Genomic DNA, 72089 nt, shown 5'->3' with positions numbered 1-72089 from the left:
CTCCAACCAAAATTTGCGGACATAAGTCCGCGTTTTGCTATGGCTTACATATAATGGTAGCAGATATTCCGAAATTTGTATCTGCATTTTCCAAATTCGCTGCAATGTGGCAGTTCGGGTTCCCAGTGAGTGGACGTCCTCAAGAACCCTCATCTATCTCGATTAGATAGTGCAAACTAGTCAGGAACAGTTGGTGAACAACTCGAAAGATCTCACCCTCATTTGCTCAAGAGAAATCCTGAACTAAATAAGCTCTTTCACATCTTCATGACCGAAGAGACAAAATCGAGATCAAAGTATACATTGAATACCATAGGCATCAAGCGATGACGACGTGATTCAACGCCCCATAAAAAAATTCAACTCTTTTAAAATACAACACCTTCTTCAAAAAGAGGCCCTGTTACCACCCTGACAGGACAGCCCTCAAAGTCGAAGGATGCTAATTCAAAGGAGATAGATCGAAAATATATTTAACCCGCAATGCATAAAGCTGGGAAGTTTGACCGCGACAAAACCTACATATGTACCTGAACGTGTGGTTCCCATCAAAACCAATCCTTCTTCATCAAAGACCACTGCGAAAAAAAATTAGGTCAGCGGAGGAACCACGCCCAAAGCTAAGAGGCCCAACCCGAGGCAGGAACCCAAAACGTCCACCTCCTGTGCCTATTACCAAAAGACTGAGAATAGGTAAGTTACCACTGACAAGTTAGCCTCACAAGCATGTGGACATGCGGAGATGCTTCCCAAGACTAGGATGTGATTCGAATGCTCACCGTTTCTACTGGGTTAGCAGTGGCACAAATACCGGAGTTGAGTCCCTATTCGAGTTTATATTAAAACATAATCTTAGAACCTGTAATGAAAGCACCTTTTATAGCGATGAGGTTGTCAGTCCTTTTACTCACACAGGCAGAAGATTTCAACCGGTCTGGTGGTGGAAAGAATTAGCAAATCTTAGGAAGATCAAGGAAGCTGTTCACAGATTGGAAGAATTACAAGATGTCTTTCAATAAGTCAACAGTGAAATAAAGAATGTATTGAATTTTATAAACTACGAATAAAAACAATCGTTTATGCTGACGAGTTGGTACTGGTTCCTGACCCGGCATCTTTTTATGTCTTTTATACTTTACAACTAGCAAAATGCCCGCTACTTCGTATGCGGAAAGGGAATAATATACAAATAAACAATATTTCATATGAAAATGGTGGACACTGAAAATGTTGATGTACCAATACCTATTTTAATTGATATTTAATTTCTTTTAAGTACTGTTCATATACCTTATGTTCGAATTTCCAAAAAATACCCATTTTAAATTCCATTCCATGTTTTATTAGGTACGGGTATTTTGAAGATTTTATTCACATTTTCTTACCGAAGTATCTGCAATTTCGGCATTTGTGATATCAACCTGTAGCAAACCTTTAGTCAAAAAATGTTACTTAAGACGCACGCTTTGTTTGACATGGCCCCTATATGTAACTGTTGTTTTTTACACATTTTAATTTAGCCCTTTTTGTTCACAGGGGATAAAAACCTTTTTGTAAAACAATAGTTGCATAGATTTTCGTTTTCAAATGTACTTTCTAAAACGTTCAGAATAAAAAAAGAAACAATTTTCTTCAAAAGATACGTTTGACTGTTTGATTTCAGTGTAAAATTTAGAAACCACCTTCTTTTAACGCACTAATGATATAATTCCATCTTCATTGCTACACCCAACGTAAAATTTAATAGCATTTAGTACATTTCGCATTTCTTAATAAATCATCCAGCCCTCAGCCTAATTTTAGAATTTGTATGCATTTCAAAATATCTGTATCTAAACACCAACACAATCCCTCATACAACAATTCGAAATTCCGCCTATATCCCATCACGCAACACCAAACTGGTACCAAATTTAGTATTTATAGTATGTATAAGTTTCAAAAATTACTTCCTTTTATCCAAAACTATATCCCAACCGCGATTTAGTATTTTTCTTATACATTAGTACGAATTTCCAAAACTTCCTCTCTATCTCCACTCTAAACGTAAACTGATATACTAATACCGAATTTCACAATTTCAGCTCTACCCCTTTACACACTAACAATTTGGACCAAATTCTGTGCCATTTAGTATAATATCAAATTTCCGAATTCCACCTCTATTCATAATAACATTAATACTTTTCGTATGAAAGTACGAATTTTAATAACTATCTCCAACAGTAATTGCGAATTTCAGGATTCCACCTCTATCCGTCCACCCAAATATAAAATTGTAAATTTAGTACCATTTACTACTTTTCATACCCATAAGTACGAATTTCCAAAACTTCCTCAACCCCACACTCCAACAGTAACCTTAAATCGAAATTTCAGGATTCCAGCTCTATTCGTTCACCCAGATATAAATTGTACCAAATTTAGTACATTTAGTACTTTCCGTACCCATAAATATGAATTTCCAAGGCTACCTCAATCCTACACTCCATCAGTAACCTTAATTCGAAATTTCATGATTCAAACTCTATCTGTTCTACTAAATTTAAATTGTACCAAATTTAGTACCATTTAGTTATTTCCGTACCCACGATATAACTAAATGGTACGAATTTCCAAGTCTAAGTCAATCCTACAGTCCAACAATAATCCTAATTCCAAATTTCAGGATTCCAACTCTATTCGTTCCCCAAAATGCAAATTGTACCAATTTTAGTACTTATCGTACCAATAGGTACGAATTTCCAAAACTTCCTCAATCCTACACTCCAACAGTAACCTTAACTCGAAATTTCAGGATTCCAGCTGTATCCGTTCACCCAAATATAAATTGTACCAAATTTAGTACCATTTAATACTTTCCGTACCCATAAGTACGAATTTCCAAGACTAACTCAATCCTACAGTCCAACAGTAATCTTAATTCCCCAAAATCCAAATTGTACCAAATTTAGTACTTATCGTACCAATAAGTACGAATTTCCAAAACTTCCTCCATCCTACACTCCAACAGTAACCTTAACTCGAAATTTCAGGATTCCAGCTGTATCCGTTCACCCAAATGTAAATTGTACCAAATTTAGTACCATTTAATACTTTCCGTATCCATCGAACGAATTTCCAAGACTAAGTCAATCCTACAGTCCAACAGTAATCTTAATACCAAATTTCAGGATTCCAGCTCTATTCGTTCCCCAAAACCCAAATTGTACCAAATTTAGTACTTATCGTACCCATAAGTACGAATTTCCAAAACTTTCTCAATCCTACACTCCAACATTAACTTTAACTCGAAATTTCAGGATTCCAGCTGTATCCGTTCACCCAAATACAAATTGTACCAAATTTAGTACCATTTAGTACTTTCCGTACCCATAACTACGAATTTCCAAAACTACCTTAATCCTACACTCCATAAGTAATCGAAATTATAAATTTGAGGATTCCAGCTTTATCTTAATTACGGTTAAATACGGTGATTTGATAAAAAAAGCTCACGCACAAAAAACGTTCGAAGTTTTTATATATGAGTTTTTTTTTTTTTTTGAAAAACTTTTGGAGTCATTTTATGCACATATATAACTCAAAACAAGCTTTAAAATCACACAACATAACTAAAATGACATAAGCTTTTATTTTTCACCATATATATCATTTCATATCATATATAACGTTATTCCATATATCATATTAATCGAAGGTGGTTTGTGCGTGACCTTTTTCAATATTTAAATGGAATACAAGTTATTTTAGTTATTAATATGCAAGAGGTCATTCATTCATGCAACAGGAAATAATAACATAGTTGAGGTATATACATACATCTAGTGTGCACTGACTAAGCCGAAGCAGAGGGTGTGAGTCGTAAGAAGGATTTGAAGAGATTCGGCAGAGTTTTCCGACCCGGTGCCAACATTTCACTTTATATAAGTGGGATTTGAGTCACCCTTTGTCATTAGTTTACTTTGTCTACCTGTATCTTTGGTGATATCTAACGATATACAAAATTCAATCCAGAATTGCTATTTTGATTTGCTTAGCTTATCATTGTATGACTGCCGTTATCCGCTTTGGTAGCTGGGTAAGTTGGGTAAGTACCTGTATTGAATATACACGGTGCGCCTTAACTAACTTTGAATGACTGCCGTTATCCGCTTTGGTAGCTGATGTTAAAAGATTTCGAGCTTGGAAATAAAAAAGTTGGGTAAGTACCTGTATTGAATATACACGGTGCGCCTTAACTAACTTTGAATGAAAAGTGCTTATACCCGGGAAGTTTCTGCGGATTATAAAACTACAATTTTCATATATGAGAAAAATCGAAGAACAAAAAAATCGCCGGTAGGATTTTTAAATAAATCGAGGGAAAAGTTCACATTTTTAGGGTGTTTTAGGATTTTTTTTTAAGAACGGCAAGTACTATTGAAATTGGACTAAAGCAAATTTTGTAGCAAGGCTTTCTCAACGTAGATGGACTTTTTTGGCATTAGTAGGTTGTCCTTATTTCGGAACGAAATAGTGTTTCGGAAATGTTTCCAGTGCTGACAGCACTCAATAATACCAGATCCTGGATAGATGCTAAGAAGTCAACCTTGTTATACCCTCCACCATAATATGGAGTGTATAATTAAATTTGTCATTCCGTTTGGAGCACATCGAAATATTCATCGGAGACCCTATAAAGTATATATATTCTTGATCAGGGTAAAATTCTAAGTCGATATAACCATGTCCGTCCGTCTGTTGAAATCAAGATAAAGCTCGCAATTTTAAAGATAGAGCGTTGTAATTTGGTATAGAAGTTTTTATTACTCCTAGGATGAAAATGGGCTATATCGGTCCACGTTTTGATATTGACCCAATAGAACGGATTTTCGGTATTTTAAAGGTTTTAGCCTCATTATCACACCGAAATGGCTGAAATTTGGTACTTGGTCTTCGTTGGAGGTACTAAACTTTCCTCCAGAAAGTTGTCGGAATAGGTCCATGCCTTCATATAGCCTCCACACAACGATGCCTCCCGATTTTCTGTATTTTGAAGGTTCCATATGAAATTTGTCGGTATAGGTCCACGCCTTCATATAGTCCCCATAGAACGGTACTTCCCCAATTTTGGTATTTTCAAGGTTGTGGACACAGTAACCCACCGAAGTGGCTGAAATTTGGTATTTTGTCTTTGTTGAAAGTAAAAGCCTATCTGACTGAAATTTGTTGGTATAGCTCCACGTTTCGATATAGCCCCCAAAGAACTGTACCTCGTAATTCTGAAGGTTGTGACGTCAACCGAGCAACTAAAATTTGTTATTTAGCCTTCAATGCACAGTGGATCCACCCATTGGCCAAAAATATAAAAATGAATGTCAACATTTTGGTACAACATCTGGTAACTCTGACAGCTATGACATGGACCTTTTTAAAAATATATTAGTTTTTGTTTCATTCGAACGCGATCTTCTTAAGAATAGCTTCAAAACTCGGAACATTTGACTAATATTTTTTGTTGTGAGTACAACCTATCCCAGCAAAATGTTCGATGCCAAAGATGACATTCAATCATGGGTGCAAGTGATCTAGCATGTCATCTTTTTAGCATCTTCATCGATGAATTTTATATGAGCGTGGACCCCAAAAGATGACGTTCTTTTCTGGATCCTAAGCATGTCATTTTAATCAATGCGTTGACATGTCATTTCCACCAATGCTTTTGCATGTCATTTCCACCAATGATTTGCATGTCATTTTCACCAATGCTTTGGCATGTCATTTTCACCAACCCCTTGGCATGAAATTTTCATGTCTTGTTTGGAAAATGGAAATGCTGTATTGAAATATGGTTTTCATGAAAAACAAAACTCTTTATTAATTCAAACGAATTCATGAAATAGCTACAATTAATTTATCAGTTTAGTTTTTCAAACGTTTACATCCAAAATTGCAATGTAATCACCACCGCTGCAACGCAAAAGATTACTTCCTCCGTTCTCCGCAACTGATATTCTTTCATCTTACAAAAGGTTTTTTTCAATTTTCTTCCCATCACCAGTTCAGATTTCGACATGGACTCCAAATGCACTCCTTTAAGTATTTTTATTTCGTAAATTCCTTTTATTTTATAATTTTGTTATTTTATAACAACATTTTGGTAATTTATACTCTTTTGTTTAGTGACGGAAATATGTAGGGATCTACAACCCGGCTTGCTTTAGGGATCTCTAAGAACAAAATCTAACGAACGGGGAGGAGAGACTTTTTATGGAAAATACCATTTATGCGTAATTAATTTATTTTTAATTGTTTCTTTCCAAAAGTAGTTTCTTCTTTATTTTCAGATTCTTGTTCCTTTTCGTTTCGGACTTTTTTTTTCAAATTCCAAGAAGCGAGATTTGATTGATTTCATTCTATGTCAGATTTAGAACAGACAAGGGAACTTTTAAAATAAGAATGTGTGCAGTCCGATTCTATTTTTAGCTCGATGGTTGGGACTTCATATAATACCAATTGTATAGAAGTTGTATCATCTCTATTGGATCGATGGAATGGGTACAAATGCTGATGAAAAGATCGGATCTTTCACGACTTCCTTTGCATTGGTTCAAATCCTAATGAAAAGATCGGATCTTTCACGACTTCCTTTGAACCAATGCAAAAGATGACATGAAATCACGTCATCGCAAAGAACCCCTTCCGTCAAATTTTGCTGGGTATATTTTATGTGCAAGTAAATATATTCAAAATATCGCGAAACTAATACGTATAGCAAAATATTATAGTGGATTTTGAAGGAGAAGGTAATAGCTTAATTTTCATTAAAAAATTGTGTTTTAGCGTGTTGTGAAATTCTAGTTAGCTGCATATTTTCTTAGTGTATTTTGTTATGCCAATTCGATCATATATTTAAATTTGATCTAAGGTTTTAGTCATGATGCCTATCAGTGCCCAGCTCGGGAATAATTTTCCAAAGTAGATTATGGATTTAAGATTATTCAGTATTAAAATCAGCTGCCATCTAGTGCCAGACTATAAATGGTGGGCCGCTGACTAAAGCTGCCCTAGAATAGGGTGTTCTATGGATATATTAGCGTATAACTCTGTTATCTGACCACGTACATCAACATAATTGGTATCAGTGGCAAGATCTTCAAGATCTTCTTCCAAAAGTGTCTTACGCTGGCGGTAGGTGCCTACCAGGAAGAACGCTATAAGATCTATATTAAAAATTTTACCAATTTTCAGACAAAAATTTTGATTTTTTTAATCCGCTAAATTGGTTGGATTTTATGTTGTTTTGGAGATTGTTTTGTTTTCCCAAGCCTATTTTTGCATCATAGGATAATCGGGGCCTTTGTTCGTGTAATTTTGTCATTAACAGCATAAAACAATTCTTACCGTTACCCCCTCCAGAGGGGAAAGGGGGTGAATGTTACGCTCGTGGTTTCTTAAAACACTCTTCGCAGCAACACAAAGCTGTACCCGGCGCATTGGCTTGATTTTTACACTCTAAATATTTTCGGCCACTTTCCCCATACAAGTCGATCCACTGTGAAATGGGGTTTTAAAATATTCCAGATGAGAATTATCAGTATAGGTCCGCGGGTTCCTATATCCGCCATAGAAGCGTACTTCTTGATTTTCGCTATTTTGAAGGTTTTACCGAAATATCGGAAATTGGGTTTTAGTCTTCTTTGAGCTTAACAAGTAAAAAAGTATCAGTCGGCTTTGCCGACAGAGATATACCCTGCGCCTATGTGAATTGAAACTTTCATCTACGGTCAGATCGAATGTATTTATGGTCTTTTCATTATTTTGTGGCCTTTTTTCGGACATTTGAACTTGTGGACGAAAATATGGATTAGGATTAAAGTTCAAAAGTGTTGCAGTGGAGGTACTTAAAGGAATGGGCCGACATAGTCCATTATGGAAGTGGAAGTTATTTTGGGAGTCATATCTTTTCGATAGATATCGCGCCCACTAGTCATTTCAGTGGGTCATCGTATAACTTATGGACCAGTATGCCAGGAAGCATGGACTTGTCAACGGAAAACATAATACCACTCTAAGCAGGACAACAACGAACAACATCGGTATACATTTCCAAAGGATCTTCGAACAGACACTAAACTGTACTTAGACACAAATGTTGAACTTTTGTGGAGGAGGTACCCTAAGGTACCTCCATTTTAGAAGTTAAACCAAATTTGGACGAAATATTCGGAGATCCAAAGTTTGGACCAAATTTGTTCAAGAGATATAGTGTGCATACCATTTAAGTGACATTTTTTAAATATTTGGGGGAATTAGCGGAAGTTGTGCACCGATATTGCCTATCTTCGAACTGAAAATATGACAAAATATGAGGAAGGCCAAATTTTGGACCAAATCGGTTAGTTTTCGAGTTATCGTGCTCTCCAGCCACTACCTATGGTGCCATAGGGGTTTTTTTTATTATTTTCTGGCTGTTTTCTCAAGAAATATTGACTTGCCTCTGAAAACCTTTTCCCGTAGTAATTGAGGGAGCAAATGCAAGTTGCTTCAAAAAAATCAATGTGATTCGAGAGCACGTCTTAAAATGAACTTATCCTTAATTTTGTGTGATAGGCACACGAAGGAGTGGACAAACCTAGTCCATATTCGAACCTGGTCTATATCTGGTAGATATATTAGGATGTGTAAAGTATGGACTAAATCGGTCACTCCCTTCAAGAGTTATCGTGCGACCAATTTTTCCGAACATTTTTGAACTTTTGTGGGGGAGGTACCTGAAGGAGTGGACCGATATGGCTTATGTTCGAACTTAAACTATGTTTGGACAAAATATTGCGAAGGCCAAATTTTGGACCAAATCGGTTGATCCGTTCGAGAGTTATCTTGCGCTCCAACCACTACAGAGGGTGTCATAGGGTTTTTTTGCAGTTTTCAGGCTATGAGACATGTACCGTCGTAAGCGGGGCAGTTAATAAAAGTTGATACAACAAAAATCAAAGAGATTCGAGAACAGGTCCTAAACCGAACTTTTCCGAAATTTTGTGTGGGAGGTACCCGAAGGAGTGGACCGATTGGGCCCATACTAGGACCTCATCTAAGTCTGGTAGACATTTCACGATGTGCAAAGTATGAGCCTAGTCAGTTACTCCCTTCAAGGGTTATAGTGCGCACAAATTTTCCAAACATTTCCGAACTTTTGTGGGGGAGATACCGGAAGGAGTGGACCGATATAACCCATTATCGAACCTAAACTAAGTTTGGTCAAAATATTACGAAAGGCGTGCGCACCAGCCACAGACTGACGGACATTGCTAAATCTTACTTGTTGACAGATAAAAAAGTTAGCGGTGTTTTGGTGTGCTCTCCGATTTTTTACTCTTCGAAAAAATGGATCAAAGAAGAAGGTTTTGGTCACTGTTTTCTTCGACTGCAATGGATTGCCACAAGGTCGTACGGTCAATACTACCTTGAAGTCAAGCGCCGTTTGCGTGTCGTCAGAAACGGACAGAATTGTGGAGAAAACAAACATGAATTTTGCATCCTGATAGCGCACCAGCTCACACATCGATTCTTGTGCGAGAGTTTTTGGCCAAAAACCAAACCATGATCATGCCTCGCCGGTATTTACCGGACTCGGTCTATGACATCCACATGCTACAATGTAAATGTCTAAAGTGGACCTAGTTTATGTAACCAGAAGAATCGGCGATTTTCCGATACCGACCAAGTTCCTAGCGAGTTCCTACGGCATATATATAAATATATAAATCATCTAAAGCACTGAACGGATGGAGGACAACCTCATATTTTCTTTCTTTATGAGTAAAACTCCAAAATAACTTGAAACCTTATAAATAATTATAAAATAAATGTTCATTCACATTAGTCAGCTAGTTATGTATACATACATATATAAAACAAGTAAAAAAGTATCAGTCGGCTTTGCCGACAGAGATATACCCTCAGCCTGTGTATATTGAAACAATTTTTTTTCCAAAAAACGCATGTATTTAGGGAGTTTTAAGAATTTTGGGCGTTGTTGATTAGGATTTAATATCAAAAGTTTTGCGGAGGAGATACTAAAAAGAATGGATCTCCAGACACTATATATGGTACCATAGGGGTTTTTTAGAACTTCAGGGATGTTTGCTCAAGAAGTATGAACTTGCCCTGAAACAACTTTTACCATCGCAATTGAGGCAGCGAATGCAAGTTGCTTCAACAAAAATCAAAGTGATTCGAAAGCAGGTCTTAAAGTGAGCATGTATCCGAAATTTTGATTGGGAGGTACCGGATGGAGTGGACAAATATAGTCCATATTTGAACCTGATCTATATCTGGTAGATATATTAGGATGTGTAAAGTATGGACCAATTCGGCCACTCTCTTCAAGAGTTATCGTACGCACGATTTTTCCGAACATTTTTGAACTTTTGTGGGGGAGGTACTGAAGGAGTGGACCGATATGGTTTATCTTCGAACTTAAACTATGTTTGGACAAAATATTACTAAGGCCAAGCTTTGGACCGAATCGGCAGACCTGTTCGAGAGTTATGGAGGGCAACTCCAACCTCCTCACACGGTGTCATAGGGGTTTTTTGCAACTTTCAGGCTATTTTCTCAGGAAGTATGGACTTGCCCCTGATGAAACTTATACCGTCGTATGGAGGGCAGTGAATACAAGTTGCTAAAGCAAAAATCAAAGCGATTCGAGAGATGTTCCTAAACTGAACTTTTCCAAAATTTTGTGTGGGAGGTACCCGACGGAGTGGACCGATTGAGTCCATATTAAAACCTGATCTAAGTCTGGTACACGCTCCACAATGGGCAAAGTATGGACCAAATCGGTTACACCCTTCAAGAGTTATCGTGCGTACAAATTTTCCGAACATTTTCGAACTTTTGTGGGGGAGGTACCGGAAGGAGTGGACCGATATAGCTCATCTTCGAACTTAAACTAAGTTTGGACAAAATATTACGAAAGCCAAAATTTGAACCGAATCGGTTCATCCCTTCGAGAGTTATCGTGCGCTCCAGCCAGCCAGACAGACAGACAGACGGAAGGACATTGCTCAGTCGACTCCAAATTGTCTGAAACACATTTCGTCCAAACATACTTGGGGCCTAAAACCATTATTTCGATGAGGCACATTTTGCCCGTATGAAAGTGTATATACCCTTCATAGCCTAAAGGCTGAGGGTATAATTATCGTATAGTTTATGTTTACGTATAATATTAGCTTCCTTAGCGAAATCGATAAAAATTCAATAACATTGAGATTTACTGAAGTTCAAATTGACATTACATATCTTTTCGACAGATTTTTAATTTAATTTAAGATTTTACATGTATCACAAAAATACTAATTGAAAATAAAATTTAACATATTTACAAACATTTTATTTAAGAATATACATGTATGTTCGTTTATGTACATACTCGTATACAAATATTTATGTTGTTTGCGAACGAATTTTTTTATCATTTGACAAACACAAGAAGAATAATGTCGAGTTAATCAATAAGGATTTCCTAAGGATTCACACTATATTCCATGGAAATCCCTTGACAAACATGACTTTAATTTACGCACTTGTGTGTTATTGTTGTTATAATGCAACTGGAGTCACATACATACATGTATACATTTGCGAATTCGATGCAAACTTACGCACTCACGCAAAATTGCATACACACACCAACTGCATGCGTAGGTGAGAGTTGCTACAACAATCCGGTACTTACACAAATTCCCCCAATGGATTACCACATAAGAAAAATTACATTGGATTTTTATGCTTTGCATTGGAGTTGCAATGCAATGTGATAGCTACTTTTAGCTTACTTTTTTGTCAGTTTGTTGTCGATGTTACTGTCGAAATGGATGACTCTGGCTGCTACCGGCCTTACTGCTTGGCGTTTGTTTGCTTTCCTTAAAGACAAAATACTAAGAAATTTGATATTCATTTAAAATATTTATTGTTTTCACATAATACTAACTACACATACATATACATATGTATGTATGGACCTAGATGTATGCAAGTTCAGATATTTGTATTCTATAGTTTAAGGACAAAATAAATATTTGCTTATTTGGGATTATTTACAAACACAGTGAGCTTCTCTCTTGTTAGAACGCCTGAGATCATTTAAAAGGTATTATTTTATGGGGTAAACCTTTAAGCGGAATGTCTACGATATGTACACTCCGATTCATCTGATTAGAACCAAACTGATTGAATTTACAAATACAGTTATATCTAACTGTAGGAGGGGAAGTTTTAGTTACATGTTCACAAATGTAGGGTAAATAGTAGCCGAAATTTTCAATAACTAACACGTTTCACATATGCTTTATAACGGTATTTTTCCACGCTTTATAAAAATGTATGCATATCTTAGCCTTTTTACATGGTTCACCAGAATAGAACCATGCTAAAAATTTACGTAAATCGATTATTAGTTGCGGTAATCCTTTAAAAAAAAAGCAAATATAATTAAAAACAAGTCAGAAAAGTCTATAGTCGGACGGAGCCGACCATGGGATACCCTATACCACTATCCCTGGACAATCGCTCTCCACGGAACTTCTTTTCAATGATTGTGAAAATTTAATGATCAAATATCAGAGATGTAATGTATAATACTTATGACCAAAACCAAAAAGTTATCTAGCATGACAAAGACATTTTCGTAGCAGGAAAGAAAAATTTAGTTCACACAAACTAAAATGTAATGAAACCCACTTATGTAGTACTACTGCTTCCGTTGTTTAACCGCTACGTTATTGAAATTTTTACCAATTTCACACAAAAGTTTCAGTCCATTGAACCCGCTAAGTATTATCTGATCTTCACGTTGGTTTGTACGCTTCTTCTTCATAATAAACTCAAACTTTGTTTAAAATTTTGCGGGTTATTATTTTGACCTACAGAGCCACTACAAAATTGGTTAAAATTTTGTTTTTGGTCCATTTCATCCCCTGAACATTTCACGATCATCACCAAAAACTAATCATTTCTATTCTGGCCCGAACCCAGCTCCTTAAAAAAATCGTTACAATCGGCCCATAGTTGCGTCCTTAATCTTGTTTACAAATTTTAATGGACGGACACACATCGCTAAATCGCTTTATCTCGTCGAGATATGAATTTCGGCATACCAAATAAGGGGTCTAGGACGAATATTTTGTGGTGTTACATAAACTTTTGGAGAGACAATAAGTAGCAAGGGATAAAAATGTGCTTCTCTACACCGAACCCATTATATATTGGGCAGTAGGCCCGTTATCTAGCAAACACTTTATTGCAATTTACATCAGAGGAAAGGTCAGTAGTTTTTTTTCCATATGTACTCTACTTTGCGAAATATGTATGTCCTCAAGGAATTAAAATATCGACCAAAAATAAAATTTTTATATTTGTCATACAAAAGTAATGGTCCATTTCACCCGCTAAAGAATATCAGATCGTCATTCAAAATTGTAGGCATCTTTTTGACCTATACTCTTGCTCGGTGCAAAATTTCGTGACTATTGATGTATAATTGCGACTTCTAGCGAGTTTATTATTACACTACAAACAAATAACGGAATATATTAGGCTGTAACTCTGTTATCTGATCATGCACACCAACATAATTGGCATCAATTGAAAGGTCAAGCGTTCCACTTTCAAGTATATCTCACTTGTCCGGAATGTCACTTCCAGGAATTATGATATAAGCTGTATATTAAAAATTTTCACAATTTTCACACAAAAGTTTTGGTCCATTTAACCCTCTAAATATTATCCGATCGCCATCTCAAATTGCAAGCTTCTCCTTTGTGATATACTCTTACCTTATATAAAATTACGCGTTGATCGGACTATTATTGAGACCTACAGAGCCGCTAGAAAATTGGTTAAATATTATGTTTTTGGTCCATTTCACCCGCTAAATATTTCACGATCATCACCAATAAGAATATGGATCTATTCTGATCTGAACCCGACCTCCGTACAAAATTTCGTGAAGATCGGTCCATAATTGCGGCCTAGAGCGTGTTTACAATTTATAATGGACAGACGGACGGACGGACAGACACACATCTTAAAATCGCTTTATCTCGTCGAGATATGAAGATTGGTATACCACATTGGGGGTCTCCGACGAATATTTCGCGGTGTTACATGAATTTTTACCAAAACAAACTTATAATACCCTTTTCCACATTGTGGTATAGGGTATAACAAGTAAGAAAGGCGTTAAGTGCGGCCGGGCCGAACTTGTTATACCCTCCACCACAAGTTGTATTGAAGTAAAATGGAATAATTAGTTTCCTTTCGTGTATGAAGAAGACTTAATACTAAATTTCAGCAATTTCGGTAAAACAATGTGAGGCACCGTTCTATGAGGGCTATTTCAAAACGTCGATCTGTACCGACACATTTCTGACGGAAAGTTTTTAGACTCGAAGAAGACTAAATACAAATTTCCTATATTTCGGTAAGAGAATGTGGCTAAAACTTGAAAAAATACTGAAAATCTAGAAGTACGCTTCTATGGGGATATATGAAGACGTGGACCTATACTGATAATACTCTTCTGGAATATTTTATAACTTTTGGAAGACTAAATAACGAATTTCAGCCATTTTGGTGGGATATTGACGTCACAATCTTTAATATTACGAAAATGGGGAGGTACCGTTCAGGGACGTACACAGGGGGGGGGGCACGGGGGGCCCCCCGAAATGGTTTGGTCGAACAAAATTTTTTAATCTACTGAAACTAGTTATTATATTTTTTCTCATAAAAATGTTGGTATATTTGAAGATTTCAAATTAAAACTTATATTTTCTTAAGTTTCTGAACAGAAAATTTACATCATTAACAAGTTTTGTAAGAAAATATTTTAAAAATTTTTGTTTGTAAGCTGTTTTTGTGAGAAACTTCCAATAAAATCTGAATTACTTCTTCATGTCATATAATACCACTATCAAATGCTAATTCCTTAATGAATATACCCCATGTCTATTATTTATTCGAACTGTATAGTGCTCTCGAGGCTTAAAACTCATCCGGTTATAACAAAAATAACGAGTTCAGTATTATGGGAATAGAAATATATAAAAAACAAGTAAGAAAAGTCTATAGTCGGACGGAGCCGACCATGGGATACCCTATACCACTATCCCTGAACAGTCGCTCTCCACGTTATCTAGCAAACACTTTATTGCAATTTACATCAGAGGAAAAGTCAGTAGTGTTTTTCCATAAGTAGGCTACTTTGCGAAATATATATGTATGTATGTCCTCAAGGAATTAAAATATCGACCAAAAATAAAATCTTTATATATTTCACACAAAAGTAATGGTCCATTTCACCCGCTAAAGAATATCAGATCATCATTCAAAATTGTAGGCATCTTTTCGACCTATACTCTTACCCGGTGCAAAATTTCGCGACTATTGATGTATAATTGCGACTTCTAGCGAGTTTATTATTACACTACCAACAAATAACGGAATATATTAGGCTGTAACTCTGTTATCTGATCATGTACATCAACATAATTGACATCAATTGAAAGATCAAGCGTTCCACTTTCAAGTATATCTCACTTGTCCGAAATGTCACTTCCAGGAATTAAAATATAAGCTGTATATTAAAAATTTTCACAATTTTCACACAAAAGTTTTGGTCCATTTAACCCTCTAAATACTATCTGATCGCCATCTCAGATTGCTAGCTTCTTCTTCGTCATGTAGACTTCCCTTATTTAAAATTTCGAGGCGATCGGACTATTATTGCGACCTACAGAGCAGCTACAAAATCGGATAAAAATTATGTTTTTGGTCCATTTCACCCGCTAAATATTTCACGATCATCACCAATAAGAATAGGGATCTATTCTGATCTGAACCCGACCTCCATACAAAATTTCGTGACGATCGGTCCATAATTGCGGCCTGGAGCGTGTTTACAATTTATAATGGACAGACGGACGGACGGACGGACGGACGGACACACATCTCAAAATCGCTTTATCTCGTCGAGATATGAATATTGGTATACCACATTGGGGGTCTCCGACGAATATTTCGCGGTGTTACATGAATTTTTACCAAAACAAACTTATAATACCCTTTTCCACATTGTGGTATAGGGTATAATAATACCCTTTTCCACATTGTGGTATAGGGTATAAAAATCTATTGAATAAAATGTATGAAGGGTCGGTCCTTCGTGGACTACATATTGAAAGCCAATTGGAAATTTGTTTTACTGCCATCGCCAAAATTTTGTTATTCCGTTTTAGACAAATTTGCTGCTAAACAGTATGAGAAAATAATGAAGACAAATGAATTTTTGTGCGTCACTTGATTTTTACTTATCATTACCGATGTATAATTGTAACCTCAGACTTTAGATTACGAGATTATATACACTAGGGTTGTATCGTATAGATTTGATCAAAATAATGATTTAAGACTTCACATATGTTTGGACGATATTCGTTTCAGACAAGATGGAAGTACTTACCACCGTCCGTCTGTATCTCTGTTTGTCTGGCAGGTTGGAACTTATGATAACTCTCGTACGGATAAACCGATTTGATTCAAGATATGGATCTCGTAATGTTTTGTCCAAATTAAATTTAAGTCATATCGGTACCTCTGCCATAAAAGTTAAAAAATATTCACTAAAATTGTCGAAGGGACTAACCGATTCAGTCTAAAATCGAACCTAATATGGACGATCTCGTTCCACTCGCAAAATTACTTCCAAAAGTAGATCAAGTTCCAAGAGAATATGTTTGGACAACATCTTCAGGTCCCTCATACAAGTCTAACATAACTGCAGTTTAAAGACTGTTTGAGGATCCTTTGGACATTGTGTAGTCTTGCTTACAGCGATATCCTATTGTTCGTGGACAAGTTCATGCTTCCTGACAAAGCTCTAAATACTACGGTGACCAACTAAAATAACTTATGGGCGCGATAACTATCGAGAGGGGTGTCTCTCAAAATAAGATCCATTTCCAAAATTAATTAGCTTATTACACTATGCAACACTGAAAATGCAAACAACTTCTAGTATGCATTTTTTGAAAGTACATATTTAGACTACAAAAACCCTAGTAGGGTTTTGTCCTGTCAGATCCAGTTCGGATTTAATGGCCTCATCTAAACCGGGCTAAATCTACACTTTTTTGCATTTATCAGGCCTTTATCTCAGAAACGAATAGGAATTTGGCCTTGCTGGCTTTAGCACTGTTGTAACCCTAAACTAGAAGAACTTATCTTTTGAAAAAACCATATAAGAAAAACTCCATCTAGGGCATCAAAATCTATAAAATATAGAAAATTTTACATAATTGCAGAAATTCTGGTCAGTATCGGCTAAACTATTGGGAGTTGAACCAAGTAACCTTTTGCAAAAATCTTCCAAATAAAGTTCTCAACAATTCTTCAGAACATTCCGAAACTCTAAAATGCTTACTTCATGTTGTTTCAGTGGTATTTTGCATCATATCTTTTACAACACGCATTTCAAACACAGTTCACACCAGCAGTTTATTCTCGAATTTCGGATTTCACTACATTATTGACATTTTTATTAATTCGTCGTTGAAAAATGTACTGAAAACAACGCCATAGAGTCATTTTACAACATTGACATGTTCTGAGGAGTTGTGTATTACATTCCAGGGAATATGTTTTCAAAAGAAAATATTCAGAAAAAATTAACGGTTTTGGAGATACGGTGCGAAATGTATAAAAATGTATAAAATTGTGGAATTTTTGCATATATTTTGAAATTTGAGGCAATGAATGTAGTTTTTCGAGTTCATTATTTCTCCAAATATCTTATTCTTGTCCTTATCTATAAATTTGCTTCAGAAGTCAGAAGAAGATTCGCATTGGTTTCAGAGATATAGCCCCGAATTTCTTTAAAAACTCAATATTTAACCATGTTTAGATGGGGCCATAAAATCCGAGCTGGATCTGACACAACAAAACCCAACTAGGGTTTCTTGTCGTTTGGGTCTGTACTTTCAAAAAATCCTCAGTTCGAATTGTTTGCACAAGATCACCTTAAAAATGTTGCATAGTGTTATTAGCGAATATGTGGGGTTCAATAAGGATCGATTGTCCATCAAAGTGTTTGTCATCGAGTCCAAAAACTTCGAATCGTACAATTAAGAAAACAATTATAACGATTCTTTTGTAACATTATATTAAAGTAAAAATAATCTTGGAATCAGACCCTATCTCTTCCGGTAAATAACACTATGCAACATTTTTAATGTAATCTTGTGCAAAGAACGAAATGAGGATTTTGTGAAAGTACAGACCCAAAATACAACAGCCCTAGTTGCGTTTTGTTGAGTCAGATCCCGCTTGGATTTTATGGCCTCATCTAAACATTGCTAAATATTGAATTTTTATTGCTTCTGAACTCTGAAGCAAATTTATAGATAAAGGCCAGAATAAAATATTTGAAGAAATATTGAACTGGAAAAACTACATTTATTGCCTCAAATGCTAAAATATATCTAAAAATTCCATAATTTGTATACATTTCGCACCATATCTCCAAAACTGTTAAATTTTGCTTAAAGTGTTCTTTTGGAAACATATCAACGACAACGACAGACGATATTCTTAAAAATTAAGCTAAGATCATCGAAATAATGAAAATCGTGCTATAGCAACCACAACGGCAATTCTTTGTGCTTGTAAAATTCTGTAGCATAAAAACTAAAAACGCATTTTCCTCGAAGAGGCACTTTTGAAAGCGGTGCCCACTGTATGTTTTGTGGGACTCTTTATATGTTTTTGGGGGACTATTATACATATAAAGCATGTGATTAACCGAGAGAGTCTTTAAAAAAACTGCTGACGGAGTCCGACAAAAATACTAATTTTCTTACAGTTTTTTTTTTTTTGTTAAAATCGAAATTTTGATTTTAACTGTTCAACATTTTTAAAAATTTATTTTTTTACTTCCGTTTCGATAATGGACAAGATTATTAGGTTCGTAATGATCCCCCAAAAATATGTGCTGATCGGTTTACTCTTTTTCAAACTACAGTGGTTACCGCAAACTGCTTTAGTAAAAACAGTGCTTTATAGGTGGGTATTTGTCAGAAAGATTTTTCAAAAAAAAAAAAATAGAAGGTAACTCAAGGTTTAATAGTTTTCTTATAAAAATGCATGATAATAGCTTTTCTGATTCTTATAAATGGTCATAACCCATTAAAATAGCTTTACGTATCGCTACACAACATCTGAATTTTTCATGATTTTTGGTCAAGTTGGGCCCCCCCGAAATGAAATCCTGCGTACGTCCCTGGTACCGTTCTAAGGGGGCTATATCGAAACGTGGACCTATACCGACGAATTTTAATCGAAAATGGGGCAATATGAAAGCCTGGACCTGTACAGACAAATTTCTGGCGAACAGTTTTATATCACATTGAAGACTAAATACTAAATTTCAGCCATTTTGGTGGAATATTGAAGCCAGAACCTTCAAAATACGGAAAATCGTGAGGTATCTTTCCATAGGGGCTACATGAAGGCGTGGACCTATACCGACAAATTTAAAGGGGAAGTTTGAGTACCCCCAAAGAAGTCTAAATACCAAATTTCAGCCATTTCGGCGGAATATTGAAGCCACAACGTTCAAAATACCGAAAATCGGGAGGTACCGTTCTATGGGGGCTATATGAAGGCATGGACCGATACCGACAAAGTTCTGGGGGAAAGTTTTATACCACCAACGTAGACTAAGTACCAAATTTTAGCCAATTCGGTGTGATAATAAAGCTAAAACCCATTTTAAATACCATCCATCCTGCAAGTAATAAAAACTTCTGTACCAAATATTGACTCTCTATCTTTAAAATTGCGAGCTGTATCTTGATTTCAACAGACAGACGGACGGACGGACAGACGGACATGGTTAAATCGACATAGAATTTTATGCTGATTAATAATATATATACTTTGTAGGGTCTCCGACGAATATTCCGATGTGTTACAAACGGAATGACAAATTTAATTATACCCTCCATATGGTGGAGGGCATAACAAGTAAGCAAAGGTTATAGTCGGACGGGGCCGACCATGTGATATCCTACACCACTGCCCCTGAGAATTAGCTTTCAGCAAATCAAAATTCCTTTATGGAACAAATAAGCTTATTGTAAGAAATAACTTTGTCGATTCTGCCACCTTATCACATTAAGTTAGGGACCTTCAGTTTATCGCCGAGTCTGAATGGCGTGTCCTAAGACACCACTTTTAGAGAAGTTTTATATGCATGAAATACTCATTACTGAGGTGTATTTTACCCACGACATTCTACGTACAAGGCGGATGTAAAGTTGAAATATAGCTGAACTTTATGGAATAATATTAGAAACGAAGATACATAATGATTTTTTTGCTTTGGGCATATTAAATGTCTCCGAAGTCTATTCTTCAAAAATCAAAAAATGTAAAATGTCCATGGTTTGATATATCTAATAGGGTGCCACCGTGGTGCAATGGTATGCACACCCGCCTTTCACGCTGAATGCCCGGGTTCGGTTCCTAAGCCAGGCCACATGACATTTTCAACGGTGGCAAAATACCCCTCAGTAATGATAGTGACATTTTCTGAGTATTTCAGCTATGAAAAACTTCTCTACATGCGGTGTCTTATGACACGTTCTTCGGACTCGGCGATAAACAGTAGGTCCCTTATCATTGAGCTAGTATGAATCGGGGTGCACTCATTCATATGAGAGAATCCTCTTTTGTTCCTACTGGGATGTTTGTGGAACAATTATGTATGTCATTATACATTTCTAATAAAAGTTCCAAAATTGGAAAATTGACATTGGTAGCCCCTTCTGATACATCTATAAATTTTCTTTGAATATCAGGTTCAACTAATTTGAATGCAAACTAATTTATGACTCCCAAAAGTATTCATATTTAATTATACGCCAGGAGAGGGTGGGTGCCTTCACCAAAATTAATATTTCAAACAAACTTTAACGGAGCATTTTGAAAAAAGGTTGCGAAGCGACCATATGCTGCAATATACATATGTATGTATGTATGTATGTATGTATGTATGTATGTATGTATAAAAAATTCAATTGGACAATTAATATGCTAGGGCTCCACGTAATTTGCAATAATGCTGGGAATTTCTCTATCATGGTAGAGACAAATTGTAGCATTTGAGGAAAATGTTGTATTCTATAGAAAACCTATTATATATTATGCTGTAGGCCCGTTAGCTACGCAGGAGACACATTGTTGCAATTTGCATCAGGGGAAATGCCAGTAGTTCTTTTCCATATGTAGGCTACTTCGCTGGTATATGCCCTCCAGGAAGTAAAATATGGACCAAATTTTAAATTTTTATATTTTTCATAAAAAAGTTATGGTCCATTTAACCCAGTAGATATATGAAATTATCATCCAAAATTGTAGGCATGTTCTTCTACCTAAACTCTTACATCGTGCAAAATCTCGTGACTATTGATCTATAATTGCAGCCTCTTGCGTGCTTCTGATTACACTACAAACAAATAATTGGATATATTAGGCTGTAACTCTGTTATCCGAGCACGTAAATCAACATAATTGACATCAATGGAAAGGCCAAGAAATGGCCTTCCAAATGTTAAGCTTCACTTCCTTTATTCTAATAATTTAGTTATAAGTAAAAATATGAAATAAATAAATTAATAAATAAAAAGACCTCTCTGGAAACGCTTTGCTTTTTTGCAACAAGTGTTCTCGGGCTCCGTATTACTAAAGTACAAGTTTTTTTTTTTCAGGGACAAGTCCATACTTCCAGAGAAATGAAGATGGTGCTTTTCTGTCTACTTCTTCAGGAATTTTCCCCAAAATTTCAAGAATTTTAGCTTAAGTGGTATGCGCGATTTTTCTTAAAAGGAGCAACAGATTTGGTCCAAACTTTGGATTTAGTAATATTTTGCCCAAATGTGGTTTTAGCTCAATAATGGACCATACTGAGGTACCTCCCTCACAAACCTTCAAAATAGTTGTTTAATGCAGTTTGAGGTATGTTCGAGGATCCTTAGAAATGTTTACTAAAGGTATTCCTTGTGTTTAGAGCGGTATTATGTTTTTCGTGGGGAAGTTCATATTTCCTGAAAAAAGCTGCAAATTATACTAATTATATATACGAACTGCAATGACTGGTGGTCGCAATATCTTCTAAAAGGAATGACAGCCAAAATAAAATCTACTCCCAAAATTAACTGTGTGGGTCTCGTCCATTTCTTCAGGTACCTCCTCCGCAACACTTCTGATCAATGATAAAATCCATATTTTGTATACGTCCGAAAATGGCTACACAATTCTGAAAATCACCTAATACATAGTTTTGGGTTAAAGTATTTTGGTTGTGTACCCGCTATTCGATCTGTCCATAGATGAGATAAACGTTTCAGTTTCTGTCCGCAAAGCCGACTGATACTTGATGAGATTTTGACGAAGAAGAATCTGTTTACGATCATTTTTTTAATTTGTTTGTCGTTACAAAGTCCTTTGCCGAAGAAGGAAAAAGGAACATTTTAGAAATGTGCATCCACTGAAAGTTCTTCTTAAAATACAATTCAAAGAGTAATCAACAGAAAAATCCTTGAAAATGAAATTCAATGTAATTTCGAAATATTGAAAATAATACGCAATAAATAACATATAAACATTGACCTCAAGCTCAATTATCTTGATTTTATTAACATTCGAAAAGGTCGAACAAAACATGAAAATACGACAGAAAAATCCATTTTTTGTCCAATAGACATTTACTAATTTGTAGCAAGAGACCAGCTTCACACTGCGGTGGGACAGAAATTATATCATAAAAAATGGTTGATATACATAGTTTTTTGCGTGAATTTGTAATTCTTATGATATTCAAAATAGTTCATTACAAAAGCGTGTTAGATACTATATACAAAAATTTAAAACCACAAAGGTAAGCAACGCTTTTATATTTTATTCTTGAATTGCTCTTATCAAAAATCTTAGAAACAAAAGATCGCAAGAATGTTTTTCTAGATGTTGTTTATGTGCCAAAGTATTTGACATAATATGCTACAAACGTTCAATAAATACAAATGAACGTATTGTTCTGAACTCAGTTAAACAACTCCTTAAAACATAACAACAACTACGCAGAAAATTGCTCGAAAAGCCTAACTTGTTCATTATTTTTATATTTTCAAATATGTTGGACAATAAGTATACCAATGTAGTTATATAATTCTCTGTAATACTTCCTCCAAATACTCTACATATTTCTTGAAAAATTTTAAACTGTTTAAAATCTTACTCAAAAATTAAAAAAAAAATGTGTAACATAAGCTAATATTGCACGGGAACGAAAATGATTTCCCCCCCTTGGCTACGTCGGTGCCACTAACCTTGTGCATAAGCTTTTCCCTGGTAAATATTTCTTTTAGGGAATATAATCCAACTACCACCAAACATAATATGCCTCTTTCTCTCTGGGACCCACATAAGCAACAAAATTTCGTGACCATCCGATCAAAATTACGACCTGTAGCGTGATTGCAAAAAATGGAAGAATTGGATGCTTTACCAAATATTGTGGTATCTCCCTTGTTTGACCACCTTCACCAACCTAATTTACACCAATGTAAAGGTAATATTTTCTTCTTCCATTGACAGGCTTTGCCGTTGAAATACCGTTACTAGAAGCCGATGTATTGAAAAAGAATAAAACTTTGAATTTGTCTCCACATGAGTTTTTTCCCCATTCCGACCCCTAAATATTATCCGACTATCACCAAAATCAATAGGCTTCTTCGACTGTGGGGCCCTCATCAACCTCCAAAATTTCGTGACTATCCGTTCAAAATTTTAACCTGTAGCGTGATTACAAAAATGGTAAAATTGGATATATTACTGACTTCTGCGATATCTCCAATGTTTGCCCACTTACGCCAACATACCCTACATCAATATAAAGGAGATCTTTTCTTCTTCCATTGACGGGCTTTCCTTTTGGAATACTCCTACCAGAAGCAGAGATATTCGCTTAAGAAAAAAACTTTGACTTTTCTCCACTTAAACTTTTTGCTTATTCCGACTCCTGAATGTTATCCCACCATCACCAAACATAAGAGGCTTCTTCCTCTGTGGGACCCGCATCAACTTCCAAAAAATTGGTGGCGATCCGATCAAAATTGCGACCTGCAGCGTGATTACAAAAAATCGGAAAATGGGATGCATTACTGACTATTGCGATATCTCTGTTGTTTGACCACCTACGACAACCTACTTTACATCGTTGTAAAGGTGATATTTTCTACTTTCCTTGCCAGTAGTGGAATTTTGTAACACATTTTTTGAGTTACCGACAAATGTGGTAAAATTAAAACACAAAAAATGAATGAAAAGTATAAATAAAAGTTGACAACACTGTTGCTATCGGTAGGACTTAGCGACAGCTTTATTTGGTTGTTAACTTACCGAAAAATTAATTACCGAAATTATAAGAATATTAATTTTACCGATTTTAGTCGGTAAATCAAAAAAAAGAGTTACAGAATTCGACTATAGGTTATGCTTCTGAAATACCTCTTAAAACGAAGATATTGGCTTTGAAGTAAAACGTTGACCTTTTTTCGAAATAAGTTTTTGCCTATTCCAATCCCTGAATATTATCCGACCATCATCAAAATCAATAGGCTTCTTCCTCTGTGGGATACCCATTAACCCCCAAAACTTCGTAACGATCCGATCAAAATTGCGACCTGTAGCGCGATTTCGAAAAAAAAAAAATAAAAAATGGAATGTATTATGGACTATTGCTATATCTCCGTTATTTGGCCACCTACCTACCTACTACTTTGCATCATTGCAAAGGTGACTACATTCATAGTCACGGCTTTGCTTTTGGAAGCTCCCCAACCAAAGCTGTGATATTCGTTATTATAATTATAATCGCAAAAACAAAAAATGGGTTGTATTAGCGACTATTGCGATATCTTCGTTGTTTGACCACCTACGACAACCTACTATACATAATTTTAAATATAAAGGTGATATTTTCTACTTTCATTATCAGCTCTTACTTTTGATATACCCCGTATTGATGCGGAGATATTCTCTTTGAAATAAGACGTTGACTTTTTCTCCAAATAATTTTTTCGCCAATCCGACCTCTGAATATTATCCGACCATCACCAAAATCAATAGGCTTCTTCCCCTCCGGGACACACATAGCCATATCGACTCAGCTCGTCGAGACATTTATTTTGGTATATATAAATATAAGTCTACGACCATTATTTCGATGCGTTACAAACCTGTTGACCAGAACCAACATATAATACCCTCCCCACATAGTGGTGGTGGGTATAAAAAGTTCACTAAAATGGTATGCAAGATATTTCATAAAGGGGTAACCAATTTGGTACAAACTTCGGATCTCCTAATATTTTGTCCAAATTTAGTTAACCTTTTAATATGGCTCATATCGGTCCTATCCTTAGGGTACCTCCGCCACAAAAGTTGAACATTTGTGTCTTAGTGCAGTTTATGGTTGTAAGATTCTTTCCCAGCAAAATAGCTCTCCCAAAATCATGGGTTTTGTAAGGGATTTTTGGCAGCCGTAACTACTCGCAAACCCCCTTTATTTCCCATTATTTTTACAAGGGCATGTCGCACTCAGTTTGTAGTTATTTTATGACCACTAGAATAACTAGTTATTCTGTGGCCACTAGAAGTTGAAAAGTAAGTTGAAAAAAATTCTATTTTAAGAACAGTTAATGTAGAGATTTTTTTTTTAATTTCATCACACTTCTTACTTTTATTTTATTTCGCTCGCTGTGCGAGTTGAACACACGAACCCTCTGATTTCTAGCCAAAGACACTACATACTATGCCACGCACAGGAACATTAAGGGTTGCTTAAGAACTTAAATATGAAGTGCACATGTCACCACGAAATGTTATTTTTTAATTAAAAAACTGGCGTGCCGACAGTGAGCGTTGAACACACAACCCTAGGATTTATGGTCGGACACACACTCACTGTGCCACCGTCCTCATTACTTTGTGAGGAGCAAAGTAAGTAGGTTTGCCTTGTAATTTTTTTAAGAAGTATCCCATTACTTTTCAGATTACTTGTAATGGGAAAAGAAGCTTGTTTACATTACTTTGTAATGGGTTACGTAATGACTAATGGATCCGAATTTTTGCTGTGGACCTGCTTACAGCGATATTATGTTTTCCATGGACAAACCCATGCTTCCTGGCATAGTGGTCCAAAAGTTATAGGATGACCCACTGAAATGACTAGTGGGCGCGATATATATCGAAAATATATGACTCCCAAAATAAGATCCACTTCCATAATGGACAATGTCGGTCCATTCCATCAAGTACCTCCTCCGCAACACTTTTGAACTTTAATCCTAATCCACATTTTTGTCGGCAAGTTCAAATGTTCAAAAAGGGCCACAAAATACATTTGGTCTGTTCATAGATTAAAGTTTTAATTCGCATAAGCTGAGGGTCTCGCAAAGCCGACTGATACAATTTTTCTTGTTTTTATTAAATTTAAATTTTTAATTCTTAGTAACGGTACTTTGTCCATGCCTAGTTGATGTTACATTATTGTACTAACATTTTATATTTTTATAGCCCACCTATCAAATCCCCATCCAAAACTTTTAATTTTGTCAGCAAAATGTTCGGAAATAATTATTTTATTGGTCGTCTAATTGTCGTATGATTATCGCTTTAGATTACCTGAGAAATATGCTTCATATTTAAAGAGCTGTAACTTCATTATGGATGCATATATCGATAAAATTCTTTCAGATTTGTCGTATCTGATGTGTTTACTCTACGAAAGAAACGTAAACTTATATAAGAGTGGACATCACATTTTTCGATTTTTGTCCACTGCGGCAACACTGTGCGACGTAACCTGGATTCGTGGACTGATTCTATGTCGGAATTATATCATCACAACTCCTTCAAAATCGTCCAAATACCTATCCAATGGACCAAAGGTTTACGAGTATTGTAGTCATATAAATCGAATTCACTGCGGTTGCAATCCACATCTATGAAGTCAAACTTTGTATACTCTTCACCATAAAATAACATAAATGAAAACAGATACCCCAAATGCTTAAATTAGGTCGGAAAATGTACTTAAAAATTTCTTCAATGGTGTCGCACCTTTATATGGGGCCAATACCAAAGTGTGCATCTATGTGAACAATATTTGTGGAAAGTTTTGTGACCACTGGGGACTTTAAATGTCAAATTACAGATAGTTCAGTCAACAAATGTAGCCAAACTGCACAAAACGCCTAAAATTGCGAGGTACAGTTTTTGGGGGCTATACTAAAATATCGCCCTTTGTTGACAATTTTTGGTGTAGAAGTTTTGCGATCAGCTTCAAGGTCAAGTTACAGCTAATTCCGTCAAAAAATATGGCTGAAATAAAAGTACCGAAAATTTAAAGTTATCGTAGTATGGGGGCTAAACTAAAACATGGACCTATATTTACAATTTTTGTGTAGAAGTTTTGTAACCACTGGGAATCTAAAATGTCAAATTACATAAAGTTCGGTCAAAAAATTTAGTTAAAGTGCTGAAAATACCGAAAATTAAAAGGTACATTTATATGGGGTTATCCTAAAAATTATCAACGTAGGTCCATCGTTGATAATTTTGGTGGGGAAGTTTCGTGACTGCTGGCAACTCATATGTCAAATTACCGCTTTCGGTAAAAAATGTTGCTAAAATTTCAAACTACCGAAAATCGGGATTTAACTTTATATATAGGGTTATACCAAAACGTGAACATACGTTGATAATTGTTGGTGGGGAGGGTGTGTGGATGCTAAGAACTTAAATGTCAAATTACCGCTTTTTCGGTAAAAATGTTGCTAAAATTTCAAAATACCGCAAATCCGGAAGTTCCGTTATATAGGCACTGTTTTCAAAAACTTGGAGCTATGCTGACAATATTTAGTGAAGAAATTTTGAGACCACTGGGAAGTTCAAATGTAAAACTATCGCTGTTTCTGTAAAAAAATTGAAAACACAGTAAATTGGAAGGTACCGTAAAATGAGGTTATACCAAAACACGGATCTAAGTTGTCAATTTTAGTGGAAAATTTTCGTGGTATGTTGTGGCTATACCCAAACGTGGACCCATGTTGCCAAATTTTGTTGGGGATATTTTGTGACCACTGGAATCCTTAACTTCCAAATTATAGGTAATTCGGTCAAAAATGTAGTTAACATCTTCAAAATACCTAAAATCGAGAGGTACCGTTATATGAGGGTTATTCCAAAACCTGGACCTATGTTGACAATTTTTGGTGTAGATGTTTTGTATAAAATTCTCAAAGTACCGAAAATTGGAGGTATCGTTATGTGGAGCTATACTAAAACTATTCCTGTAATTTAAAAATTTTAACAAAGTCGAAAATAATTTAGAGTCATTATACTGTATTGAAAAATTCTCAAAATATTAGAGTGATTTAATTTACTTTACTTGTAGAGAGAGTTTTCTCAATTTAAACTTGCCGAATTACTGACACAACCAAATATATGTATGTATAAAACGTACATACGTTGTAAAATTACTGTTTTCCTATGATTTTCATTCTCAAGGGATGTGCTGTCACTTAAAGCAATTAATAAATCAATTTCTTTTGCAAATCTCAACGAATTGTTTAAGACAAACATTTAATTTTAAGCATTTAAGGGATTTTGAGGCATTGATAGAGAGTATAAGAAGTAAGGATGTATGCGAAGACACGCACATACGCACTCACACTCATGTTGATTTATTTATACAAATATACATACGCACATGTAATACACATCAAATATTTGTCTAATATTACAAATTTGTGTGTCCTAGAATACATGCATCTATTTCATCTTGTAAATTGTCCATTCATGTTAGAAAGAATATCAACTTCAAGTATTTCGTTGTTGAGAAAGTTAAAAGTAATGCTTGTTCGTAGCTCTGTTTGTTCCCCATATCATATCATATTTGTCTTTTTTCGGCCTAAGAGAGAGATGACATCCTTTTTTCTTTGTTGCATTCTGCTGACTATGAAAAATGTGTGTGAAATAGCTTTCTTTGTTATGGTGTGAACATCTTGTTCTTGTCATATCCTCCTACTCCTGCTGTTATTGCATCAGTCAGCATTATTGACAAAACAAACACCCCAAAAATACCTATAGGATCAACAACATGTAAGCAAATTTCTTTTGGCCAAGCTAAACAAAATTCAATTAGTTAACTTTGTTATCTGTATCTTGGGGATTCCTTGGCTTTTAGCAAGAGTAGGTATAAAAAAATGCATGTTTATGCTGTAGACACATACATATTTCATAAGTAACCAATGATACATGAAGTAGCATAAAAGTTTTACGCACGCAATCTAGCGTGAATTGAACATTAAAAAAATATGCAAGTCATCACAACATAATGACAGCAACAACAACAGCATTGATTATAAATCGTCCATAATGTGTAAAGTCCTGGGTTACAAGGTAATTGCATGGTTTGGAATGACACAGGATTAATTTATTTGAGAAATAGAGAAAGTGCGTAAGTGGAGTTTTAACTTGAATTGAAAGTTTGCCTATTTATTTTAAGAAATGTTTCTTGATAATTGGTTGATTTATTTGGCAATTCGGCCTTGGTTCAAAATGCTATATTTAAATATTTGGTGACATATTTCGGGGGCCTATTGTTGTTTAATCGCTATATTTGCTAAAGTTATGAGTGCATCGACTTGCAAATTATTTTAAGTACGTTATATCTCGAAAACTATCGTACCGATTCTCATGAAATTTTGTGGAATGTGCCGTGTTACTTGTAGGCATGAATTTCGGAGGTGGCACGTCATCTTCCCTATTAAGAAAAACGATATATTTACAAATTTCTTTAAATGGTGAGGTTCAACGTTCCATCAGCCATAAAAAAGTAAAAACATATAAGTCTGAATAAGTGGGAGAATTCGACTTCACCATTTTTTAACTTTAAGATCGCTTTGGATAAATATAAGGGATATGGACGATAATATATCCTAAACAGCTTCAATGGTAAATCCGACAAAGTCCATAAGAGAAAATAAAGGTTACATACAAAAACTGTTGATAAATTTAAAATCCTCAATGAATAACTAGGTTTTTCCATAAAATTTTTCATTAAACTTCAAACCGACGGGCCAGAAACGCGGACCCGGATATTTTAGTAAATAAATAAAGAAAATTTGCCTAATTATCAAAACCTTAATACGGTATCAAAACACCATTTCTTGTAGTCGAACAAAAAATCCGGTTTCTTCGCTTCTTAAATATCCATTTTCATATAATATTATGTTATAAGCCTGCATTGCAAAAATCAACAATTTCAGAATACAAATATTTAAAAATTATCCCATAAATTACAATCTACAAACCAAATTTAGCTATGGCAAATATTTTCACAAACAAAAAACTCCACACGCCATTAAAAGCAGGAAACACTTCCCAAATCTGTATCTAAATGCGGTGAATGGCTTTGAATTGAGAAGACCACTTTGTTATAACAAAATTGAATTTTAAATCATAAAAATATGTTTGTTTATGCGAATACCTGGGGAATAGGGCAGGCAGGGCAGATTGTGGCAGGAGTCACAAACAGAAATGCACACAGAGGCAACGAAACGAAATAACGAAATGATTATAAATATAATAAAAGACGGAACCGACTGGAAATGGTTAAATAAATTAGTTTTTCCATTTAATTGCACAAAAGCTAAATTTTAGAGTTGGGTAATCTAGTTCTTAGTTCCTTGTACTAGTTCCAAAACGTATGAGTAACATCATAAAATATAACGTGTGATATTAAGTTTACGCAGTTTGTTCATATGGTCCATTGGAAGTGCGAAGTGAACTAGATAGTTCCATATAGTTCCTTTGACACAACTCTACTACATTTATGAATAACAATGACGGTGGTAAGGGGTTTGTGTGTGTATAGTTACACAAAAGCACTGACTAAATACGTACATTCATATAAACCTCGAAATAATTCAACATGATAGCAGAAGGACGGACAGCAATTAGAACATGAGAGCGTAAAACAGTAAATAAAAGGTGTGGGTGGGACCTATATACTCTTATGTATATTGTTAATTTTTAGCTACATTGGCTAAAATGGCAAAAAAAAAACTGAAGTTTAAAGAAGGTGAAGTTAAAATTTTTAAAAATTATTAAAAAAAAAGTTACATTGTCCCACAAAAATAATAAAACCGTGAAAATGTGAGTCTCACAGAATCTGTTGTGTGAATCATTTGTTGTGTTATACCAAAGATCATCTTGATCGGACTAAGATCAACTTAAATTCGAAATAAATCCTATCTGCAGCTATACGAAATTAACTTTTCAGAAATAATACATGTGTATAGTACATGTATGGTTCCACGTATCGAATATTATAGTTTTGCGATACATATTTTACTTCGATTGTGTTAGATAAGATGGATTGGAAAAGTGGTGTGTTGACCGATGATAACGACAGTAATCTAATGGACTGGGCCATAACAAAATCGTCAGCTAAGTTTACATTGTCCTGACGCTGCTGTAATAAGTCAGCCACTATACAGGGGTTTTTACAGCATTCTCTTCGGTACCGATATGGTTCATTTTTGAACTTAAGCTAAGTTTGGACAAAATATTACAAAGATACAATTTTGGACGGAAATTATGAAAATTTTGACACGCTCCCGCTATTATGCAGGGGTTATTACAGTATTCCGGTCATCTTCTCAGGAAGTGTGGACTTGCCCCTAAAATCTTTTATCTTCGTAATAAGGGCAGCGAATACAAGTTGTTACATCAAACATCAAAGGGAATCTAGAGCAGCGTTTAAACTGCACTTTTCCAAAGTTTTGTATTGGAGGTACCCGAAGGAGTGGACCGATAGAGTCCATATTGAAACCACTTTTCCGAAATTTTGTATGGGATGTACCCGAAGGATTGGACCGATAGAGTCCATATTGCAACCTCATCTTTGTCTCATTAACATTTTGCGATGTGCAAAGTATGGACCAAATCGGTTACTGCCTAGGAGATTATATAAATATTACGAAAAAACAAGCATTTCTGGCTACGCCCGTGACTTGGTGCCTAAAACCATTATTTCGATGTATCACATTTTGCGCGTATGAAAGTGTATATGAGGAAAAGTAACAATAATATGGAGGGTATAATTAAATTTGTTATTTCGTTCGTAACACATCGAAATATTCATCGGAGACCATATAAAGTACATATGTTCTTGACCAGGATAAAATTCTAAGTCGATATAATCATGTCCATCTTTCCGTCCGTCTGTTGAAATCAATATACAACTCGCAATTTTTAAGATAGAGCTTTGTAATTTGGTATAAAAGTTTCTATAATAATTGTTCCACAAACATCCCAGGCGGGACAAGGGAGACTTCTCTCATATCAATGAGTGCGCCCCGATTCATATTAGCTCAATGATATGGGATCTACAGTTTATCGCCTAGTCCGAAGGGCGTGTCCTAAGACACAACTTGTAGAGAAGTTTTACATGACTAAAATACTCAGGAAATGTCGCCAGCATTACTGAGGGGTATTTTGCCACCTTTGAAGTTTTTGATGTTGCCTGATCGGGGAATCGAACCCAAGACCTTCTGCGTACAAGGCGGGTGTGCATACCATTGCACCACGGTGGCACCCAGTTTCTATTACTCTTAGGATATTTGGTATTGTAAATGGGCTATATCGGTCCACCCTTTGATATAGCCCCCATATAACGGTACCTCCCGATTTTCGGTATTTTGAAGGTTGTGGCTAAAATTTGGTATTTTGTCTTCATTTGGGATATAAAACTTTCCGTATGAAATTTGTTGGTATAGGTCCACGCCTTCATATAGCCTCCATAGAACGGTACCTCCAGATTATCGGTACTTTGAAAGTTGTGGCTTCAATATTCCCCCGAAATGGCTGAAATTTGGTATTAAGTCTTCATTTGGGGTATAAAACTTTTCATATGAAATTTGTCAGTATAGGTCCACGCCTTCATACAGCCTCCATAGAACGGTACCTCCAGATTTTCGGTATTTTAAAGGTTGTGGCCTCAATATTCCACAGAAATGGCAGAAATTTAGTTTAGTCCTAATTTAGTCCTAATTGGGGGTGCATCACTTTCCATCTGCAATTTGTAAGTGTAGGTCCACACCTTCATATTGCCACATAGAAGCGTGCCTCCCGATTTTCGGTATTTTCAAGGATGTGACTTCAATATTCCACCGAATTTGGTATTTAGTCTCCATTGGGGGTATTCAGCTGTCCCCTCTAAGTTTATCGGTATTGTCTACGTCTTCATATGTATAGCCTCCATAGAACGGTACATCCCAATTTTTGGTATTTTGAAAGTTGTGGCTCCAATATTCCACCGAAATGGCTGAAATTTGGTATTTAGTCATCGTTGGGGGTGTAGAACTGAAATTTGTAGGTATAGGTTTACGTCTTCATATTGCCCCTATAGAACTGGTCCATCCGATTTTCGGTATTTTAAAGGTTGTGGCTTCGAGCGGACCGAACTTAAGGTCGTTCTTACTTGTTCAATATTCCATTTAAAAATATAGGGTATAATAAAATTTAAAAATATTTTTGAAGCTACATGAAAAATTTTTGGTAAGTGGATTGAGAAAAAATACCCATTCTCAAATCTGTTCGATATAATAATGTTCTTTATTGCTCGCAAAAGTTATATAAAATTCAGCTCAAACGGTAGAAAAAGCCAGTGGCTTTTCTCATTTAATTTTATCCCTGAAGATGGTTGACGATGTCAACCGAAATATTGTATAAAAAGCTTATAAACAACCCAGCAAAATTTTAAGGAAGGGGTTCTATGCGATGACGTGATTTCATGGCATATTTTGCATTGGTTCAAAGCAAGTCATGAAAGATCCGATCTTTTCATTAGCATTTAAACCCATGCAAAGGATGTCGTGAAAGATCCGATCTTTTCATAAGCATTTGAATCATTTGTACAGATCACTATAAACAAAAAAAAGTAAATTTGTACATCCCTAGAAGTAGCGACATCAAAACAAAAGAGTATACATTTCCAAAATGTTTGTTATTAAATTACAAAATTACAAATTAAATGTAGGTTCACGAACTAGAAATTCTTAAAGAATTGCTGTTGGAGTCCATGTCGAAAATGGAACTGGTGATGAGAAGATAATAGAAAAGCTTTTGTAAGATGAAACAAAATCAGTGGCTGAGCGTGGACAAAGTAAACTCTGTTGCGGCGCAGCGGCGGTGATTAAATTGAAATTTTGTGTGTAAACTTTATGCTGATAAATTAGTTCTAGTTATTTCATGAATTAGTTTGAATTAATAAAGAGTTGGGTTTGTCATGAAAATCATATTTCAATACAGAATTTTCATTTTCCAAACAAGACATGAAAATGTCATGCCAAAGGGTTGGTGAAAATGACATGTTAAAGCATTGGTAAAAATGACATGCTTAGGATCCGACAATGAATGTCATCTTAAGATCCGAAAATGAATGTCATCTTATGGTGGTCACGCTCATATAAAATTCATGAGTGAAAATCCTAAAAAGATGACATGCCAGATCACTTGCACTCTTGATTCAATAGCATCCTTGGCATCGAACATCTTTTCACTGATCTTACACTGAAAGAAAAATGCTTCGTTGTATCAATGAACGGGTTTCATTGATTATTTTTCATTGATGCTATGAAATGTTACATTAATACAATGAAATGTGTAGTTAATGCTATGAAACCTTACGTTAACAAAAATTTAATGATTTTTGGTTTCATTGAATAAATGAAACGTATTTCATTGATGCAATGAAACTTCTAATTTCTTTAAATCTTAAAAAATATGTGAGTATTGAAACTGTGCTAAATAGTATGTGCTTAAAAAAACTAGTATTCAAACATCTTTTATGAAAATGGTGGAAAATTGGATATATTTGATGTTTTTAGTTGGCTCCAAAAATTAATGATATAGTTTCATTAAATAAATGAAATAGTTTCATTAAATAAATGAAACAGTTTCATTGAATAAATGAAAAATTTTCATTAAATAAATGCAAGAATTTCATTAAATAATTGAAACATTTCTGAAGTTTCCAATACTATTTTGCGGAATGAAAAAAGGGTCTGAAATCTTATCTATATTATGACCCTTATATTATAATTTTTCTTCTAATTATTTATCTTTATTAAACAAATGTTTTAAATTTTCCACAATCATAAACAGTACACATTAATAAATCTGCCAAGAACATACATATGTGTGTATAGAATCACATACATCAAACATACATATGTATGTACGAATATTAGCAGAAGCGTCTCTAAAAGCGTAACTGTACAAAAATTCATTACTTGCTTTACTAGCGATTGGCTTTGATATACATACATATTCATTCTCATTAAAATGTTTGTCTCAATTTTTCTACTTGGGTATCAAGGCTTATTCTCTCGGTATGTTATTCTCTGTCGTTCCTTGTTATGTATGTCATTGTTGTTATGAAGTAAATTCCAGCTGTGCGGTGTGAATGTGCGTGTGTGCGTTTAACAAGCAGAAAACAAGATTAGACAAAACAACCCTGTCTGCCAAAAAGTTGATCAGCAAATTGTCAACAACATTGTTTTAGTTGACATTATAACGCCGCCATGTGCGGATGAATAAACATTTTACGATTCGTGTTTTTAACTTAGAAAAGTAAGTATGTAAATATTGGACAAACTATTTCTGTTAAGTTTTATGTATTCATTTGTTTATATAAGTGAATTTACATTTATTTGGTTTTTCTCTTTGTAATAGATGCAAGCAATAGAAAATCTAAAGAAGAACGGAATGACGGAGAAAATGCCAAGAGTTTGGTGTCCAGCGACAAATAAAGACAAATAAATTACTAACAGTTTTTATGATTTTCAATTTTACTTAATGGTGACAACGCCCAATAGGATCATAAACTTCGTTGAAAGTAGGTATGAAGTGTTTAATGTGAAAAAAATACAAATATTAAACTAAAACTCTTTCATGTAGTTTTTGTATGTACAGTTGCTTTATGTGAACTTTGTATGCTGTATCCCAACATCATGGAAGTACACAGGGGTTGACTGAGCGGCAAAATATGAAGGTAAGTTATTGTGTAGAAAACCAGTTATTTAGTAACAAATTGTTTATTCTTTTAATTTTACTTACAGATGACAACGACCAATGGTATCATTAATATATTTAGTTAATACCTAAGGAATCAAAAATGACGTATTGTATCCATGGTCAAAACTAATTGCAATAAAATGAATTAAACATATGTATTTAGCGTTGACTTAATTTTTATGCATTACGTGAGTATGAAATGACTTCATAAAATAAATGAAATCTTACGTTACATCAATGAAATGTATCATTGATTTTGAGCCAACGTAAGGCTTCATTGCATTAAAGAAAGTATTTCTTTACATTAATGAAAGTATTTCATTTCACTAATGAAAATATTTTATTGCATTAATGAAAGTATTTCATTGTATTAATGAAAGTATTTCATTGCAATAATGAAGAAGTTTCATTCCATTAATGAAGAGGTTTCATTGTACTAATGAAGAGGTTTCATTGCATCAATGAAGAAGTTTCATTACACTAATGAAGAGGTTTCATTTCATTAATGAAGATATTTCATTGCATCAATGAAGAAGTTTCATTTCATTAATGAAGAGATTTCATTGCATCAATGAAGAAGTTTCATTGCAATAATGAACAAATTCGTTAATTTTATTCAATGAAACTCAATGAAACTTTTTTCGTTTATTCAATGAAGCTCTACGTTGGCTCAAAATCAATGACAAATTTCATTGATGGAACGTAAGATTTCGTTTATATTATGAAGCTTTTTCTTTCAGTGTAAGCCGAAAAATAACTTCAAATTAAAATTTTTGTAAGAGAAATTATTTTTTCAAATTTAGGAAAAATTTTGTTGGAGTTAAATTTCGCTAAAATTCATATTTTTTATTCTAATCGCTTCCCGAATACACTCTAGCATTTAGCGGAAGATATGAAGAACGGTATAATCTTTAAATAAAACTGTATCGGATAATGTTCATTTTGAAATGCGTGTATATCGCGAAATCCTCAAAATCAACATGTTTTAACCTATTTTTATTCATTTAAGCGGTCATAGCTTCCAGACAAATAAGCTTTTTCAGCCACATTTTTGAGCTTTGTTCAGAAAAACTTTATTTGGTCCAACTATAGTCATACATTATATACTACTACTGTATGGTCAAGGACCATACCGGTCATAATTACTTTGGTCGAACCTGTTGTTTGTCAAATTTGTCATTTACTTTGGGCTAGCGGTTCGCAAATATACATATATATTTACATATTTATGCAACTGCTAGTCTATTCCCTTTGCTGCCTTCCAATAGCATTGGAAAACATAGTTATGCTTTAAAAGCGATCAAGGCAGCAAAGGGTTTTCAGTTTTCTCACCGGTATTACAAGCGCACGTTACTCTCACAGTGAACACAAGTTACAATAACACAATTTGTTACAACATAAAATATTGTTAAAGAACAAAAGTGAACATAAACGAATCACAAGTACAAACTAGAAATTACACACAAAAAACAATCACATTTTGTTAAACACAAAACATAAAAGTTGTTAACCATCTTTGTACATATAACACATAATTGCATACAAGAACAAAAATCACAAAGTTTAAAATATTTTACTTAAAACCTAATTAAAATCACAACACATTTTGTACAGAACAGTTAAAAGTGAAAACTAGCCTAAATTGCACATTACTTAAACCTATTTAAAACCTAAACCTATGTAAAACTTAAATCTATCTAAAATCTAAACCTACCTAAAGAATCTAAAACTACTTAAAATCTAATATTGCACGAAATATATTGCATTCCCCACCAATTTGTATATAAAAAAGAACCTAACCTGAATTAAATATATTGCCCTATAAAATTTCACTAACTAAAACCTAATCTAAAACCAACACAAAATTGAATTGTACATACACATACAAACCACATTGAATTACAAATAAAACCACTCACTATACTTTGTACAAATATTAAAACGAAAAAACGAAAATCTTATCATTTGTTAAAAAAAGGGAAAATTAAAACATTAAAAAGGTTTGTAGAGAAACATTTGGTCCTTCGAGCCGGATTTGTGTTTTTTAAAAATCATTTAAAAATTGCGTATAGTGCTGGAAAAAGAAAAAAATAAAATTTCATTGCCAAAATAATTTAATAAAAGAGAATAAAAATTGAACTAAGCCCCTAGTGAACCGTTCAGTGAACACCGGCAAATTGAACGCATAAAGAGAAATAAATAAAAACATCAAAACAATTAGTGACAGTGAAAATATAAATGAATTCAATTACGAAAAAATTAAAAGAAATATAAATAAATTTGAAAAAAATAGAACAGTGAGTGGTTAAAACAATAAAAACAACAAACACAGCATAAGACAGTGAAAAAAGTGCAAAAATAATATATAACAACAACAAGTGCAAAAGTGGAATAATACAAGAAATAGAAATATTGGAAATATACAACAAAAACATAAAGATAGATCGGTGAGAGAAAATTGGAAAAAGTGAGAACATGGAATACAAAAATAGTGGAAAAACACAAAAAAGTTAAAATACAAAGAAATTAACAAAAAATTAAAAACAATAAATAAACTGTGCAAAATAAATATAACATAAAAGTGTCAAATTAATGCCGGTTATGTACAACAACAACAACAACGAAACAGTGCATAAAAGACAGTGAATACAACAACAACATAAACAGTGACATTTAAATTTGTGGAAAGTAAATACATAAGGAGAGTGCAAATTAACTACATTTACAGTGGAACCCACATACATTGAACACGAAAGGCAAACAGTGGAACCTTAATAAAAATCATAATTTAGTTTTTTTCAAACATAAAAAAAACACAAATACATAAACAAAATCAATTTTTTTTTCACAAAACATAAAGTTCATTTTACATAATTATTTTTCAACAAATACCAACAAAACAACAAAAAATTAACAAATAACAATACGGTACGGGTCGCAAAAACAAATTAAAATAAAGAGCAATCCAACAGTCAACAACAAAAGCGGAGAGCCACGGAGAGCAGGACCGTCAAGAAGAAGCAAAGGAGCCCAGAGAGTGGTAACAAATCACACACAAATACACATACACATTCTTGTCCACTAAAAAGGAAACAAAGTGAGTACCCATGAAATTTTTGTTGTCGGCGTGATTCAAAGGATACAGGGTGCGGCAAAATACGGCACCGACTCTGTATTACCCTTGATGACGCGTCCCAGTATTGGATAATTTGACGCTAGAGACACAAAAATACCCAATCTCTGGATAAAGGACTGACGTTGACCCATTAACGATTACGAGGGAATACACATACACGTCCGCACAAACACATACGAAACTTGCTCTCTTTTTACTTGTTTCACATACAATTGTTTGGAATTTTGGAAACCTTTTTTTTGGATAAGCCTACACATACACGTACAATCTAGACCTTATCGCTCTCTTCTTGTAAAATTGTGGACTTTTTACTAAATATTGGAAGAAAAGAGAAATTTTATTGGAAACGTTTTGGAATTTTGAGAAGTTAGCATCCAAAGCTTGGAAATTAGAGCTAAAATCCCGAGAAATATTACACATACAATCGCATAACCTAAAAATCTTGCTCACACATACATTGGAAATTGGGAATTTGGTGTTAAAATCTTGGCAAAATAGACACACATACATACAAAACGTGAAACATTTAGAAAATTGTTGGAAATTTTGCTCTATTTGTGGAAAGTTGGAACATTTTAACACTTTTTCTCTCTCGTACTCTCTTGTGTCCGTCCGAATACAGTGGGAACTGTGGAATCTGACCCGCCTTTTTGAACGCTTTAAATGAAAGCATAACCTGTTAGCCATTTTGAAAACAATACAAACTCACAGTTTTTGGAAATTTTACATAACTATGGAAAGTTGCCATCTCATTTTGAGGAATTTTTTACATTACATACACAAACAAGTTTTTATATGAAAATTTTGGCGCAATCTTTGGCATCATAGTGTTGCAAAGACATATTTTTTCTCACTCTCTTTTGAAAAATTTTACAAAAATTACATACACCAATACATAAGCGTACATCTGAAACTTATGGCGCATTTTTTGGCGGCATAATTTCACAAATTCATAACCTCATAAAAACATGCAAGCTTTTTGGGAATATTGAACTCCTTGTTTTTAACTCTTGCAATCCCAATACTGGGAATACTCTCAAAAATTCATAACCAAACTAAATTTTTGCAATTTGGCGCGGATTTGCGGCGTCATATTGATGACACAACAACATTTAGAGGAATTTACATAAAAATAACCCATATTTTGTTGGAAGAATTACAATAACTTACAATACAAACCTAATATAAACAACTATTTGGAAATTCAAGCGCAGATTTTGACGTCACTTATACAAAACAACATAACCTTACTAAACATATATTTTTTTGCGGATTTTGTTTACACATAACCCTATAGGGAAAATACTTTACATAATCGCCATATTACATTACCCTATATACAAATTCCGATAACCGTTGGAGAAGCGTGGCGTCATTGTCATACACAACCGAGTAAATACAATCCGTTTGGTGGACAAGCGTGAACACACTTGGAGGTTAGATAACCTCACTTTATAAACTCAACATTTATGAATATTTCATCCTTTATTATATTTACCAATTGATAAAACATTTACTTTGCTCAAAAGCATTTACTTTTGTTTTATGAAACATTTTTGTTTGAAACTCTGAACATTTACTTCCCCAAACATTTTCACCTGTGGAACAGTTTGCTGGGACTTGTTGAGTACATGTATTGTCTCAACAAAAAACTTTAAAACTTTGGAAAAATCTAATTTTGGATATTACACTGGCTAAAATTAAATAAAATCCTCCTGTAAGCGGAATATTAAGTGATTTTATAAAATTTTGATAAATTGTGCTGCTAAAATTGACACGTTGCTGAACCCATGAAGTGACAACCCAACACACATTTTTGGAACAATCTTTTGTGGATAAAATTTATTTAAAATTTTTGATTTTTTTGCTCATTTGCGCATCTTATCGTGTTGTGGACAATCAAGAGTTGCCTTTTTGTCGTATTTTGCACATTTCTGACTCAATTTGGAAAAATTTACTCTACTTTTTTTGGAACAATTGCATACAATTCTATTGCTTTTCTCGCCTCTATTTTTTTATGCTCGTTTTGGAAGAATTTTTCTTGTCGAAGTTAAATTTTTTGGCGATTTTAAGAGATATTTGATTACAAATATTTCTTTTTCTCTCATAAAAACCTCGTTATTGATTCTAAAACCATTTAAGATCATTTTGACTCCTCAAATTATTCGTCGTTGATTTTATAATTTGGAAAATAACATCCGAAATTTTGAAAAATCAAAATTTTTTGGATTTGTTGTAAAACCAAAAGGAACAAATTTGTCCTCGTCATTGGGCGACTTTGTCAAATTCTTGTTAAGCAAAAATCTGTTTGAAAGTTAGACCCTTCACTTATTAAAATGGACAAATCTTTATGCGAAAAGTTTGCGAATTGCGTGAATGATCTTAGTGATTACACGTCAATTTTAGCAATCGCGAACCAAATAGACGACATACATGCACTGGAGTCATCACGAGTGAAACTGGATGCGGTGTTCGATCAAGTCAAACGAGCTTATGAGGAGTGTCGAGACTATGTTCCTGAAGCCGAGGAAAAACCGATCGATAAAAATAAATTAAGGAAACATTATTTGGAAGCCATAGACGTCTACAAAAAGGCGATTGGTGCACTAAACGGACAAATACAAACGGTTAAACTGAATGAGAAGGAAGAAAAGGCCAAACGAGAATCCCAAATGGAACAAAAAGCCAGCGCAGAACCCGATTTCACCCCGATTTCGAGATTGCCGCCATGTGATACGGAGTCTTTCAAAGGAGGATACGCGGCCTGGCCAACCTTCAGAGATTTATTCACAGCCATATACATAAAGAGCTCCAAAATGAGTAACGTGGAAAAGCTTTTTCATCTCATGCAGAAAACAACAGGCGAAGCTCAGGAAATTATAAGCCACGTGCCTTTAACAAATGACGGGTTTGAGGTAGCCTGGAAACTTTTGATAGACCGATATGAGAACAGGAGGATGCAGGTAAACGAGCAACTCAAAATACTTTTCAATCTCCCAAACGTCACCACTGATTCAAGTTTCACAATACAAAAGTTGCAGAGAACAGTAAATACTTGCGTTCAGACATTGGAAACACTCAAAATTCCAGTTTCTGGATGGGATCCAATTCTAATTTATCTGTGTTCCAGCAAATTACCCAGATCCTTTTTGGAGGAATTTGAAAATTCGCTGGAGGATTGCAAAACTTTGCCATCATGGGAAGATTTCAATAAATATCTTACTCATAAATTCAAAACCATGGAGTCGGTGGGAAATATTAAGCCGAACTTTTCAAAATATAGTCAACCTAAAGTGGAGCAAAATAAAAGGATGAGATACACCAACAGTTTTCAAACAAGTACATTTCAGAAACCTCAAAATCAGAGTGTAATGGGAAAAAATAAAGCCAATTTCTCTCAACAACCCAAACAACAATATCAAAATACTTGCCAACTTTGCAAGGCAAATCATTTTATTCGAGATTGCGCACAATTTTTGGAAAAAAATGTGAATGACAGAATTCACGTCGTCAAAAATTCTCACTTATGCTATAATTGTCTATCTTCCAATCACGGAGTTAAAGAATGCAAGAGTCGTTTTGGCTGTAGGAATTGCAGTCAACGACATCATACCATGCTTCACAAAGGTACGGAGAACCGAACCGCAATACAACCCCTAGAACGAGATGGAGAACGCCCTAGTACAAGTACTTCAACTCTAACTACATTCATACAGTCCACTTCGAATGAAAAACCACTAAATACAACTACTTTGACTCTCCAGGATAATGGAAACAACAAACAAAGTTCTGGAGAAACCTTGCTTTTTACGGCTCTTGTGCGAATTGAAGCAAATGGCCAATTTTATGACGCCAGAGCAATAATTGACTCTGGGTCTCAGTCTACATTTATTACAGAAAAGCTCAAAAATCGATTAAGTTTGCCAACAAGAAAGAACCTTGTACACGTCTCAGGCATAAATCAACTTGTTGCAGAAACATCAAATAGATCTTGCGTTTTTACTTTACGATCACGAGTCGAACCCAGCTTTAAATTGGAAGTTTGGGCACCCGTGTTAAAATCGTTACCATCTAATTTGCCGCCATATACTTTGGATAAGACTCAACTAAGAGATGCCACGAATATGGAGTTAGCAGATCCTAAATTCTATATCAGCCAACCAGTCGATCTGTTAATTGGAATGGATATAGGACCACTTATCTTTACAATTGGAGCTCCGATGAAATCAATTGGTACTCTATTAGCCCAAAAAACAGTTTTTGGATGGATTATTGGCGGACCATTGCTAGATGAATCACAGAAACAACGACAAATTACACTTTGCAATACAGTTTCCTTAGAGAAAATATTGACACGTTTTTGGGAGGTGGAAGAAACCCCAAAACAGGTTTTGAGGTCAGAGGATGATGTCTTTTGCGAACAAAATTACATGGAAACCACTCGAAGAAATCCAGAGGGTCGATACATAGTTATAGCACTGGCGCAATTCTATAGGATGGAAAGAAAACTAATGAAAACTCCTGACATTAAGGAACTTTATGATAAAACTATCCTGGAATATCTTGAGCTAGGACACATGCGAAAGATTTCTGCACAGGACATTAGCAAAGCTCCGAACTATTACCTACCTCATCATGCGGTTATCAGACCCGATAAGATCACATCAAAACTTAGAGTTGTTTTCAATGCTTCGAGTCCAACATCAAACAAGAAGAGCCTGAATGATAACTTATTTGCTGGACCAATCTTACAACAGGATATTGTGTTACAAGTACTGAAATGGAGATTCTTCAGATATGTCTTTAATGCCGATGTGACAAAAATGTACCGGCAAATATTGTTGAACCCCAAGCAAACCCAATTCCAAAGGATTCTATTTAGAAAATCTCTCAATGATCCTGTTGAAGACTACGAATTACTTACGGTCACTTTTGGAGTGAATTGCGCACCTTTTCTAGCTCTGCGAACTCTAATACAACTAGCGGAAGACATAAAGGATACTTACCCTCTAGCATCAAAAATAATTTTGGAAAACTTATATGTCGATGATGTGTTAGCTGGAGGACACACGTTACAAGATACAATAAATTCTCGAAAAGAACTCATTTCTGCAATGGAATCTGCAGGATTCGAGCTAATGAAATGGACATCAAATGATCCACAGATTATTAGTGATTTACCAGCGGAAAAATTACTTCCTGTAAACCTACTTGATATTTCCGAGGATGCATCTACAAAAACCTTAGGGATACGTTGGAATATCTCAGGAGATTTCTTCACATTCAACCCTCCAGACATGGAAAATAAGGATTCCTATACAAAAAGAGAAGTACTTTCAACGATCGCGAAATTATTCGATCCATGTGGTTGGCTCGCGCCTATTGTAGTGGTAGCGAAGCTAGTCATGCAACAAGTATGGCTAGATAAGATAGCCTGGGATGATATTCTAAAACCCCTTGCAATGCTAAATTGGAAAAACTTCGTCAAAAATAGTTGCGAGATAGAACACTTGAAAATACCAAGATGGATTCATTTCTCACCAGACACAAACATCGAAATACATGGATTTTGCGACGCATCAGAGAGTGCATACGCAGCCGCCTTGTACATAAGAATTGAAAAATCGAATAACGAAATTGAAACTTTTTTGCTAACGGCCAAAACTAGAGTTGCGCCTATTAAAAAGATCTCTCTTCCACGGCTGGAACTATGCGGAGCCGTTTTACTGTCGAAGTTGACGCATACGATCTTAAAAAATCTTCAAATCTCAAACTTTTCATTACACTATTGGACTGACTCTACAATAGTCCTTGCCTGGCTCAAGAAACCGCCTTGCCATTGGTCAACTTTCGTCGGAAATAGAATATCAGAGATTTTAGACAATGTGGGGAACGAAAATTGGCATCATATCGACTCAGAGGATAACCCAGCAGACATTGCTAGTCGCGGTTGCTCGCCTAATGAACTAAATAGTCATCAGTTATGGTGGCATGGCCCACACTGGTTAAAATTACAGAAATCCAGTTGGCCATTAAAGGAAGTTAATGAAGAAACTAATCTAGAAGCGAAAACTGTAAAGGTTCTGACGATTAATATTGATGAGGATCCCTTGCAGAGTTTTTCCTCCCTATCAAAACTTTATCGATCATATGCTTATGCTTTGAGATTTTGGCGGAATACCGGTGAAAGTAGACGGCATCTTCGAGTTTCATCGTTGGAGCTTACAGCAGAGGAAATTCAAAGCGGAAAACGAGCCGCCATTATACGAACCCAGAAATTCTACTTTCCTGATGAGTACGATGTTTTACAAAAGCGCTCACGAATATCATCAAGCAGTTCTTTGCTAACCTTGAACCCGTTTCTAGACGCAAAAGGCATTATGCGTGCAAATGGTAGGCTCGTACAATCGCCGGCTCTCACCTACAATGAGCGGCATCCTATTATTCTGCCGTACAATGCGAAGTTGACACATTTGCTTGTTGAATTTTCACACAAGGTAACGTTACACGGTGGAAACCAGTTATTAACACGTATTTTGAGATCAGAATTCTGGATATTCAGACTAAAGCCGTTGATAAAAAAGGTTATCAACAACTGCAAACCATGTGTATTATACAAAAGTCATGCTCAAAGGCAAATAATGGCATCTCTGCCCCCCGAAAGGACGTTATTGTCGCGCCCATTCAACACAACAGGGGTCGATTTCGCGGGCCCATTCAACATCAAAAACTTCACTGGTAGAGCTTGTTTGATCACCAAAGGCTACGTCTGTGTTTTTGTCTGTTTCGCGACAAAAGCTATGCACCTCGAAGCCACCAGCGATTTATCAACTCAGTCATTCCTAGCAGCATTTTCTCGATTTATTTGTCGGCGCGGCTGCCCATCATGTATTTACTCAGACAATGGTACAAATTTTGTGGGAGCTGCGGAAATTTTGAAAAAGGAAAGACTCGCTTTTTTCAAGACTCTACAAAACTCTGTTATTCATCAAAACATACAACAAAATCTTAATTGGAAATTCATTCCTCCTGGCGCTCCCCATATGGGCGGTCTTTGGGAGGCAGGTGTCAAATCCTTTAAAACCCATTTGCGTAAATCAATTCCGAAAATGAATTTTACGTTTGAGGAATTTTGTACTATTCTTACACGGATTGAAGCATGCTTAAATTCGAGACCACTTAGTTCTGCTAGCGAAGATCCAAACGATCTATCCCCACTAACACCCGGTCACTTTTTGATTGGCACGCCAATTCTTGCTCCACCCGAACCTGATTTCTCAGATTGCGACATAAACTTAGCGAATAGATGGAAAAGGCTCAAGATTATTTCCCACAATTTTTGTCAGAGATGGAAATTAGAGTACTTGAGGGAATTACACCGTAGAACTAAATGGAAATATCAGCAAGATAACTTAAAAGAGGGGGATTTAATAGTCATTAAAGACGACAGACTGGCTCCCAATGAGTGGAAAATGGGAAGAGTCGACAAAACATATCACGGGGTAGACACCAATGTCAGAGTTGTAGATATACGTACTAGTGGAGGAATAGTAACTCGACCCATAACGAAAGTCGTCAAATTATTTACCGACTGACTAGTCGGACCCCCTACTTGTAAAAATCTTGGTACTCGCCTCTCCCTCTTTTCAGATATGGCAGCCTATTTGCAGGATCGCAACATGCCAGCAGCCAATGGTGTACCAGTACAAGCCCGAAGACCCCGATCCCGTTCACCTGGAAGCCAGCGACAACAGCATCACCAGCAACCAGACAGAAGCCGTTCATCCCAGCGCCGTCGCCAGCAAGATGCCCGCCGTGATCGCCCCAGCTTCTGGCAGCGTGCGTGTGGTCTGTGTCAGGATGACCACGCGCTAAGTACGTGTCGCCGCTTCCTAGATATGTCACCCCATCAAAGATACGAGACAGTAGAGAGGCGAAGCTACTGTCGTAACTGTCTGGCTAGAAGCCACCTCGCACCCGACTGTACATCATTGACGAGCTGCCATAAATGCGACAATCGCCACCACACCCTTTTACATGGGGCTCCCCAAATTCAAGAGCCTCAACCGATGATTCCCGATGTAGTTGTGAGGTTCACTTGGGACCTTGTCTTTGTGCCAACAGCGATGGTACGTGTGGTGGCGGAAGAAATTGAGACGTACGCGACAATTCGAGCGCTCGTTCTTCAAGGGGCAGCAATGTCCAGGATTTCTTACGCATCCTTCAGGCGCCTGGGTTTGCGTTCATTCCTGCACAAAAGCAGAAGATTTACGACATTTAAAATCATGAGTCGCAACACCAATGATCCGTGGGCATTGAAGATAAACGCCCTAATTACGAATGAGCTCCCATACCGGCCATATAGCGACCCAATTATCGAGGACCCTACAGTCGACTTCCCTGCAAACCGTCTGGCCGATGTTGATCCCAGAGGTAACCTCCCAATTGAACTGGAACTAGGCGGTGACACGTACTCGGCGATAAGCAGAGAAGGCCGAATGTTTACTGGGCTGGGCGATGTTTACGGCTACGAGACGGCGTTGGGCTTCGTCATCAGCGGTCCAATTAAAAACATGGAGAGAAGCTGAGCTGAAGAGAAGCGGAGTTTATCACTGTGTCACTGTGAGGGGGAGCATGTATGGTCAAGGACCATACCGGTCATAATTACTTTGGTCGAACCTGTTGTTTGTCAAATTTGTCATTTACTTTGGGCTAGCGGTTCGCAAATATACATATATATTTACATATTTATGCAACTGCTAGTCTATTCCCTTTGCTGCCTTCCAATAGCATTGGAAAACATAGTTATGCTTTAAAAGCGATCAAGGCAGCAAAGGGTTTTCAGTTTTCTCACCGGTATTACAAGCGCACGTTACTCTCACAGTGAACACAAGTTACAATAACACAATTTGTTACAACATAAAATATTGTTAAAGAACAAAAGTGAACATAAACGAATCACAAGTACAAACTAGAAATTACACACAAAAAACAATCACATTTTGTTAAACACAAAACATAAAAGTTGTTAACCATCTTTGTACATATAACACATAATTGCATACAAGAACAAAAATCACAAAGTTTAAAATATTTTACTTAAAACCTAATTAAAATCACAACACATTTTGTACAGAACAGTTAAAAGTGAAAACTAGCCTAAATTGCACATTACTTAAACCTATTTAAAACCTAAACCTATGTAAAACTTAAATCTATCTAAAATCTAAACCTACCTAAAGAATCTAAAACTACTTAAAATCTAATATTGCACGAAATATATTGCATTCCCCACCAATTTGTATATAAAAAAGAACCTAACCTGAATTAAATATATTGCCCTATAAAATTTCACTAACTAAAACCTAATCTAAAACCAACACAAAATTGAATTGTACATACACATACAAACCACATTGAATTACAAATAAAACCACTCACTATACTTTGTACAAATATTAAAACGAAAAAACGAAAATCTTATCATTTGTTAAAAAAAGGGAAAATTAAAACATTAAAAAGGTTTGTAGAGAAACAACTACAATATATCGCGAATTATAATAGTGCAAACCATGGCTCATCTATCTTAAATTTGTTTGACTTTCACTCATAGGATATAAAAAACGTTAAATTCGGTCGAACCGAACTTTTTTTATACTCTCCACCATAAAATTGTATAAACTAAAATGGAATAATTAATTTTCTTTCCTGTCCACAATTTTAGATGTAGACGTTCTGTGACCACTAGTAACCTCAAATGTCAAATTACAGATAGTTCGGGCTATACCAAAACATGAACCAATGCTGACAATTTATAGTGAAGAAGTTTTGTGACCACCTTTATATGTGAGCGAGCTCTACCAACACATAGACCTATGTTGACAATTTTTTGTGGAAAAGATGTGTGACCACTGGGATCTCAAATGTCAAATTGCAGGTTGTTTGGTCAAAAATGTAGCGAAAATCTTTAAATTATCGAGGATCGCAAGTTACTGTTATATGGGGCCTATTCCAAAGATCGAGGGATATCGTTGTATCGGGGGATATCGTTGAATTATTATGAGTTATCGTTGAATTATTATGATAGGGAAACTCAAGTGTCAAATTACCGGTAGTTCAGTCAAAAACTGTAGATAGAACCCTCAAAATATTGGAGTTAGCGTTTATATGGGGGGTATACCAACACATGGTCCTTGGTTGGCAATTATTGGTGAAGAAGTGTTGTAACCGCTAAGAACTTGTTATTACAACAGACGGACATGGCTAAATCGACTCAGATCCTTATCCAGAATATATATGGTAATAGTCAAAATAGTTTTGCAATCGTTGAAGTTGAGGTTTACCGTTTAAAAAATCGCGAACTGTAAATGTATTTCATACAATATAAATGTATGTGTGGACCATAAAAAATGATTTACGTGGAAGCTGTGTGGGGGTAATACAAAAAAAGTGGGTAAAAGTGTGTTGAACACGCAGAGAAAAAAATATGATTCATGCCACCATATTTTGAAAGAAAAATATATATCATAGATATATGGTAGTAGTCTACGACCACTATTTCGATGTGCTACCAACTTTTTTGGCCAAAACCAACTTATAATACCCTCCCCACATAGTGGTGTAGGATATAAAAATTGAGTCCCGCGTGATTTTACTTTTTACGCGTTCGAATCCATCCACTAAAACGGCGGATATAGATAACTTGAATATAGAAAAATCTGACAATTTCGCGCACTGAACCGCTATTTTCTTTTACAATTTATACATAAATGGAATCCTTTATACGCGATTATAAAATTTGCAAAAAGCTTGCAGAGATTCGGGAGCAATATTGGCATTTAAACCAAAATAGAATGTAGTGGCACATCCGCAGTTCTTGACGAATTTGTTTAAAATTTGTTATATTTACGTATTTTTAATAGGCGGTAACAGAAATCGGATGCGCCTTACAAGCAAATGCACACGGCGAAATTTTTACCCATTCGAAGGTTTTTGGAATGGCAAACTTTGGCCGCTGAATGAAAAATGGATAAATGCATACATATGGATAAAGATGCGCTCGCTGTATCCGAAAAGTGAATGCGCCTCAACTGATTTTAAAGGATTTAGTCATTACTAGACATCGGATTTTAGCATGTTTTTTATTTCTTATCCAAATGGACTCAAATTTTGGACCTAGTGTCAATTTTTCGATATTTGGGGTCATATCAACAAGTAAAAAAGTATCAGTCGGCTTTGCTGACAGAGATATACCCTCAGCCTGTATAAATAAACAATTTTTTCCCGAAAAACGTATGCATTTAGGGGTTTTTAAAAATTTTGGGCGTTTGAACCAACAAAAATGTTGATTAGGATTAAAGATCGGGCTGTTTGCTCAAGAAGTAGGGAGTTGCCCCTGAAAAAAATTTTACCGTCATAATTGAGGCAGCGAATGAAAGTTTCTTCAACAAAAATCAAATTGATTCGATAGCAGGTCTTAAAATGAACTTATCCGAAATTGTGTGTGGGAGGTACCGGATGGAGTGGACAAATATAGTCCATATTTGAACCTCATCTATATCTAGTAGATATATTAGGATGTGTAAAGTATGGACCAATTCGGCCATTCCCTTCAAGAGTTGCCGTACGAACAAAATTTTACGAACATTTTTGAACTTTTGTGGGGGAGGTACCTGAAGGAGTGGACCGATATGACTTATCTTCGAACTTAAACTATGTTTGGACAAAATATTACTAAGGCCAAATTTTGGACCGAATCGGCAGATCCGTTCTAGAGTTATCTTGCGCTCCAACCACCTCACATGGTGTCAAAGGGGGTTTTTGTAACTTTCAGCCTAAGTTCTCGGGAAGTATGGATTTGCCCCTAAAGAAACTTGTACCGTCGTATGGGGGGCAGTGAATACAAGTAGCTAAAACAAAAATCAAATCGATTCGAGAGATGGTCCTAAACTGAACTTTTCCGAAATTTTGTGTGGGAGGCACCCGAAGGAGTGGACCGATTGAGTCCATATTAAAACCTGATCTAAGTCTGGTACACGCTCCACGATGGGCAAAGTATGGACCAAATCGGTTACACCCTTCAAGAGTTATGGTGCGTACAAATTTTCCGAACATTTTCGAACTTTTGTGGGGGAGGTACCGGAAGGAGTGGACCGATATAGCTCATCTTCGAACTTAAACTAAGTTTGGACAAAATATTACGAAAGCCAAAATTTGTACCGAATCGGTTCATCCCTTCGAGAGTTATCGTGCGCTCCAGCCAGCCAGACAGACAGACAGACGGACGGACATTGCTCAATCGACTCCAAATTGTCTGAAACACATTTCGTCCATACATACTTGGGGTCTAAAACCATTATTTCGATGAGGCACATTTTGCCCGTATGAAAGTGTATATACCCTTCATAGCCTAAAGGCTGAGGGTATAAAACACGCAAAAATATGCAAAAAAATATGCAAAATATATGCAAAAAATATGCAAATTCGATATTTGGGGTCTTTTCAAAAACACGCAAAAAATATGCAAAAAATATGCAAAATATATGCAAAAAATATGCAAAATACGCAAAAAATATGCTAAATATGCAAGTGAAAAGCGTCAATTAAATTTGGAAAATCATCAAAGGGCGTTCTAAATTATGTTTTTTTGTCGTTTAACATCGTTTTCTGCAGATTATTATGTTATTGAGATACTCCACATATTCCGCCGCAGCAATAAATCTAGACTAGGAAATAACCCAGCATTCCTATTACAACATAAGTTGCTTTCCTATACAAATGTAGGTAATGAACAAATTTCAAAAACTCAATCAGAAATGTCAAAATCAACGTGTAGAAATATGTTGATAGTTTCTACTCGGCCAAAATTGTCTAGCAAAATTGTCTGGCAGAAAGGCATTTGGAATGCTAAAATATATAGTTCATTCATTCCTGCTACAGGAAAACAATTTTGATAACACAGTCGAAAAGCCATAACCCTTTTGTATACACAATTAATTAACTTATACCTGTCCGTGTACTCGATAATTTGTACTACTTATTACAAATGCTTCGAATTTTGACAGTTGTTTAATGGAGAAGTTGCTGAAACAATTGTTTCTGCAACATTTAGTAAAAATTATCGAGGACAAGGGTATAAAGGCCTACGTACATAAGCTGCTTTGCCTGGTTGCCTTGCTTTCCTGCTTCATTTTTGACATAATAAAAATAAAAGAATAAAGGAGGCCGAGCAAATTTCGAACTGGGTTGCCCTTTTCTTTTTTATTCTTTTATCAGAAGCAAGCAAGGCAACCAGGCGAGGCAGCTTATGTACGTAGGCCTTAACACCTTTTATAACACATTAGTCTTGTTGTATAGGATATAAATAAATATATTAAGAAAAATATTCGCCGCAATATTGTCATTAAAGTTTCCAAAGGCACTATACACTTAAAAGGCAAAGATTTCAAGGAATCTTAATTTCCAAAAAGATGAAATTTCACATCTGTCCCGTGTTTTGCTTACATCCTGATGTTAACCTTAAAAACTTCATATTTCTAGCTCTATTTTCACAATCTGATTGGCTTTTTCTGTAATTTGGGAAAATTGAGTCTTTTTGCATAGTAAATTGTTAAAAAGTAAGGAAAGGAACAAATACGGGCAATGCCAATAAAAACGTCCGGATTGTCGAGTAGAAATATCTCACTATATTTTACACGTAGATCACTTTTATATTTCATTTAACTGTTCGGTATTAGCAATTACAATTTTAAAAGTATTATTATATAACAACCACGAGTGATTTAATTATAGAAAATAATTTATTTTCTTAACTATTCGTTAATCCGGACAATTTGATAATTCGGGCACCGCCGAAACCTGTGGTGTACGGATTATCGAGATTATACTGTATATGTGGGAGCAATATCCAAATATCAATGGACTCTTACCAAAAATAAATAGGGATCGCCTTAGGGCAAAAAAATCTATTTTTTTTTTTGCGAATTGGTCAATAAATGTGACCTGTACTTTTTTTCAAAAATACATGGCCAGATGGATAAGTGCGAGTCTATGCAGATCAGCAAAAGGAACTGTGAGTCTATTACGTTTCCTTTAGCATGTTGCAAACTCATTCACTAAGACATAATACCCTTAGGGTATTCAAATATGGTTATCAGTGCAGTCATTAATAAAAATTCTGTGCGGAATTTGTTCCCTTTCCCCAATTTCACAATTTTTTATTTACATATTTATGCCCAAAAAGGAAATATTTTGGAATACCCAATAATGAAGCGAATCAATTCAACTTTAACAAACATAGATTTTAAAAGAATTTCACTTTTTAAAATTATTTTCCATGCGGAAAATTCAGAGGGAAATATTCATGATTGCCCTGAATATGTGTTTCGATGTTATATGTCTTTAGTAAAATACGAAAGATTTTATGTAATATTCAATATTTTCTTAGTCATAATTTCTAGCTCATTTGTTATTCTGTCAGACAATTTTGGCCGAGCAGAGACTATCAACATATTTGGATACGTTGATTTTGACATTTCTGATTGAGTTTTTGAACAAAATTTGTACTGGAAAGCAACTTGTGTTGTAATAAGAAGGCTGGGTTATAGGAAATTTCCTAAGTCTATTAGTCCAGATTTATTGCTGTGGGGGAATAATAATTAATAACATAATAATCTGCTAAGAAATCGCCGTTTAACGGCAATAAACTTAATTAAGAACACTTTTTGATTATTTTCCAAATTTAATTTTATGATTTTCGTCAAAAAATTACTTGCATATATTGCATATTTTTTTGCATATTTTGCATATTTAAAAAAAAATAAAAAATATGAGCCCGTCATTGCATTCAGTTTTCTTCAAAACGAATTTTGGTCCAATCAGAATTTTCGTATCTTTATTAATAAAAAATATGCAAATATGCAAAACCCGAGGTCTAGTCATTACGTAACCCATTACAAAGTAATGTAAACAAACTTCTTTTCGCATTACAAGTAATCTGAAAAGTAATGGGTTACTTACTTTACTCCTCACTAAGTAATGAGGACGGTGGCACAGTGTGTGTGTCCGACTATAAATTCTAGGGTTGTGTGTTCGGCACGCGAGTTTTTGTTAATTAAAAAATAACAATTCGTGGTGCACAAGTGCACTGCACATTTAAGTTCTTAAGCAACCCTTAGTATTCGTGTGCGTGGCACAGTGTGTAGAGTCTTTGTCTAGAAATCAGAGGGTTCGGGGGTCAATTCGGGCAGACAGCGAAATAAAATAAAAATAAGAAGTGTGATGAAATTAAAAACAAATTCTCTACATCAACTGTTCTAAAAATATAATTTTTTTCACCTTACTTTTCAACTTCTAGTGGCTACAGAATAACTAGTTATTCTAGTGGTCATAAAATAACTAGAAACTGAGTGCGACATGTCCTTGTAATATATATACTTCTTATTTCTATTGCTTATCACAGAATTCCAATATACTTTCACGGTGACAAATTGTTTCTCTTGTAGAAGTTTTAGCAAAATGCTTCAGGTTTTGTATGGAAATTTAACGAAATTGTAGAATAACTCCCAAATATGTTTCTCAATTTTTTCGTATTAATCCCAAAAATATATTTATGACATAATTTCCAACAATAAGTTTTCATCTTTTGTTGTTACGGCAACAACAACAAGTTATAAACCCAATTTTTATAGTTTTGGTCTGTAAGTATTTTTATTTTATTTTTTAGAGATTTTTATGGACTCTGAGTTAGAATACATAAAATTTGCTCCAAGATTTCTTCATTATTTTTTGATTTTCCGCGAAAATAAAAGTAGATTTAGCAAATATTTAAGCATCTACGGATAAATATAAAATGCTGTTAACGATTTATATATACATAAATTAATACAACACAAAGAGAATTTTTAAATATTTGTTCTTTATAAGGGAATAAACCCCAACCCGCCATGACTTTTGAGGGTAGCATCCAATTTTGTGAATAGTTAGGTATTCAGAACTTGGACTATTTAAAAGTTATTTAGTGTTCGTGTAGTTCCTAATACAAGCAGAGATCAGATACACGAAATATCTGGGGAAAAAAGAAAAAATAAAAACAGTCGATCAGTTTGACGGAAATTGCGAACAGCGAATAGAACAATGTACATATGTATATCGAATTGTTGGAATTAGGTGCCGCTAATTGCACTCGAGATGTCAATTCGAATCATACCATGAAGGAAAAGAACAGCACAATTGAATATGTTGCACTGTTCATGATGTTCTTATATATGTATGTACCATCTTTACCATTGCGTTTAGTTGCGAATAGGCCCACAGCGCCAATTCTCTCATTATCAGGTGGATGTGGCGACAAGATATACATATATACCATTCGGGATCCCAAGAATGTTTTCAAATGATTTTTTTATATTTCTGAGTAATACTGCCCATAAAAGTATATGGTATAGGTCTCAAAATGCAATGGTTGTTGCATACATTAGATAATAGGCACTTGAATTAAGGCTTCTTTCTGCATGTCGGAAGTCAATATTACGATGCGTGAAAGATGATACTACTCCTAATTGAACCTTAACATTATAACATAAATTCATCCGTGCTTATGTGAATGTGTGAGCTCTCTTCACTGATATTTGATTTTTATACCCTACACCACTATGTGGAAAGGGTATTATAAGTTTGTTTCGGTAAAAATTCATGTAACACCGCGAAATATTCGTCGGAGACCCCCAATGTGGTATACCAATCTTCATATCTCGGCGAGATAAAGCGATTTTGAGATGTGTGTCCGTCTGTCCATTGTAAAATGTAATCAAACTCCAGGCCGCAATTATAGACCGATCGTCACGAAATTTGGTATGGAGGTCGGTTTCACATCAGAATAGATCGCTATTTTAATTGGAGATGATCGTGAAATATTTAGCGGGTGAAATGGACCAAAAACATAATTTTTATCCGATTTTGTAGCTGCTCTGTAGGTCGCAATAATAGTCCGATGGCCTTGAAATTTTAAATAAGGTAAGAGTATATGACAAAGAAGAAGCTTGCAATTTAAGATGGCGATCAGATAATATTTAGAGGGTTAAATGGACCACAACTTTTGTGTGAAAATTGTGAAAAGTTTTAATATACAGCTTATATTTTTTTTCCTGAAAGAGACATTCCGGGCAAGTAAGCTATACCTGGAAGAGGAACGCTTGACCTTTCTATTGATGTCAATTGTGTTGATGTACGTGATCAGATAACAGAGTTACAGTCTTATGTATCCAGTTTTTTGTTTGTAGTGTTATCATAAGCACGCTAGAGGTCGCAATTACAGCTCAATAGTCGCGAAATTTTGCTGGAGGTAAGAGTTTAGGTTGGAGAAAATGCCATAACTTTGCATGATGATCTGATATTATTTAGCGGGTGACATAGACCATTGCTTTTGTATGAAAAATATACAAATTTAATTTTTGGTCCATATTTTAATTCCTGGAGGGCCAGTAGCTTACATATGGAAAACTAACTACTGACATTTCCCCTGATGCAAATTGCAATAATGTGTCTTCCAAATAACGGGCCTACTGCCTAATATATAATGGGTTTTGTGTAGAGAACCACAATTTCCTCCCATGCTACAAATTGTATCTATCATGACAGATAATTTTTCAGTACAGTTGTCCAATTGGATTTTTCATACAAATATTGCAGCATTTGGTCGCTTCGCCAACTATTTTATACTCTAGGCTTTTAGTGTAAAGGGAATATATACAAAATACGACCAAAGGTGTGCCTCATCGAAATAATGGTTTTAGACCCCAAGTATATTTGGACGAAATTAGTTTTAGAATATTTGGAGTCGATTAAGCCCTGTCCGTTCATCTGTCTCTCTTACTGTCTAGCTGGCTGATACGCACTATACACTTCGTAATATTTTGCCCAAACTTAAATTAATTTCGAATATGGGCTATATCGGTTCACTCCTTCGGGCACCTCCCCCACAGGTTCTTTTCATGGTCCCTATTGCAATTTTTCCGGAGTAAGTCTATACTTCTTGGGATAATGGTCCAATTTTTTTTTCAAAAATCGGAAGTTAGCTTACAAAACTTGATTAGGTATAGCCTTACATTTCGATACCTCCAGATTCCACGTATTTTGAAGCAAACTGGTGATACAAAATCAATATATTTTTATACGGTATAATTATTGTGTTTGTTTCTTTTTCTGATATCACCGTTAGCGCAGCTGACTTTTACTACTGTGTAATTGAATATGAATAATTTTGGGATTTATAAATTTGTTTGCATGCAAATTATTTGAATTTCTATGCAATATTAGTTATTTCTAACGGTATAAAATATATGTTTGATATCACAATATATAACCACAATAAACTATTTATATAATTATTCCACAAACATCCCAGTAGGGACTTTGGAGGTTTCTCTTATATCAATGGACTTATATTAGATCTTTGATATGTGACTTAGTTTTTATTGCCGAATCCGAATGACATGCCCTAAGTTGCCACTTATAGAGAAGTTTTTCATTGCTGAAATACGCAGGAAATATCGCCAACATTACAAAGGGTATTTTGCCACCGTTGAGAATTTTATGTGGCCAAGCCTGGGCATCGAATCCGGGCATTCAGGGTGCAGGCGGTTGCACATATCTAATTCCTAGAGGTTGTGGTGTAGGGTATCACATGGTCGGCCCCGCCCGACTATAGACATTGCTTACTTGTTATACCCTCTACCATAGTATAGAGTGTTGTATTTCTGTTTGTAACGCATTGAAATAATCATTTGCGACCCTACAAAGTGTAAATGTTCTTGATCGGGGTAAAATTCTGAGTCGATTTATGCATGTCAATCTGTCCGTCTGTGTTAACCACCCTAGCATCCACAACAATTGAGGTAGGACTTTGAAATTTCGAAATGATGCGTCTTTTGTTTGCAGACAGGTCGATTTCAGGTATTTTTAAGCTTTTAGCAAAATTATCTGACAAAATTAGTTATTAATTGGTTTTAGGGTTCCTGGTGATCAAAAAAAAACTTATCTACCAAAAATTGTAAACATAGGTTTATGCTTTATAACGGTACCAACCTGATTTTCGGTATTTTTACGTTTTCAGCTACATTTTCACACGAAATAAGCTAAAATTTGGCATTTAGCGTTCCTAGAGATCAGAAAATTAAAATACTAACAACTGTGGACATAGGTCCATGTTTTGGTATACCCCCCCATATAACGCTTCCTCCCGATTTCAGGTGTTTTAACGTTTTAATATACCTTTTTACACGGAATTAGCTATAATTCGGATTTAGCGTTCCTAGAGATCAGAAAACTTATATACTAACAATTGTGGCCATATAACACGCACGATTTCAGCTACAATTTGGTATTTAGGGTTCCCTGTGATGAACAAACTTCTCAAGTTTTATTATAGCGCCTATATACCGGTACCGGTCTATTTCAAGTAGTTTAAGGGTTTTAACTACATTTTCGGTCTAAACTGGCTGTTTGAACCAAACAGTGCGGACATAGGTCCACTTTCGCAAAAGAAAGAAAACTACTCCATATAAGTTCAGAATAAAAAACTTATCGTAGAGGGTAGAAAATGTTCGGCCAAGTCGAATGTTTTCTTAATATATTATAGAAATCATGGAAAATCCTTTTCTAAAATATTTCCCACTGTGCTTTAATAGTTACTGATGCAAAGTATTTCGCGAGATGACGCCACCAACAAAACTTTAACACAACATACTGTTGCTATTTGCTGTTAATGGCTGATGTTGCAGATTGTTGAAGTTTTAGATGATTGTGGATAGGTGTTGATATTTTCCTCTATGCACTCAGTATAGAGGAATACAACAAACGCAGTGGTTGATATATTCTTCCTAAAGCCACTATCTAACCATACAACCAGCCACCCAGTCAGAATTCAATTCATGTTTTTGTTCCTAAATCAGCGTTTCAGTTTGTTGCTGGCGCTACTGCTGCTGCACGAACGGTTGCTACTTGTTTGTATCTAAGAGCATTTGATTGTTTGGTGGCAAATCTATTCATATGTTAACCTAAATATTATTAGGGTGTTTTGAAAAATAAAAAAATAACAAAAAGCATGGAATATTTTTTAAAACAATTAAAGTTTTCTACCGGCTCTTGTAGGCCTCTTGAAATCAGATATATGATGGATAATTAAACAGAAGGGGACAAATTGCAACGAATTTTTAAGACATTTTAAAGAAATTACGAATTATCATTGTGTAGTCCTGAGACAGAAATTTTATTCGTCACCTGTAGAGGAATTCTGTGACTCTATAGATTTTAAATGAAAGTTTAAAATATAATTTAGCAACACTGTGGATATCGAAACACCTACCGTGAACTGTTACATAATCGTACTACTGAACCTTTTGAGTTTTCCAAACCCTTTTGCCTCTATGATAAATAAGTTCTACCCTAATATGAAATCACTGACAAGTATAGCAATTAAAAGATTGTTAGTTTGTGTATCCAAGTGTAAGTGTGTTGTGTTGGTGAGTGTTTTGTGGTAGGTGCAGATGATTTTGTTATTGTTACCGCTTTTTCGTTTTTCATTTCTGAAGTGCGGGAGCATATGCGGAAACACTTAATCATCTTAACCCGGTATTTTCACGGTGAACCACATGTCTGCCACATAAATAGACAAACATTTACAAACGCAATGTGAACATATAAAGTTGTGTGTGCATGTCTCGAGAATACAGTCTCAGGTGAGAATATAAGGAAGCAAAGGAAACTATGCTGAAGATTTCAGACAATATCGTTACTAACGTTAAGCTAAAGTTTGTAAGATAAGGTATTTTGTTCTTTGGATAAGTTGCACCTTGCTACATTGTGCCAAGATTTTTTGGCTTTGTCATCAAGGTACGAAGGGTCAGTGGTTGCCAGTCAATTAGACTAGGTTGCATATCTAACGAGTTCATCTACTTTTCCGTTTCCTAATGTGTCGCTGTGTTGAAAAGCATTTGTCAGATTTCCCACTACAGGTCGGTTTACATTTGATGTTAAAGGGTATCAAATCCTCTAAGATAAATATTGTCAGCAATATTCAATGATTTTGTTCTTTGGATACTTTGCACCTTGCTACATTGTGCCAAGATTTTTTGGCTTTGTCATCAAGGTACGAAGGGTCAGTGGTTGCCAGTCAATTAGACTAGGTTGCATATCTAATGAGTTCATCTACTTTTCCGTTTCCTAATGTGTCGCTGTGTTGAAAAGCATATGTCAGATTTCCCACTACAGGTCGGTTTACATTTGATGTTAAAGGGTATCAAATCCTCTAAGATAAATATTGTCAGCAATATTCAATGATCTTAACTTTCAGACATTTTACCAAATCACCTGACTTCCTTATCCCAGATTGAAACGAGTAGGAAAAGCTTTAAGTTCGGTCGGGCCGAACTTTTTATACCCTCCAAATTTCAGCCATTTCGGTGGATTAATGTGGCCACATCCTTCAAAATACCGAAAATCGGAAGGTACTGTTCTATGGGCGCTATATGATGGCGTGGACCTATACCTACGAATTTCGGGGGGAAAGTTTTATACCCCAAACAAAGACTAAATACCAAATTTCGGTGTGATAATGAGGCCAAAACCTTCAAAATACCGAAAATTGGGAGATATCGTCCTATGGGGGCTATATCAAACCGTGGACCTATATTAACATTTTATGGTAGAAAAGTTTCTTAGCCTCTGGAAATGCAAAATACAAAGTTACAACCGATTCTGTTGTCAAATGGGACTAATACATTCAAAATATATTAAAATGACGCGTACTTTATATGGGGCGTTATATGGGGGTAATACCAAAACGTGGACCTATATAAACCAACTTTGGTAGGAATGTTTTTTAGCCTCTGGAGACACAAAATACCAAATTAAAACCAATTCGGTGGTAAAATGGGACAAATATATTAAAAATTCCTTAAAACGACGACGCGTCACGCGTCATTTTGTATGAAGGCTATACGAAAGCGTGGACCTACATAGCCGGCTTTCAATACCTACGTACATATAATAGTTTTTCCCAAAATTTCATCCACCTACGTCAATCCGTTCGGACGCTAGAGTGATTTCCACAGACGGACTGACATGACTATATCAATGTAGAATTGCAGGCTGATCAAGAATATATATAGTTTGTGGGGTCTACAATGATTATTTCGAGTAGTTACAAACGTAGTGACAAACTTAATATACCCCCATCCTATGGTGGAGGGTATAAAAACATTACAGTAGTTTTAAGTTTTTCAGTTATATATATATATATAGGTAGAGGACTGAACCAGAGCAGGCCGTGCGACGGAACAGTCATGGTGGCACCAGGACTGTCGAAGGTCATTGATACCGTCAACCGTGCCAAGCTGTTCGAGGATATAGAGAAGACCACTCTCCAGCCGTGTTTGAAACGTTGAAAAAATCTTGGCATCGGTTCTTATCGTCGATGACATACTTATGTGATAAGTTAAATCTCTACTTATCTGACTTAGTGCAGTTCTTCCATCTAAGGAATATGAAAATATCCAGTGGACCATCTTTATGAGGATATGAAGGTTTTACCGGTGCATCAACATAACAGGATGTTGTGGATGCCGTATCAGATATGGGGTATTTGGTGCAGCAAATACGTGAAATCGGGCGAAAATATATACGGAAGCTATATCCAAATCTGAACCGATTCGTATATTATTTGGCACATTTATTTCTAGACCAAATTCAGTCACACATTCCAAATTTCATCAAAATCGGACGTATATAGCGTGTTTGGTGCAGCATGTGCGTGAAATCGGCCGAAAATATATATGGAAGCTATATTCAAATCTGAACCGGTTTCTATATAATGTGGCAGATTTATTTTTATACCGAATTCACTCACACATTCCATATTTCAACGAAATGAAACATGTATAGCATGTTTGGTGCAGCAAATACGTGAAATCGGGCTAAAATATATTTAGGAGCTATATCCAAATCTGAACAGATTTCCATAATTTTTGCACACTTATTTGTAGATCGATTTCGGTCGCACATTCCAAATTTCATCAAAATAGGACAGATATAGGGTGTTTTGTGCAGCAAATACGTGAAATCGGGCGAAAATATATATGGGAGATATATCGAAATCTGAACCGATTTAGATATAATTTGGCACTTTTATTTTCAGACCGAATTCCGTTACACATTCCATATTTCATCGAAATCAGATATATATAGCGTGTTTGGTGCAGCAAATACGTGAAATCGGCCGAAAATATATATGGGAGCTATATCCAAATCTGAACCTATTTCGATGCTATTTGGCACATTTATTTTTAGGCCGAATTCAGTCCGTATTTCATCGAAATCATTAAAATATATAGTGTGTTTGGTGCAGAAAATACCTGAAATCGGCCGAAAATATATATGGGAGCTATATCCAAATCTGAACCGATTTTCACCAAAAGGAAAAAAAGAAAAATTATTTACCCCAATTTTTAGCTGAATCGGACAATAAATGCGATCTGTATGTTGTGAATGGACAGATGGACTGACATGAACAAATCGTCTCAGAAAGTGATTCTAAGTATATGCCTAGAAGGAACTATGGGTCTATCTCGTTTTCTTTTGTATGTTACATACAAGCGCCAAAGACATAATACATCTTACCACAGTGTGGCGTAGGGTATAAAAAGACAGACTGATTAGTCTTTCGGAACTGTTTAACTAGGTTTCCGAGCTTTGGGAACAAGGGCATAGCCAGGATCAAAATTAGGGGGAAACAACATTTTGATGAATATTATAGTTTTTACATACAAAATTTTAAAACCTTTATTTAGGTACTTGCCTATCACCTAACCAAATCCGGTCCGCTAAAATTTTGTACAATATCGGTATAGTTGTTTAAGGGCTATACCAAACTGTAAACGTCCACAACTATTGTCGGAGATGATGGAGATGCTAAATTGCACCCAATTTAAACAGAAAATTTAAATAAAAAGTAAGAAAGTCAGTCCGCTGTGCTGATGGAGGGTATATCTCCTCTATACCCTATAGCCTCCGAAAAAGAAGCAAAATCAATAATTATGCCATATACAAAATATATTGATCATGAGTATATTTCAAAATATGTGAAATCTGTACCGTTGAGCTATACTAAATAGTTGACATATAGTCTTAAAATTTTTAGTAAGCAATGTTCTGTAGTGCGATTCTCTAACTCATTTTTTGAGTTACCAACAAAAATCGGTAAAATTAAAACGCAAAATTATTAATGAAAAATTCAAATAAAAGTTGACAACACACATGCTATCGGTAGTACTTTTCGACTGCTTTTTATTCGTCGCTATCTTACCGGAAAGCATCATTAATTACCGAAATTATAAACATTTTTATTGTCGGTAACTCAAGAAATGAGTTAGAGGATCGCACTACCGATTCACAGAGAACTCGAAATATTAAATTAAGTTGAACTAAGTATATTGAGAGTTATCTTGTATACTAGCAAATTTAGAATGTCTCTGCAGGCTTTTTGGTGCTTTCGGACCATTATCTCAAGAAGTATAGACTTAATCCGGAAAAAAATTTACCATTGTAAAAGGGACCGTGAAAACAACCTTCTGAAAAAAAAAACAAGTAAAAAGTCGTTAAGTTCGGCCGGGCCGAACTTTTTATACCCTCCACCATGAAATAGTCTTAATTAAAATGGAATAATTAGGGTACTTTCACAATTTTAGGTGGAACAACTTTTCGACAATGGATAGAATCCTACTGCCTCCCACTATTGCTTAAATTACACTGTGAACACAAATGTTGAGGCAGAGATAATTCCTTTTGAAGATGAAAGCCCTTGGTGTGTGTATATTAAAAACCCCGAAGGACAGATGCGCCGTGAGTCGAACTTCCGCGTTATGGCTTGATGAAGTTTTTGCAAGACCCTATAAGCCATCATCAATTAGCATTATATCTTTGTTTGTTGTTTTTGTAGAGCACTTAAGCAACAGTGAACAAAGATATAACACTAATTCGTGATGGCCCGCAGGGTCTCTAACAAAAATTTCATCACGCCATAACGCGGAAGTTCGACTCAGGGCGGATCTGTCCTTCGGGGTTCATAATATACTCACCAAGGCCTTTCTTCTTGAAGAGGAATTTTCCGTGCCCCAGACTTTCACCTCCATTTTGTTGCACAGTGTTATCCAATCTAATCTAAAAAAATGTGTTCAGCTAGGTGAAAGGTACCACCCACGGGGCTATATCAAAGAGTCAACCTATCTTTAAATTTTTTGACGGAAAAGTTTTATAGCTGCAGGGAACTTCAAGAGTCAAATTGAGGGTAGTTTCATCAAAACAATGTAGACACTCAAAAATGGACCCATGTTGACGAATTTTAGTGAAGAAATTTCGTGACCACTGAAAATTCCCGAAAATCGGGAGGTACAGTTATATGGGGGGATATACCAAAACATGGACCTATATTGATGATTATTTTTGAATAGACAAGATTGTAGCTAAAATTCTCAAAATACCGAAAATCGGGAGGTACCGATATATGGGGGCTATACCAAAACATGGACCTATGTTGACGATGTTTGGTGCAGATGTTGAATGACCACTATGAACCTCAAATGTCAAATTGCAGATAGTTCGGTTACAAATTGTGGATAAGATTCTCAAAATACCGAAAATCGGGAGGTACCGTTATATGGGGGCTATACCAAAACATGGACGTATGTTGACGATATTTGGTGGAGATATTTCATGACCACTGAGAACCTCAAATGGCAAATTACAGCTAGTTCGCTTAAAAATTATAGCTAAAATTCTAAAAAATAGCGAAAATCGGGAGGTACCGTTATATGGGGGCTATACCAAAACATGGACCTATGTTGACGATGTTTGGTGGAGATATTTCATGACCACTGAGAACCTCAAATGGCAAATTACAGCTAGTTCGGTTAAAAATTGTAGCTAAAATTCTCAAAATACTGAAAATTGGGAGGTACCGATGTATAGGGGCTATACCAAAATATGGACCTATGTTGACGATGTTTGGTGGAGATGTTGAACGACCACTGTGAACCTCAAATGTCAAATTGCAGATAGTTCGGTTACAAATTGTGGCTAAAATTCTCAAAATACCGAAAATCGGGAGGTACCGTTATATGGGGGCTATACCAAAACATAGACCTATGTTGACCATGATTGGTGGAGATATTTCCTGACCGCTGAGAACCTCAAATGACAAATTACAGCTAGTTCGGTTAAAAATTATAGCTAAAATTCTCAAAATTCCGAAAATCGGGAGGCACCGTTATATGAGGACTATACCAAAACATGGATCTATGCCCATATCCTTTGGGATATAAGTTTGTTGATCACTAGGAACCCTAAGTGCCAAATTATAGCTAATTCGGCCTGCAAATGTGGCGAAGAACGTCAAAATACCTCAAATCCGGAGGTACCGTTATATGGGGGCTATACCAAAGAGTGGACCGATATAGCCCATCTTCGAACTTGACCTGCCTATGGAAAAAAGACCCTCGCGTGCAAAATTTTAGCACTCTATCTCAATTATTGCGGACGCTAGAGTGATTACAACAGACGGGCAGACGGACATGGCTAGATCGTCTTAGAATTTTATCCTGATCAAGAATATATATACTTTATAGGGTCGCAAATGATTAGTTCGATGTGATACAAACGGAATGACAAACTTAATATACCCTCCATACTATGGTGGAGGGTATAAAAACAAATATATCCCTGACGAATCCTCAAACTATACTTTTCCCAAATTTGGAATGGAAGCTACCCGAAGGACGGGATTGATATTGTCCATTTTCCAACTTGATACATGACTGGATGAAATAATACGCAAATTTTGGACCAAATCTATTGCTCTTTTCGAGAGTTATCATTCACACCATTTTAGAGAATATATCTCGAAACAAGCGAAATATAAAGCTAATGACATTGTAAGCACATCCTCTTGTTGTTCGAGCATAGTAATTTTCTTAACAGATCACGGTGCGCCTTAACTACTTACACCTGGGAAGAGTTTGCGGATTTTGAAACTACAATGTTCATAGATTATAAAAAATAAAGAACAAAAAATCGCCAGAGGGTCAAAGTTCACAATTTTAGGTTTATATTAGGTTTTTAGGATTTTGTTTGGAAGCGGAAAATCCTATCGAAATGGGACTAAAGAAAATTTTATAGAGGACTTTCACTACAACAACATTTTCTTTAGTGCTATTTCGATAGGACTTGCTGCTTCCAAGCAAAATCCAGATAAACCTAAAATTGTGAACTTTGACCGCGATTTATTTAAAGCGATATTTTCTTGTTTTTGGATTTTTCTCATCTATGAGCATTGCCGTTATAGAATCCGCAAAAACTTCCTAGGTGTAAGCGGTTTTCATTCAAAGTTAGGTAAGGGGCACCGTACTTGACATTGTTTCATGTGGAGGCGATACAGTCAGTGCATTGTCCAAATTTAAATTTCTATACCTCAAAAGTGGTAAAACCGTTACGGTAATTCTTGTAGAGAAATTTATCTGTTACATCATTTTCTTTAGTCCGTTTACGATAGGACTTACAGTTGCCAAGCATAATCGTGAAACCCTAAAAATCCCCTAAAAATTTGAAGTTTGACCTCGATTTACTTGAAAATCCCTCTGGCGGTTTTTTATACCCTCCACCATAGTATGGAGGGTATATTAAGTTTGTTTTTCCGTTTGTAACGCATTGAAATACTCATTTGCGACCCTATAAAGTATATATATTCTTGATCAGGGTAAAATTCTGAGTCGATCTGTGCATGTCCGTCCGTCCGTCCGTCCGTCCGTCTGTGGTAATCACTCTAGCATCCACAAAAATAGACATAGGACGCTGAAATTTTGGGAAAAGGCTTCTTTTGTTTGCAGGCAGGTCAAGTTCGATGATGGGCTATATCGGTCCACGTTTTGGTATAGCCCCCATATAACGGTACCCCCCGATTTACGGTATTTTCACGTTTTTAGCTACATTTTCAGACCGATTTAGCTATAATTTGACATTTAGGGTTCTTAAGTGCCAATAAACTTATATAACAAAACTTGTGGACACAGGTCCACGTTTTGGTATAGCCCCCATATAACGGTACCCCCCGATTTACGGTATTTTGACGTTTTTAGCTACATTTTCAGACCAATTTTGCTATAATTTGACATTTAGGGTTCTTAAGTGTCAATAAACTTATATAACTACTGGGCATATGTCCATGTTTTGGACTAGCCCCCATATAACGTTATCGCCCGATTTCAGGTATTTTGACGTTTAAATTCACATTTCTAAACCGAATTAGCTATAATTTGATATTTAGGGTTCTTAGTGTCCAAAAAACTTATATTCGAAATAATTATGAACATAGGTCCAAGTACCTCCCGATTTTCAGTAATTTGGTGATTTTAACTACAATATTAAACCGAACTAGCAGTAATTCGACATTTGAAGTTCTTAGTGGTCACAACACCTCTCCATAAAAAATTGTCAACATAGGTCCATGTTCGGATATAGCTCCCATATAATGGTACCTCCCAATTTTCAGTAATTGGCAATTTTAGCTCAAATTTTTAACCGAACTAACTGTAATTTGACATTTGAAGATTGTAGTGGTCACCACACATCAGCATCAACAATTTTCAACATAGCCCCAATATAACGATAGTTCCCGTTTTTCGGTACTTTGAGGATTTTACTTAAAATGTTTAACCGTAGGACCATGTTTTGGTATAGCCCCAAAACAAACCTCCCGATTTTCCGTACCTTAGCTTTATTTTTTTGAAGAACTTTCTGTAATTTGAAATTTAAAAGTCAACAACAATTTTTCATTTAATTTCATATTTTCGTATAGCCCATATACCTCCGAACTAGCTGTTAATGACATTTGAAGTTCCCACGTTATGTACCGATTTTCGATATTTTGAGGATTCTAGCTACAATTTTTAACCGAATTAGGAGTTATTTGACATTAAAGGCTCCCATCAAAAACTGTCAACATAGGTCCATGTTTTATTATAACCCCTACATAACGGTACCTCCCAATTTCTAGCCCACCAAAAATTGCCAACATACATAGTTAGATATAGACACCATAAAAAAGGGCCTACCGAATGAAACATGTTATGTACATTATCAGACATTTTAACATACCCACTTTAAGTTGGGGACAGGAATGAAAACTAATTATTCCATTTTAGTTCAGAATATTTTATGGTGGAGGGTATTAAAAGTTCGGCCCGGCCGAACTTAACGCTTTTTTACTTGTTGTTTTTTTTTTTTTATTTTTCTCGTTATGAACATTGTACTAAAATCCGCAAAAACTTCCCAGATGTAAGATGTATTACGATGTGCAAAGCATGGACCAGAGATGTAAAATGACTCGCACCACATCTATGGTCCATGCTTTGCACATCGTAATATTTTGACGAGACATAGATTGTCCAAACATACTTTAAACAATTTCACCTATGCGTTCGTGGATAAAACCTTTTTCAATTATTAAACCAAAATGTCTATTTAACAGTGGCACAACACATTTTGACATTACATATAATTAAGAGGTGGACCGATATGGTCCTCTTCGATCATAAACTAAGTTTGGACCGATATAATAAAACTTCTATACCAAATTATAAAGCTCTATCTTAAAAATTTAAAGCTGTATCTTGGTTTCGACAGACTGACTGATCCTGATCAAAACTATTTATACTTTATAGGATTGAAAATAAGGATTTCAAGGCGTTACAAACGGAAAAACAAACTTAATATACCCTCCCTACTATGGTGGCGGGTATAAAAATTGCGGGTATAAATAGTACATCAGAACCTGAAAAATTTTTTTTCAACTTTTGTATCACATTATAATTTTTCAAAACTGTTTTGAAGGGAAGGGCATCATTAAGCGATCGTGAGCAAACATCTCCTACAGATGTGGGTGCCTTGGCATCTGTGGTCGACGGTACTGCTACAAGCACGCAACCGAAAGGTAAAAAAGATGAGGAGAAGGGGAAGCGTAGGGAGAGTTTAATCTGGACCCAGCCATCCGAGGATGGGAGCGACCCTGACTCCGAATCAGACAGCAGCTACAAAATCAACACCACCGTTGTGGAGAAGCCCGTTAACGAGGAGGTCCACAAGATGGTAGAAGAGGTAAGCGAAAGCATATCTAAACTTACAACTGAGAAAAAAGTTCGGTGGACTGGAGCCCAGAGACGTAGGTACAGGAGGATCCAGGCACAGCTAAATAAAAAACAGCGGGCCGCCCCAATAGAGATCAACAATCCCTCCACTTCTTCGGAAGCGGCGAAGAGGATCAGATCTCCAGGGGAAGAAAATACCGCCAAACCAAGTAAGAAGAAAACAAGTAAGAAAAGTCTATAGTCGGACGGAGCCGACCATGGGATACCCTATACCACTATCCCTGGACAATCGCTCTCCACGGAACTTATTTTCAATGATTGTGAAAATTTAATTACACTCCGGTTCATCTGAATAGAACCAACCAATATTTGTCTACAGATACCGTTATATCAGACGAAAGGAGAGGAATTGTAAATTATAATTTTGTGGGCATGTAGAGTATATAGTAGCCGATATTTTCAATACCTAACATGTTTCACATATGCGTCATAACGGTACTTTTTACTCGCTTTATGAAAAATGTCAACATATTAGCAATTTTTAATGATGCACCAGGATAGAACCACCTTAAGAATTTACACAAATCTTTTGTTAGATGTGGTAAACTTTAACAAAAAACTATTTATAATTATAAATAAATGCCGTGAGTGTTGATTGCTATCAAATATTGTGCTAAAATTTGTATTAGGGTCTTAAAATTTGATGAAAATCGATGCTTAGAGCTCCAAAAAATACTTTTATGAAGAAAACGGCCGAAACAATTTATAAAGACATAATTTTATACTGAATTTTGTTCAAAATTTTCTATTTCTACAATAAAATTACAAAAATTCACATTTGATAGGTTTATGAGTCCGAAACAGAGGAAATGCGGTAAAGATAACTCAAATTTCTACCTTTCCAATCCAAAATTTGATACCTTATCTCAGGAAAGTGAATGCAAATCGACGGGTTCGACCCAGTTGCGTTGGCTGTGGACATCTACAGGTCCATAAAATAAAGAAAGTTCCACCGCCGAACGCTCCATGTCAACATCAAGGGCTTTGATTTAGAAGATATCGCATGACATGGAAAGCACAGAAACATAGGCGCTCTTTTTTGTATAATAACGGATTAGAAATATTTTGTAGGTACTTGTAATATGAGGAGAAGATGTGTGAACATCATAACCAACAAAATTAAACCTTTCCTTTCGAAAAAATTGACGTCTGCCTTCCCCTATCGCTAAGCTGTTTCTTCACATCAAATGTCTTAGAATCTTTTGAAATTCCAAGGACTTGATGGTGACATGGAGCGTTCAGCGGTGGTATTTTCTTTATTTTTTGGACCTGTAGATGTCCACAGCCAACGAAACTGGGTGGAACCCATCGATTTGCATTCACTTTACTGATATAAAATATCAAATTTTGGATTGGAAAGGTAGAAATTTAAGCTATCTTTACCATATTTCCTCTGTTTCGGATATTTAAACATATCAAATTGTGAATTTTTTGTAATTTCATTGTAGTATAGAAAATTTTGAACATAATTCAGTATGAAATTTTGTCTTTATAAATTGTTTCTACCGATTAGTTAGTTTTTTGTTAAAGTTTACCACATCTAACAAAGGATTTGTGTAAATTCTTAGGGTGGTTCTATCCTGGTGAACCATTAAAAAATGCTAATATTTTAACATTTTTTCATAAAGCGAGTAAAAAGTACCGTTATGACGCATATGTGAAACATGTTAGGTATTGAAAATATCGGCTACTATATACTCTACATGTCCACAAAATTATAATTTACAATTCCTCTCCTTTCATCAGATATAACGGTATTTGTAGACAAATATTGGCTGGTTCTATTCAGATGAACCGGAGTATATCAAATATCAGAGATGTAATGTATAATACTTATGACCAAAACCCAAAAAGTTATCTAGCATGACAAAGACATTTTTGTAGCAGGAAAGGAAAATTTAGTTCACACAAACTAAAATTTAATGAAACCCACTTATGTAGTACCACTACTTCCGCTGCTTAACCGCTACGTTATTGAAATGTTTACCAATTTCACACAAAAGTTTCAGTCCATTTAACCCGCTAAGTATTATCTGATCTTCACGTTGGTTTGAACGCTTCTTATTCATCATAAACTCAAACGTTGTTTAAAATTTTGCGGGTTATTATTTTGACCTACAGAGCCGCTACAAAATTGGTTAAAATTTTGTTTTTGGTCCATTTCATCCCCCTGAACATTTCACGATCATCACCAAACACTAATAATTTCTATTCTGGCCCGAACCCAACCTCCTAAAAAAATTCGTTACAATCGGTCCATAATTGCGGCCTTAAGCTTGTTTACAATTTTTAATGGACGGACACACATCGCTAAATCGCTTTATCTCGTCGAGATATGAATTTCGGCATACCAAATTAGACCCCTTATTTGGACGAATATTTCGTGGTGTTACATAAACTTTTGGAGAGACAATAAGTAGCATGGGATAAAAATGTGGTTCTCTACA

At 35.5% G+C, this 72089-nt stretch overlaps 1 protein-coding gene across 1 annotated transcript; it reads left to right on the top strand.

Moving 5' to 3' along the window:
* The first annotated feature begins 38424 nt into the window (after positions 1–38424).
* Positions 38425–48781, top strand: LOC141406227 (uncharacterized). Its single transcript, XM_073991427.1, has 2 exons — positions 38425–39355; positions 47045–48781. The coding sequence occupies exon 2, from the start codon at positions 47047–47049 to the stop codon at positions 47980–47982; it is 936 nt and encodes a 311-aa protein (XP_073847528.1). The 5' UTR covers positions 38425–39355; positions 47045–47046; the 3' UTR covers positions 47983–48781.
* The last annotated feature ends 23308 nt before the right edge of the window (positions 48782–72089 follow it).

Source organism: Musca autumnalis, unplaced genomic scaffold, assembly GCF_047663935.1.
Source record: "Musca autumnalis isolate F117 unplaced genomic scaffold, ASM4766393v1 scaffold_5, whole genome shotgun sequence".
Taxonomy (NCBI): Eukaryota; Metazoa; Arthropoda; class Insecta; order Diptera; family Muscidae; genus Musca; species Musca autumnalis.
Note: the sequence above shows the minus strand (reverse complement) of the source record. Positions and strands in the feature narration are given on the sequence as shown.

Bases quoted from the DNA above. Each gene is read 5' to 3' on its own strand.
- LOC141406227 (XM_073991427.1), top strand. From the start codon at position 47,047: ATGGCAGCCTATTTGCAGGATCGCAACATGCCAGCAGCCAATGGTGTA.